Source organism: Gastrolobium bilobum, unplaced genomic scaffold (genome assembly GCF_033153095.1).
Source record: "Gastrolobium bilobum isolate Gb01-03AN ecotype WA unplaced genomic scaffold, APGP_CSIRO_Gbil_v1 utg22452, whole genome shotgun sequence".
NCBI classification, from domain to species: domain Eukaryota; kingdom Viridiplantae; phylum Streptophyta; class Magnoliopsida; order Fabales; family Fabaceae; genus Gastrolobium; species Gastrolobium bilobum.
The window spans coordinates 1-72,089 of record NW_026899510.1 but is presented as its reverse complement, the minus strand read 5'-3'; the positions used below and the strand labels follow the sequence as shown (position 1 = coordinate 72,089).

At 38.6% G+C, this 72,089-nt stretch overlaps 3 protein-coding genes across 3 annotated transcripts; all 3 read left to right on the top strand.

Annotated features, from left to right (window-relative positions):
• The first annotated feature begins 13,345 nt into the window (after nt 1–13,345).
• Nucleotides 13,346–18,916, top strand: LOC133290791 (pheophytinase, chloroplastic-like). Its single transcript, XM_061488905.1, has 6 exons — nt 13,346–13,450; nt 13,767–14,538; nt 16,444–16,670; nt 17,072–17,263; nt 17,371–17,527; nt 18,466–18,916. The coding sequence occupies exons 2-6, from the start codon at nt 13,783–13,785 to the stop codon at nt 18,712–18,714; spliced, it is 1,581 nt and encodes a 526-aa protein (XP_061344889.1). The 5' UTR covers nt 13,346–13,450; nt 13,767–13,782; the 3' UTR covers nt 18,715–18,916.
• Nucleotides 18,917–20,026: 1,110 nt separating this feature from the next.
• On the top strand, nt 20,027–21,814 carry LOC133290792 (late embryogenesis abundant protein 3-like). The gene is made up of 2 exons (XM_061488906.1): nt 20,027–20,486; nt 21,498–21,814. The coding sequence occupies exons 1-2, from the start codon at nt 20,103–20,105 to the stop codon at nt 21,669–21,671; spliced, it is 558 nt and encodes a 185-aa protein (XP_061344890.1). The 5' UTR covers nt 20,027–20,102; the 3' UTR covers nt 21,672–21,814.
• Nucleotides 21,815–37,695: 15,881 nt separating this feature from the next.
• LOC133290790 (agamous-like MADS-box protein AGL15) lies at nt 37,696–70,467 on the top strand. The gene is made up of 8 exons (XM_061488904.1): nt 37,696–37,877; nt 38,896–38,971; nt 46,209–46,273; nt 46,393–46,492; nt 46,645–46,686; nt 64,793–64,834; nt 64,923–65,095; nt 70,206–70,467. Exons 1-8 carry the CDS (start codon nt 37,696–37,698, stop codon nt 70,465–70,467), a joined length of 942 nt encoding a protein of 313 aa, XP_061344888.1.
• Nucleotides 70,468–72,089: the final 1,622 nt, after the last annotated feature.

The following is a 72,089-nucleotide window of genomic DNA, read 5'->3' as shown; positions in this document are numbered from 1 at the left end:
TCAATCTGCATGCATGAGCACTTCCATTAAAACCGAATGGAGAGTGTTAGGGACAAGGAAGTAAGGAACACATTACCTCCTTGTGTGTTGCTACACGGCTGAGCAAAGAAGAAGAGGAAGGAAATGTGTATAGAGATTATGAAGTCCTCCTCCTAGGCGTACGGTTTTAGGAAGAAGATTAGTGCTAAAATGGTGAGTAGTTCTCTTATGGCTCACGGCTATGGGTGGAGATGAGTGATAGGAGTGTAAGCCTAAGTCTTCTAGTTGCTCTACCTTAGTGTCTACGGTTTGGGGGGAAGGAGATAGAATTGGATGGTGGCTGAGTTGTTCTTCTTCAATGATACGCATAAGGTGAGAAGGTGGGTAGGAATTTGAGGCTGTAAGGATTCTGTTTTATCAATATGACTTCTCTAACTTGGTTCACTAAAATTGGCGCTTGATGAAGGGAGAAGTGGCTGGAAGACTGACTTAAGGCTATATAAAAAAAAAACTAAGTCCTCTCTCTCTATGGAGCGTCCAAGAAGGTGATTGGGAGCAGAATTTTCTGCCCACACAAATGACATGCAGGCTGACCATATAAGCCTCATTGGTTGCATGTCTTTAAAGCTAGTTGACCCCTACAAGTAATCAGAATTTTGGTTTCCCCATTTTACTTGACCTAGGCGCTCATCTTTAATATTAGAAGAGAAAAGTCACTGGAGGAAAGTTTTGACAAGTGGCATCTCCTCCTTCAATATCAGAATTGTGTTCACACTATGAGTTTCTTTTTATAGAAACTTTTATTTAAGAAATTTGTCTTTTAAAAAGTGAAATGTATTACATTTATGCCTATTAATTTATTTTAAATTTTAAATATATATTTGCTGATGTGTACTAATGATGTTTATGTTATCTATGTTGGGAGTTTACCCAAACACGTCATCTACTGCCATTCTCTTGCTGTTATTTATTGTTTTGGTTATCAAGACGGTGAAACCCTTCCTCTCCTCCCTACGTGCTGCTTCAAGATCATCGATTGGGCACAATACATCTGCAATGAATGTTTTTCATTTATCTATGCAAAACCGTTGGTCTTTCTCTCTGAGTATTGAGCACGCTAGGTTTAAGGGTATTCCTTCGTCATTTATTATGACCTTCTCCTCATTTGCAATTGTTCTTCATTCTTCCTTCCTTTCCATTGTGTCGCCAAATTATCTGATTCAAAATCTCTCAAATGGATGCAAAAGTTGATGTTATCCGTGATTTGACCCCATCGAAAGAGCAATAGAGAATCAAAGTCAGGGTTATCAGATTGTGGAGGCAACCGAACTTTCATCGACCGGAGATGGGCAAAAATGTGGAGATGGTTCTAATTGATGATCATGTATGTTTTTTTTTCTTATTTATATTGTTTTGGTCAGTTTTTGTTGTGGTCATTTTTCACGAAGCAGATTTATCCTTTTGTGCCACTGTACTATATATTCGGAATGTATTACTTTCATGTATTTTATATGTTCTGATGTATTGATGGTAATGGGGTTAGTAAAACCTGGTTATGTTGTATACAACTGTAAGTGAATGTTTTAAATTTTCCTGAAGCCAACTATGTTATATGGTTTTTCCGCCTTTGTTTTAACTTGGTTCTGCTATATAGAACTGTAAGTGAGTGTTATATCATAACAACTTGATGCTTCTATGAATTTTTTTATATTCTATTTATCATCACATTTGTTTATATTCTTTATAAAGGTAGCTTTGTATCCTCCAGTAATGGTGTCTTATGATTTTCGATTGAAGGAATAATTTGTTCCTGTACGAACTATATTGTATTATTGGGGATCCATAATAAGTATTAAATAATGTCTTTTCATATATCTCCTGGGCCTATAAACTTATTTAAACTATGACGCTTATATGAATGTTATTTAGATTGTATTTATCATATCCTTCCGCACCTCCTGCTTACTTACATTTTAACCTTCCTATATTGTCATTTGATTTGATTAATTGTTTTGACTCTAATTTGAGAGAATGGAACAGTTATGTGTTATTCATAATTATGTTTTTACAAAATATTTTTTGTATTATATTTCTTGCATGAATATGATTAACCTTTATGAAGCTTAATTAGGTTCGAAAACAACAGGGACTCAGACATTATCATTTGATGCACTTATTACATTTATTTTTCTACTGTTTCTAATAATCAGTAGATGCTTCCTGTTTTTTAATAGGGTGGCAAGATTCAGGCTACTGTCCGCGGGTCATTGAGGATAAGAGATCAATTAACAGAAGGTGGAATGTATGTCATACGTAATTTTGGTGTTGGCCTTAATAATGACAAATTTAAGCCAACACAACATGAGTATAGGCTTACTTTCAATTTGAGAACTGTTGTGACACCGATTGTTGATGCCATTCTTCCTATTAACGGTTTTTCATTCATGGAATTCGAGGATATTGAAAGCTATCCTAATGACACGGCATGTTTAGTAGGTAACGTCTCTTCCATTTCTTCTAATGCACTTTTATTCTTCTATAACTACTCATGCAAATTATTTGCAGACGTTATTGGATTTCTCTGCGGAATTGGTGACTCTAAGGAACACATGGTATCTGGAAAGAGGACAAAGATGATAGCTATTGAGCTCGACAATCTTAGGTGTTTTTAATTTTTTGGTTTTTATTTATGCTCTGTTGTTTATACTTCTGAAAGTGTTTGATCATTTCAGTTGTGTTATACATTTTGTATCTCACACAGTATGTTCACTTTTTGTCAAGGGGAGGGAGACTTAATTGTTCTTTATGGGAGAGCTATGCAGAAGAGCTTATTAAATATAATAGTGAAAATTCAAACAAGCAGACGATCAGTGAACTTACACCATCTACAATGTCTTCAGGACTTACCAACATAACAACTGGTATTATTTCTTTTATCAAATTGACTTTTTTGAGATTTGGTTGTACTGTGATTTTCGAAACAAGTATGATTATTTTTGAGAACTTTCATGAAATTATGCAAGCTCATTCCTCAAGTCAAAAAAAAGATGCAAGACTGTTAAGGAGGACTTTAATCTTAGAAAAGCGATCTGCGAAGTTGACACAAAATGTCTTGCATAAAAATGCTTCTATGAACAGTAGTTGTCGTACCCAACTAGGTATGCTTCATTTTTTTAATCCAATATCAAGTATTTACATTATTAATATTGCATTAAACGTGCACTAATTGTTTTGGTTTTCGTACAAGGTGATAATTGCGAGGCGCCAACCAATGCGTTCGATGATAGAATTATCGAAAACAGTATAACCAATTCATCTACTCCTACATCAGATACAATGTATTCTATCTTTTGTACCTATGAATTTTGTATTTTTTTAAGACAATTTTGCTAACATTATTTTTTTTATTTATTGTAGCCCTACCATGAGTATGGTTAATCGTTCCAAGCTATTGGGAACTATTCGCTCACTTGAATCAAGCTTTAATAATGCTTCGGTTGAAGTCGATAAAGTCAACCACAGTCCTCCTATTAGCAATGGTTAGAAACACTTACATGCTACTTTATTTCTTGCATAACTTATAGACATGTCATATTTCTTTATTAATATCACTATATTCAAATAATTTATTATTCCAAGACTACATTATATGAAACATAATAATCTTTAATTGTTGGAAATTTGTTTGAATTGTGCAACACTAAATACTTTATTCATTGTTTTTAGATTATTCAGATATTGGTGATGCCACTTTCTCTTGTGTGCACTGTGGAGCATTGTTGTGGTACGCCGAAAGAAATAGAAAAAATAGACAAACTCAAAATCCAGAGTTTAGCCTATGTTGCATGAACGACAAAGTCGATCTTCCTCTACTAAAAACAGCACCAGACACTTTGGTACAACTTCATAATAATGTTGATGAGAGAAGCAAGCATTTCTTACGTAATATTAGAGAAATCAAAATACATGTTCGATTTGTATAACACAATCTTTTTCTTTTGTCCGCTCAAGTGTGTGTGGGGAAGAGGAAAAGAAATTAAGCAAAGAGATTACCCAAAAGGAAAAAAAAAAATTAAGCAACGAATCTTCTGCATTTAGTAATGTCCAGCCAATTTTCCACAGTAGTCACCTGTAACTGTAACTGTCACTTCCTTCGGAGGCAAGGTTGATCGTTCTGTTAACAATGGAAGTACTCCTTATGTTTTCAAAGTTGGTGGACAAGTACATCACTTAGTGGGAAGTCTTCTTCCAGTGGACAATACTGCACCAAAGTTTGCTCAACTATACATATATGACACTGACAACGAAATGGATAATAGGATGAATTGTCTAGGGTATGTTCTTACATCTACATATTGGTTTCCTTTTGATCAAGACTGTGAATAAATTTTATTCTAATTTTTGTAGGAACTGTGATAAAGCTGAAAATTTAGATACAGAAATTATTTCTTCATTGCAAAAAATGGTGGATGACAACAACGTCATTGCACAATCATTTCGTTGTGCAAGAGATCGTTACAAAGAAGGAGATTTTAATGGACTAAAAATGAGGCTAATTCGAAAGAGGGATAAGGATGGCAGAACTTATAATCTTCCAACTGCATCAGAAATTGCTGCTTTGGTAGTTGGAGACATTGATAGTTCTATTGGTGATAGAGACATAATATTAGAAACTCAATCTGGAACATTGAAACGAATAGATGTGAAGCATCCTTTGTATCTCGCACTGCAATATCCATTGTTGTTTCCGTATGGTGAAGATGGGTATAGAGAAGATGTTAATTTCAAATCTTCTGAGCATTCAAATAAGAGGACTAGGGCTACTGTAAGCATAAGGGAATATTTTTCCTTTAGACTGCAGAACAGGTTGGGGGAATCACAAATTCTTTTCCAATCCAAGAAGCTATTCCAACAATTTTTAGTCGATGCATACACAATGATTGAGTCTGAACGTTTAAATTTCATTAGATATAACCAATCAAAGCTTAGAGCTGATCTTTACAAGAATGTAAATGACGCTTTCCATCGAGGTGAGACTGAAGCTTGTGTGACAGGGAAACGTATAATAATTCCATCAAGCTTCACCGGAGGACCAAGGTACATGCCTTGTTGATATTATTGTATGGTATTTGGTTCATAGGTGGTCTCCATTGTGGATTATGGTTCTGATCTTTCACTATGGTCCCTCCAGGGTTTTGATTGTTGTTGCTTCCTGCATTCTGATTATCTCTGGGCTGGGTGAAGTTTCTGTTCCCAAACTTACTGACTCTAAAGGCAGATCATCTTATGATCTCTTTTACTATGCATAGATTCCCGAGTCACTGTAAATGTCATCCTGATTTCTCCGGTTTAAGGATAACCTAATCTCTCACAGAGATTTGACGAATTCCTTCAGCTTATTACCCTAGCCCTGTGCCCTATCAGGACAAGCCCAAGAGCATACCTATGAGTCTCCATGTTTCAGGCAGACGAGGTATACAATCAAGGCATGCCTTCTAGAACACAGTCTAAGTGATAACTTCTGGTCTGAGGAAAGACATACCCAAATATATAGAGATTACTCTAATGATACTATCTGTGAGATTTCCTCATAGAGTCTCTTTGAGGGTCCATTCAGTGTGAGCTATACCCTTATAGGTCCACCCACGACTTTAGCTAAGACATCTCCATATTTGTAGCACATGAGGTCTATACCTTGTATCCATATACAAGTAGATAAGTCGTGCTAGTCTTACCCGAGATTACTGACCCCATTCTCAGTATCTCTAGACTAGGAACATAAAATTAGGAATAAACATCCAGTATTCTTGAATCCTCATGATTGTGATCTCATCACAGATACTCAAGAGATACCTATTTTATTCCACAGGGTTTATCAAGTTATTCATAATATATTAACATTAATATCGAGACATAATTATGAAACAAGATAAAGAGTGCTTTTATTTATTTGCGACAATATTAAAAAGGTCTACATCTATGTCCTTATTTAATCATAAGATTGTCTCTAGGACACCCAAATACTAACACTACCTTCCCCCTCTGGTTAAGCTGTCTGAAATCCCTTCCTTATGGAAGTTCCTTTCTCAGTATGTGTTCAATTTCCATTGATACACAATGAATATAGCTTACTTAACCAAAGAAATACAAAAGCTTAAATACAAAAGTTTTGAACATAAGTCTTTAAGAACTTTGCAGGTTTTTCGTTCCACAGATAGTTTAGCCCATGGCTACTAGTTTAAACATAATTATTCCAAACTGAAGTCCCATAGACCCGAGATTCAGTTCAGAGATAATGAATGGAAATGAGAGAAATAACACTTGTATTTAAATGAAAAACAAATTGATTACAACAAAATGAAAAATAGAGAATATGGTTGCTGCTCGTGAGGAGTCTCAAGTGGGTGATACAGAATGAAAAAGAAGTGTTGTCACTTAACTAAAGTTAAAACTATACAAAATACAAAGAAAACTATAAAATAAACTAAGTGATCTCTTCTTAAGAAATTTGATGGTTGTCTTCGTGTTGGAACGTCCTATTTATAGGCAGAAGAGTGAAGGGCAAGGTGGGTAATTCTCTTGGAGTTATTTTCTTGACTGCATGGAAGGGGCGGTGTGAACAGTGCTTTGAGGGGCGCAAGTGGCTGGATGGGACAATTATTGTTGAGATTTGTCTTTCCTTTTGATCATCCCCATGTCTTGCTTTCCTCTTTAGCCAATAGGAACCGTTTATTCCCTGCTGCGCACGTTTCCTCTTACTTGATTGTTGCACCGCTTATGCTTATGGAAACTTCTTTCCAACGTTTCCTGCAAAGTGGTCAGAAATATTAAATGAGTGGAGCATGTGTATTTAATGTTCCAATTTCATTCCCTTTTTTGTATATTTTCCAAAGGATTACGTCATCATCCGTTCCCCACTGTGTTTTTGTCAAAAAGATATTAAAAATGTGCTTTTAGTGCTAAAGTTGCTCATCAGGTGAAGGAACGGATGGCATTTCACCATCAAAATGGGCTTAGATGGGAACGAATTTCTGTCCCATCATTGGGCTATGATTCATATGATATATCTCTCACAGTTTCTACCAACTGACCCATTTGAGTCTCCAAGTTCTTGATTGATGCTTTTTGATCCTGGATAAGAGCATCACTTCTTGCCATAAAGTCCTTCAGCATACTCTCCAGCGTATCAGAGTTGTCAGCTTCCTATTCAGGCTGCTGGTAACGATGTTGTTGCTGCTGCTGGAATGGTGGTCTGTGATCTTGCAGTGTTGTAGCATACGCTGACCCTTGCTGTTGCCCTTTAAAATAGAAAAAATCTAGATGATTCCACTAATATGGATCATTCATGTTATAATTTCCTACAAAACAAGTAGATTGAGGATTTTGGGGACAATCATCATAAACATGTGGGCTATTACAGAAAACACAAGATACAACATTATAAATTGAATGTGTTTGTTGTGCTCTACCATTAGCAGTAAGATTTAGAGTCTTTATAGTATTATTCAGAGAGGATATATGTGCTGCTAACGAAGATATAGCATCGAGCTCCAGCATTCCTGCAGCTTCATTCTGTGCAATTGACCTCCCTGTTGGCCATTGGTAATTGTTGTATGCCATCCTCTCTAGGATCTCATATGCTTCAGTGTAAGTCTTGTCCAAGAGGGCTCCTCCAGATGATGCATCTACTATATCTCTAGTTTTTCCCTTCATCCCATAGTAGAAAGTTTCCATCTGGATCCATTCGGGTATGCCATGATTGGGGCATCTCCATAGCAATTCCTTGAATCTGTCTCAGCTTTCATATAGTGATTCCCCATCAAATTGCTATATCATTCCTCAATTGAGCTGCCTTGTGTTAGTATTTGGGTGTCCTAGAGACAATCTTATGATTAAATAAGGACATAGATGTAGACCTTTTTAATATTGTCGCAAATAAAAGAAAGCACTCTTTATCTTGTTTCATAATTCTGTCTCGATATTAATGTTAATATATTATGAATAACTTGATAAACCCCGTGGAATAAAATAGGTATCTCTTGAGTATCTGTGAGGAGATCACAATCATGAGGATTCAAGAATACCGGATGTTTATTCCTAATTTTATGTTCCTAGTCTAGAGATACTGAGAATGAGGTCAGTAATCTCGGGTAAGACTAGCACGACTTATCTACTTGTATATGGATACAAGGTATAGACCTCATGTGCTACAGATATGGAGATGTCTTAGCTAAAGTCGTGGGTGGACCTATAAGGGTATAGCTCGCACTGAACAGACCCACCAAGAGACTCTATGAGGAACTCTCACAGAGAGTATCATTAGAGTAGTCTCTTTATATTTGGGTATGTCTTTCCTAAGACCAGAAGTTATTACCTAGATTGTGTTCTAGAAGGCATGCTTTGACTGTATACCTCGTCTTCCTGAAACATGGAGACTCATAGGTATACTGTTGGGCTTGTCCTGAAAGAGCACAGGGCTAGGGTGATAAGCTGAAGGAATTCGTCAAATCTCTGTGAGGGATTAGGTTATCCGTAAACCGGAGAAATCAGGATGACATTTACAAGGACTCGAGAATCTATGCATAGTAAAAGAGATCATGAGATGATCTGCTTTTAGAGTCAGTAAATTGAAGATTCCCTATTTCGAATAAAGCTTACCCTAAAATGCAAGGGTTGATACGTTTCCTTACCCTAGGTTTTATGGGAAGGTAACCGAGACGAAAGTAAATACATACGGCAACCAAATATGTGTAATAGGATGATTATGTCATTAATCTAACTAGCTCTGGGGCAACAAAGCATTGCTAGTGCTCTGTGTTGTCATTAGATGGGTTGTGGGCTTATTAGGCCCAAGCCCATTTATGTCAGTGGCTATGTTGCGCCTAATGGGTCACACTCTAACACCTTATTGTCATGACAATATAGCATTAAAGGTATTGGGCCTAATAATGGTTGTTAGCCCAAGAAGAAGTTTGGAAGCCCACCAAAAGGAAAAAAAGGGCGCATGGTTAGTTAATGGGCTTGGATGGTCCAAGACATTACTAATTAATTTAATTAGTTAAATTAATTATCAAATGTTTAAATTTTGAATTTTGAATTTTGAAATTTGAATTTTGAAATTTGAATTTTGAATTTGAATTTTGAAATTTGAATTTTGAATTTTGAATTTGAAATTTGAAATTTGAAATTTGGAATTTGAAATTTGAAATTTGAAATTTGAATTTTGAAATTTGAAATTTTGAATTTTGAATTTGAAATTTGAATTTGAATTTGAATATAAAATTTAAATATTTGAACGTTTGAATTCAAATGTTTGAATTCGAATTTGAATTGGCTATGAAAAGTTGTTTCATAACAAAAGGATAAGATAAGATCTTGTTGGAACAAATCCCAAATATCAAGAGGAGATCTTTGAGAATCTTCTAGTGAGGATATGGGGCGCTGATTAAGGTATCTGATGATGGTCATAGGATCAACCAAATGAGCTCCAGTCAGATTTGGTTTGTTGAGAGAATAAGTGAGACAGTTGGTTCAAGTTTGAATGCAACTGTTCAATGTATCTGGACTGTTATGAGGCCAAGTGGGGCGCACCATATGGCTGGCCATATGATGGTTGTTGAGTCAGATTCTTGTTGAGATATTCACTTGATATCATGAGGATGTGAGAGGAGGTTGTTGACAAGATTTGAATTTTGCAACAACTCCACTCATCCCCCTAGTGTGCGCTATATATAGGGCCTTATTTGAGTGAAGAAAATTAGATTTTAATTAACTCATTCTCTCATCTCCTTGTGGGTTCCTTTTGTGAGGTTTTTCTTAAGAGAGTTTCGAAATAACCTAGCCTTTTTCAAAGAAAACCATGCGCCACGTTTGTGTCTATTCTTGCTGAATATTCACTCTTCTAAACACCTTGACCTAGCCTCCTCCTTCACACATTGGGCGCATAGCTTGCCTCCATTGGTGTTTTCGTTGGTGGCCTTGAAGAAGAGTTCTTCCGTCTTGACAAAGGGTGGTGTGGATCAACATTAGAGGGCTTGCATCTTCAAGCCTCATCTTGATCATCCTCCAGTTTTGGAAAGCAAACAAGGTAACATCTATGCCCTAAAGCATGTTTCTTGATATGGTATGTGTTATTCCGCTCGAAAAATTTTGTTTTTCCCTCTCACATGCCTCGACCTTCAAGGTCAGTTTCTTTCACCTTGGTGGGAGGAAAGAATTTTATCAAGAACTTTTCAGCAAGGTCCTCCCATCTTCTGATTGAATTAGATGGTAGAGTGTTAAGCCATGTCTTAGCTCTATTAGAGAGATAGTAAGGGAACAACTTCAGTCTTAGTGCATCAGATGTAACTCCTTGCATCTTAAAGATGTCTGCCACGTCCATGAAGTTCTTCAACTGTAGATGCAGGTCTTCACTTGACAACCCATTGAACTGGCCAATAATTTGCAGAATGTCAAACATCACTGGTCTAAACTCAAAATTGATTGCTGCAACATCAGGTTGCACAATGGCAGAATGAAGATTGTTAAGTGCTAGCATGTCATGTGCCCTGATTGAGATTTCATCCTGGTTTGGACCTCGTCCATCAACACCAGAACCTGTTATTCTTGCTGCCATGTCAGGTAATGCTGTAGCAATGCTCTGTCACTGCTGCCTCTTCCTAGCTTGAAGTGTTCCTTCAATTTTTGAATCAAAGTATACTTTTGTTTAGTGAGGAGGATTGTTCATGTACTACCTGCAAAACCTGAAAACAGTAAGACAATGGATGAAGTATCACTTCACAAAGAAACTAACTTTATAAGTTTTCCCCGGCAACGGCGCCAAAAACTTGTTGTGCAATTGTGTACCCCTTTATCAATCACACATTTACGCAAGTGCATGTGTCAACAAGTAATAAAGTGGATGTGTGAGTCCAGATATCGTTCCCACGAAGAAAACTATAAAGTTGGGATCAATGTGAAGCAATAAAAGTAACAATATTTATGAAAGTTTTGTAAATTAAGAACTAAGGAATAAACTAATATTAACTACTCACTAAAACTAAAAGCAAAGTAAAAAAATAAAATAGCAAAACGCAAATAAATGGTTCTAACACTCAAATTACCTTCAAATATCCACAATTAACATATTTCTCATTCAAATCATGAAAATATAGAATTCATGCATTAATCATATAAAACTAAGAGAATTATGTATATTTATGGCACCAAAACATCACAAATAAGCCTAAAAACAACTCTCTTTCAGAGAGTTATCAGCAGGGAAACTCAAAAGGTTAAAACGTGTTGAGTAAAACGGATAACAAGGGGGAGATGTGGGAAGAAGGTAAAACGTTTAGACTTTAAAACAGCCCACGATTGTCATTAAGCACCCGCGTAATTATGGTGGCATTAAATGCGTCTGACAATTAAACATCTAATCAACCGTTTTTAAGCAGCTAACAAATGATGATTTTCCGACATGATTATTGCGACATCAAATGAACGCGCCAAAAAACATCGCGCCTGGAAGATACATATATAACTCCCAGCTTTGCTATAAACCAAAACTGCGAGCTAGGGGGCAACTGATCTGGATAAAATATGATAGCCCCATCAAGGACCCAAATACATAGAACAAAGGCCCAAAACCACAAGGCCCCGCGAAGGGCGCGATGGCTCCCATCGCGCATGATAGGGCGTGATTCAATCATCGCGCGAATAACACCCTTTAACATAACTTCTAGGATAAGAAATCAAGCTTAGGAGCTAATAAAGGATCACAACGTCTTTAAGCAAATAGATAGAAGAGAACACTTGTTTGCCACTACTCTATCAAGGTAGCCTGGCATTAAAAGATAAGGCTATTGAGGCACTAGCTGAACTTGCAGCCCTTGAACGGCCAATCAGAGGCCATACCGCCTTCTTAAGGCGGCATCAGAACTACTATATAAGCACAAGGTACGTGCCCATGTATGATAATCTAATTTAGTAAGAATACACATACACCTGACATTGATAATGACTTGAGCGTCGGAGTGTCATTGCAGGTACCCCTAGTCGAGTTCAACGCGCCAAAGGAGAACCAAAGTCCACTCATCATCAACATCCACCTGCCTAGGAGACAGATTACCCAAAAGCCTTCTCACTTCAACTGTGTGTGATTTGACCAAGTACACTTTGGTCAGCCCATATTGTATTTTGGGCTCGTTTGTATTGCCTTTTCAAGAAAGTCTTTTTTATCACTTCCTTATTTTAAAAGTACTTTCTATAAAAGTTACAGCTATTTAGATTTTTTTAAAAATATTTGATTTTTGAAAAAAAAATATTTAGCTTTTGACTTCTGCTTTTTTAAAAGTTAAAATTTCTAGCTTCCGAAAAAAGTAAGTTTTTGACTTTTTTTATAACTTATGTTTTTTTAGAAGCAAGCATCCAAAAAATCTTTTTTCAAGAAGTGATTTTTTTCTTAAAAAAGCAACTTTTGAAAGAAAAAAAAAAGTTCATCGAAACGGGCTCTTGTCTAATCAAGACTCAACATTAACTCATTACGCTTGAGCAGCTTGTGATGAGTCAAGCTTGAATTAAAAAAATTGAATAAAATTAATTTCATGGCAAACCGATTTTGAACTATTTAAGCTTTACTTCTACTTACTCTAGGTCTCTAACCCTACTTAACTTTCATTTTTCCTTAACTTTATTATAAAGTTACTTATTTAACATATTTTATAATTTTATATTTTCCGACATATTTTATAATTTTATATTTTCCGACAGCATATATAATGACCTAGTGTTATAAAACTCGAATCCGTCAGTAATTCCGTTGAGAATAGATTAATGATTCAATTCATTAATTATTAATTGAATCAATTAAATTTAATTTATATATTAACGTAGAATAAATATAAAAATTGAAATATTTCTGGAACATTTACCCAAAATTATAAAAAAAACTGGTCCAAACGCGGGAACACTCCCGTAGTTCCGTGATTGGACCGAATCGATCGGAGTTCCAGTGTAATTCGGGTGAAGCAGTGGCAGTGTGGCACCCTCCGATCCAATTTTTACGACATTTGCAATAACCTTAAGTCCTAAAAAATTTTGTTTTATTAAAAAAATATTTTTTTTTCTAATATAAAATATATATTTAAAAATAAAGAAAAATATTTATCATTTTAAATGACATACCATATATTTTTCCACCCTTATAAAGATATGAGACCCACACCTTTATTTTTTTTTATTAACTCTTTTCTTCTTTATCTATCTCTTTCTCTCTTAGCTTTATTTTTTTTAAATGATACACACACTCCCCTTGAAATAATATAAGTCAACACGGTTTTTCTTGGCTTATAAAAGAAGACGCATCTTCCAAGCAACAGCTAGAAACATACCTGACTCGGTGGATCTCGTCTTAATATCCCAAAAAGACTGCAATAAACGAGGATCTAGGGGAGCAGCAGATTCTAAACCTTCTTCTTTCATTAAATTAAAGGTCAAGCTTTTATAAACATGTTAAGGTTTCATTTTCATGATACTGTTTCTGTTTGTTTTCTTTTTCTTTTTCTTTTTCTTCAAGAGATGGTCCTTTTAAATTGAATTATTTATGTATAAAAACCTTTGACTGATGTGTACCAAATTCAGATTACTTATGTCTTCTGTTTAGTTCTTGTAAAAACAGTTAACGCATTACTTTGCTTTGTTTGGCGGAAGAAAGGATCCAATTTGGACTTCAGAACTATCAAATTTGCTTTTCTTAAAAATCAAGTTGAATTTGTACTCAAATCATTTTCTGTTCCTGGTTAGTGCAGAACACAGTTTCTTGGCATGGAAACTCTTTCATATGGTTCAGCACCATGCTGTCAAGTCTTGAATTCAAAGTGGAAATCGGTTGAAAAGAGCTTGAATTCACGTCAATCAAGGTTTTCATCTATGGGAAAACATGGAGTTTGTTATAGCTATACCATTTCTGCATGTGGGCCAGTGGGAATTTATGATATGGGTCAATCTTTCCCGGGGAAACGGTGGCACCAAAGAGGTTGTAAGTCACAAAATGCTCTTGAAGAATCTAAAAGACTCAATTTTAAGATGCATAGTGGTAGTTATGATGGTTATGTGATTGGTGAAGAGGAAGCAACAGATGTTTCAGGGATAGAGGAATCTGCAACCAAGGTTCTAATTCCAGGTTTGCCTGCTGAGTCAAATGGTGAATCTTGTGCTGCTCCAATAAGTAGTTGCTTTTGGAGATGGAAGCCAAAATTCAATGTACACTATGAGAAGGCTGGGTGTGAAAACGTGGGTTCCCCACATATTCTATTTCTTCCTGGTTTTGGTGTTGGTTCTTTCCATTATGAGAAGCAACTGAAGGATTTGGGCCGTGACTTTAGAGTGTGGGCACTGGATTTTCTAGGACAAGGAATGTCTTTGCCTTTTGAAGATCCTGCTCCTCTTTCCAAGGAAGCGATTGCATCAAATGGGAATATTTCTTCATGGGGTTTTGGAGATGAAACTGAACCTTGGGCAACTAAGCTTGTATATTCTGTTGATTTATGGCAAGAACAAGTTCGCTACTTCATAGAAGAGGTAAATTTCATGCACTGTTTGATAGCAGCCAATTTTTAGCTATTTCATTCCAGTTTATGTTTGCTCAAACTATATGCTGAAAAATGGTCCAGGCAAATTTGCTCGTTTGTCTGTAGTTTTAGATTTCTTCTTAGACTCTCTGAATCTGTATTATTCATTGCTTAGGTATTATGGTAAGGACTATATGCGGACTGTTTCCATATTTTAATCAGACAAATAATTTATAGCTTTGTGTAGCTCCTTCATATTATGGTAAAACTTGATATTACCTTGTTTCCTGGTTTTGTTAATAGTCATGGTGGCATATAGTTGCAACAATACATGAGGTCATTTCATTAAAATGAGTTTTTTTTTTTTTTTTTGTAAATAAAAATGAGTTATTTTTAATATCTGTGTTACTAAGAAAGACTTCAAGACAATTATTTCATGATTTCAAACATTTTGTTCCTGCGTTCCCTCTCATCCACCGCTAGTTCTGCAAATATAATACCTTTTCGATATCTAAAACATGATTTATTTTGCATTAATGGCAGTTATGTTAGGAACCAGCAGAAAGATAGTAGATAAGAGAGAAAGAATGAATGGAAATGTGTTATTCATGACTTAAATGCAAACAGAGAAAAGGAGAGAGTTCTTACCAAGGATTTCTCATTCAACAAAAGAGTTTTGCCATTTACTACTTAGCTATTGCTTTGTTTTCCCAAACTATCAAATCTGAATCTCCCTCCCTTGTATCCCTTCTACTATCGTGGGAGCCAACAAGGAATTAAGGGAAAATAGGAAATAACAGTGAAATTGATATTTCTAAGCACTGGTTCAACAAGAATCCAGTGGAGTTACAATATCCATTGAGGCTAAACAGCCTTTAGAAGAAACTACACGTTGCTGGAAAATAAAAAAACAAAAGGGAAAAATAAAGAACTGAAAAGAAAAGATTAACCCAGAGCAATTAGAGAGGCTACTGGTCTCTCTCAAATTCCAATCCCAAGTCCAAGATTTCCGATGTTCCATCTAGCGTCACACCTTCCCTATTTAACCACCCTTACCTCACCTCCTATGCCACCCATTCTATTATAGTTACATTTGGTTGCAACTGATTAGCTGAGTCAGCTGAATGATTATTCCCCTATAATGTTTCCTCACATGCACCCTTAAAGCTGGGATCGTATCATACTATTTAAGCAAAGCCTATGCCTTTCCAACTATAACCACATAACTAATTCTACAATTATTTTGCAACTAATTTTATAACTTCATCTTGGTCCTATCAAGTTACCATGGAATGATTTGCTTGATTATTATTGCAAAAACTACAGTGGTCATATTATATCTGATACCCCTTCTGTATGTGACTCAACAACCTGTGCCACCTCCAATGTCTGTAGTTGACTGTCAAACCATCAGTACCTTGCCAATAAATATATTGCCACTACCATTAACTTAAATGGTTCTGCAAGTATTCTTTTTGTCTACTATCAAGAAAGCCATGTACAATCATCAGCATTTCAATACTTAGTATACTTGTGATGTTTACTCAAATCTGTAATGGCACTTGTAAAGAACCAATTCAACTCAAAAACTTAAGTTGTTGAGTGAGGCTACATTAATAGTTTTGTATTTCTCTAATAGCACTCTTTTGCATATTGCTGAATTTATCTGCAATATTTTCAGAAATATTTTTACAGGAAATTTTTTATCCTTCCAAGATCTTTCTGATCTCTTGCAGTATTTTTGTGCTAAATGTTATTATAAACACATTAACGTTGCTACTTAGGTTTATAGCTGACAAAGAATTTTGATAGTTATGATTTGTTTAGATTTAGTCAAAAGCTACCTTGCTTGTGGAAATTGGTTCTGTCAAATGATTTTATGATTAAAGAAATGATACAAATTGATTTGTTACAGGTCATTGGGGAACCAGTCTATCTTGTGGGCAACTCACTAGGAGGATATGTTGCATTGTATTTTGCAGCATGCAACCCTCATTTAGTGAAAGGTGTCACATTGCTTAATGCTACACCTTTTTGGGGGTTTCTTCCTAATGCAGTAAAATATCCAGGACTGGCCAAAATATTTCCATGGGCTGGAACCTTCCCCCTACCTTCAAGTATAAAGAGACTTACAGAGCTATTGTACGTATGGCTTTATTTTTATTTATTGATTCATTTCTGTCTTTTTTGCTGACATGTTTTTACATATTTTAGTGAACTTCTAAATTAGTACATTTCATGTATGTTACCTACATATCCAGCCATATGTGAGTGATGATATAATAAAAAACTCATGATGGACATAGTGTTCTGTTTGGATTATGAAACTTTACAAATTTATTGAGAAGAACAATTGCGTTGTTGGAAATTTTATGATGCAACTACTTTGTTATTGCATTAAATTTTGCAGAAGCCACAGCAGCTTCTTTCTCCATTAATATAGTTTTTTTAGATACCTTGAAATATGTATACCCAATGGGTGAGATTTTCTCATGATGTGTATCTCTTCCATTAACCTGAATTTTTTTTTTTTTTTCCTTTAGGTGGGAGAAAATTAGTGATCCTAAAAGTATTGCTCAGGTACTTAATCAGGTTTATGCAGATCATTCAACAAATGTAGATAATGTTTTTTCACGCATAGTTGAAACCACAAGGCATCCTGCTGCTGCAGCATCATTTGCTTCAATTATGTTTGCTCCTCAAGGAGAATTATCCTTCAGTGAAACATTATCAAGGTAGACATTACCAGATCTCTAATATCTCTAACTGGTATTTAATATGCATGGATACCATTCATATGCCTCGTTGCAAGTTAAGGATTTTCAGCTTGTTTGCATTTTAGATGTCGAACAAACAACGTGCCAATCTGCCTCATGTACGGAAAAGAAGATCCCTGGGTGAAGCCAGTTTGGGGATTCAAGGTTAAAAGGCAGGTGCCTGAAGCTCCATACTATCAAATCAGCCCTGCTGGTCACTGCCCTCATGATGAAGTCCCTGAAGTATGCAATTTCAACACTAGTTAGCTTGAAATTGTTCTTTCTGCTCTTTTTAATTGCAATAATAAACCATGAAGATACGGGGGTTTATCAATTTTAAGAGATAAGAAAACATGCACATAAAATGGAATATGAAAATAGGTTCCTTGCGTATGGTTTATCAATTGGTGAAGTTGTCTTATTTTCCTTTCCCTTTCCCTGGTCTCTCAAGTGTGTGTGTGTGAGAGAGAGAGAAAGGAACCCTTGATCTAGTGGTGTCACACCTAGACTGAGGATTTGACCTACTGAAAGGGTAGCGGGTTCTGAGAGTCGCAACTTTTGAGGAGGGTAAAGTGGTTCAATCCCTAGCCCATTAGGGTTTCAGATATGGGTTGATAAATACCCAAAAAAAAAAAGAGAGAGAGAGAGAGAACGGATGCAATGTCCTTTCCTATTGCAGAATGAGAAGTCAAGTTCTATATTTTGCTGAACTTGGAAAATCAATGTAATAAGACTAACAACAATATGTGCTTCCTTTTGTAATTTTTATTCCCACAGTAGGCGTAGGTTGTCTTTTTATCATAGGTCAGTTTAGTACACCATTAAAAATGGGGTAAAAAATTATGGATGAATTTTATACAAAAAAATCATACGAGAAAATTGTCCCATAATTTTTAGCTCCCATGGAAAAGGGTAATACCAAACTTACTCATAGAGGTAAATAATCATTTACTTGTTGAATCACATGAATTTTCAGGCTTGTCATATTGACATTGTCTATATGAAATCTTGAGAAAGAAAAGGAATATTCAATATAATTTTCATCAACTTGTTCTTTAGATTGATTATAAGGCAGCAAGGAATTTAACTGTTACAAATTTGATTCCTTCCTCAGTGTTTAGTTCCATATGATTGTCATGCATGATCACAATAATTAATACAGTAAGTCTCCTTATTTGCAGGTCATAAATTTCTTACTTCGTGGTTGGATCAGAAACCTAGAGTCTCAGGGTTCCGTTTCATTACCTCTGCTTGAAGACCTAGACAGTGTGAAGCACACATTTGACAGGGAGTTAGAATTTCCCAGAGAAGGTTCAAAAAAATCAGTTATGGTCAGATTTTTCGTTTCAAGTTTCTCACTTTGGGACAGGATAAGATCTTACATCAAATCTCAATCCAAGTTCAGTAATTTGGCTGCCAAATCTCAATGACATGATGAATTATGCCATCTTCAAATATAAATCAACTTTGTATACTGTCTTCTCTTTTTTTATAGTTTGTACCACAGAAACCATACATAGTTGTTTTAGAATCAGAAGTCAGTGTTGTATATATGAACCATTTCTTACCAAAAAGCATGTCAAATTAATATCTATTTCATTGGAGAAGTTAAATGCCATGCCATAGAAACATGATCCGATTGTTTTACATCAGAAATGAAATGTTTCGCTTACTCAAAACAATTTGGGCAATGACATTAGGACATTTCTTTGATTATAACATTCCAATAAGGCAAAATCATAAATAGAAATTTTTGTAAAAAATCAACCACACAACAAAGTACTCACTCCCAACTCAACAAAATAAGGCCTAAAATATGTAATAAAATAAACCACGGCAGTGGTAAAATTGTTCTTTTATGATTGAAAGGTCATGAGTTTGAATCTAAGAAATAACTTTTTTGTAATTATGCAAAGGGTACAAAGATTACTTCTATTCCATACTCGTTATTCGGGTTTAACTGGAGTTCACTGAAAGATCATTGATTCGAATTCAGAAAACAGTAGGTATTACTTCCACCCCATACTGGTTTGATTTAATGGGGAGTGATTTTTTTTTAAGCACATTAATTACTTAACGTAAGAAACGTTTTCCTTCAAATTTAAAAGGCATATAATTAATCATTATTCAAGTGATAATTTTTTTTATTTTTTTTAACCTGAGGTCTCGAGTTGGTAGTGGCAATACGTAGTGACACGAATAGTGATATTTTCTTCTTCAAACTTACAGGCGCTCAACCTATTAACATATAACAATATCTCAACCTCAACCAAACCATTCTGCCATTTGTAGCAATATCAAATGGCTGGAAAAATATATATCCATCTAATTGTATTTGTAGCACCGTAAGGAGAAGTGGATCGGGGGAGAGATTAGCATTGCCAATCATTTCTCCCTAATTATAATTTTTTTATTTTATTTTATTTATAAAATAATACTTTTTATAATAATTAATTCTTTCTAAAAAATATTTATAATAATTAATATTTTTCATTAATTTTAATAATATTTATAATTTCAAAATTTTATTTTCACCTACTGTTATGAAAAAATCTTCTCGTCCGCCATTCAGTATAAACCACATGGATCATCAAAAGGGTCAAATATAAAAAGTAGGAACAATGTCTCTTGAGGTGGACGTAGTGTAATGTGCCACATTCACCCTTTGTTTCTGCGCAACCGACGCGTGTTAAACTTAAACATGTCCTGCTGTCGATTTTTCCACATGCCCCTTCCTAATCCACAATACTTATTTATTTCTCTTCCACTCTTTGAAGCTTACACCGACACTAAGTTCCAAACCCTTTCAACCACAATCATGAGCCATGAACCCACCAAATACGGCGACGTTTCCAGAGTCCCCAACGAGTTAGCATCCAAACCAATCTCCCCACAGGATGCCGCCGCCGAGGCCCGCCAGGACATGGGGCAGCGCGTGGAACCTGACGCTCATATTGGTTCAGCTGCCATAGACGGTGACCCCATAACCATCGGAGAAGCTCTAGAAGCCGTGGCCATATCGATTGGCGATAAACCGGTGGACCAAAACGATGCTGCAGCAATCAGCATCGCGGAGATCAGAGCCACCGGAGATAAGAACATAAGGCCCGGTGGTGTGGGGGCAACAGCACAATCTGCAGCCACTGTCAACAGCCATGTCGTGCGCCGTGAACACATGACAAAACTTTCCGATGTATTAACGGTGAGAACGCCGCCAGAAATATATAGTTTTGCATCTAATATATAGTTAGTGTTGTTTGTATTTACCTTCTAATATATAGGTACTCAATCCTGAGAAATATGATTTAGATATCATTAATCATAAAAGATTGGTAAAATAAGTAAAATTAATTGTATTATTATTATTATTAATTTTGTACTGACTTTTATTTTTTACTTGTACTTACTCTTTATTACTATAGAGTACCGAATATACTTTTATATTTTTATACTTATAATTCATTTTTATTTACAATCTATTTTTATTTACAATCTTTTATTATCATAATCTTAATCATGGTTATTATTTTTATTTTTCATAAATTAAATTAATTAATTAATTATTAATTCACAATAAATAATAAAAGATACTCTTAGATTATTTTAAGAGTTAAGATTATAGTTGTAAATTTTTCTAAATAAAAATAGATTTTAAGTATAATTTTTCTCTTTAAAAATTCTATACCCTATTTTTTTTATCGTTCATTCAATAATTATAATTTATTGAAATTATAATTAATTAATAAATATAACTTAATAAATTAATTATAATTATAAAAATTAATAGATAGTAAGGATAACTATCTTTTATTTTCTAATAAGTAAAATTAAGCGTATTATTGCTTAATTTTTTAATTTTGTACTGAGTCTTTAATACTAAAGAGTACATATTTTCTAATATAACTTTATCTCTCTTAACACATAGATGTGTAATTCTAAATCAACAATAAGGGGAGAGTTTGAGTTTCACATTATTTATATGTGAATGTGTTTCCTTCGTTACAATTAAAAAAAAAAAATAGAAGTAAGTGAATTTACATGACAATAAAATTAAAAAAGTGATGGAGTAATTTCATCACTAAAACAAAAAATTAAATAAAAATTTGTGTCATTAAAATAGAGTAAGTAATGTTTTTATTTTTCTAAATATAGTAAGTCTACAGCTGTACTAAAAAATTTATCCATATTTTGGGATGGGGATGGTTAATTACAGGATGCGACGGAGAAGCTGGCGTCGGACAAGGCGGTGACGAAGGAAGATGCTGATGCGGTGTATGCGGCGGAGGTGCAGTTTCCATATCGGAGGGATGCACCGGAAGTTATTGCTGAACCTGGCGGAGTGGCGGCATCCATGGCCACCGCTGCTAAGCTGAATGAAGAAAAATGAAGCCTGAAGAGAAGAGCAGTTTTTTTTTTTAATTTAAATAAACGAGTTTTTTTTTTTTGGGTAAACGAAGTTTAGCTTGTGAATACGTGAACAGTTTAATGTAAATTACTTGTTGGTTCTATGATTTCTTTGCTTCTTTTTTTCTTGAATTTTTAATTTCCTGGTTTGCTGCTTCCCCCCCTTTTCACCTTTTTAAATTACGTTATTTTTTGTAAAAGAAGTTTAACTTGTGAATATGCAAAGAGTTTCATGTAAATTACTTGACAACTATTTTGAAGTCGTGAATTGAATTGAATGGTTTTGTAACTACTCTGAAATTCAAGTTCTATCAGCAGCACTTTTTTTTTTTTTACTTGCAACTTTGACATAGTGTTTGCTCCAGTTGGACAAGAAATTTAACGTCTCAATATCTAGCTATGTTAGAATCATGCGATATGTGTTGGGTCCGTACCAATTTGTGGGCCATGGCTCAATTTGTTTTTGTTACCCTACTACTTCTTCTTCTGGAACAGTGATCATTGTGCCACTGTTCAAAGACTTTTTTACTTAAATGTCACGCAGGCAAGTTCACTGAGAGTTGTAGCGAATTAGGCAAGCTGATGTGTTAGCTTCCTGATGGTCCTGAAGTTCGCTACTGACACAGGCGAACTTGGATGCAATTAATGCTGACACGTATGACAAGTTCGCTTCTCTACAAAGCAAGCTTGGTGTGCCACGTGTCTGACATGATCGTAGTTCGCTGGTGCCCCAGGCGAACTCCTTGCGATGTGTCAATTGACACACAGTTCGCTGGAATGGACAGCGGACTTGGTGCCAAGTTGCAGTCACTGACACAATTCGCTTGACCCTGTAGCGAATTTTGTGCAACGTGGCAGCTTCCTAGAAGTTCGCTGCATGGGAAAGCGAACTACCTGTCGGCAGTTACAGTTTGCTGGCCCAGGTAGCGAACTCAGTGCTATTTAAACACCCATATTTCCCTCCCGAACCCATTTTGTCATTCTCTTCCGTTTTCCTTTAAAGTTTTCATTGTTGTTTGTTGTTTGTTATTTTTTGCTATTTCAATACAGAATGAGTGAAGTAACAACGATATAATATGCTTTCTATATTACAGTGGGAGAAGATATTTTGGACCGAACGGTCAAGTGTTTGAAGGAGATACGAAGATGTTCCGCATGAGTCCGCGTTGCAAATATACTAAGTTGAAGAAAATAATATACAAGAAGTTGAGATTACAACGAGGTCAATCCCTGTCTCGACTGATTGCTAGATGCGCTTCTGGTAACCCGGTGCAATGGGTTGTTGTGGAGGTGGTGGAGGGTGAAGATGTGTCATTAGTAGTTGATGCATTTCGACAGCATGAAGAGTCCTCATACATCGAGTTGTATGCGGAATTAAACACCGGTGGAGAAGCAAGCACTCAAAGTTTTGTCCCTACCAGTTTCTCCATAGACATTAACAGGGAGCCTCAAGTAACTCCGGATGATATGCATGTCTCACCCCCACCACCATCACCCCTACTAACAATTCCTTTAGATATTATTCCTGCCAATGACATGTATGATCCGTCGTGGCGTACTGATAGTTCCGAGGAAGAGGTTGATGAAGGTCTTGTCCCTGACAATGACTCATCGGATACAGACGTTGATGGTGATTTTGAAATGAAGCTGTCTACTGCATTGTTTGAACTGATTCCATCACCGGGCATTGTTGGTACGCATGACCCACCACCTGCTCCAGGTTAGGTTATTTATCGTTGTTTATATTATTATTTTTTGGAATGGTATTAGTAATGAAATGCGAACTTGTGTCAAACAGGGGAGGATAGTGTACCATTTTGGTCGCAAATACTTTACACGAACATTAACTGGGCACACCCCGATCAAGAAATTGATGACATGCATGGGGCACAAGTACCAAATTGGCAAATGGGTCAAGAGCTCTGTAAGGACCAGCAGTTTGAAAGCAAGCAGGATGTACAAATGGCCATCAAACAATACTGTACGGCAAATAATCGCACAACTGTCATGCTAAAAAGTGATACGAAAAGGCTGATAATGATTTGTCAAAATCACAATGACGGTTGTCCATGGAGGATGCGGGCATATCTGAAAAAAGGCGGTCATGAATGGATAATAGGCATATGGAACAACATCCATACATGTGCTACTCATAGACTTTCACAGGATCACAAACAACTTAACTCTAATTTCATTTGTTCATTGATTATCGGTAAGTCTGATCAGCCTCTATATGTTTCAATAAATACCGTCTTCGTAACATTAATGTGTTGTGTTTGTCAAACCACAGAAATGATACGTGAAGAGCCTAGCGTAAAAATTGGCTTAATCCAGGAGAGGTTTGCATCATCTCTAGGATTTCATATATCATACAGAAAGGCCTGGAAAGCAAAGCAGAAGGCAATTTTGAAGGTTTTTGGGGATTGGGATGAGTCGTACGCATTTCTGCCAAGATGATTAAAATATATGTTATTGTTTTCTCCAGGGTCTGCTTATAAACTGGACGTGAATGAACATAGGATTGATGGTCGCCTCGATGGATCGCACAAGGTGTTCAAAAGGGTTTTTTGGACATTCAAATAATGTTGTGATGCATTTCATTATTGTAAGCCTATGCTCCAGATCGATGGGACAAATTTGTATGGAAAATACCACGGAACGCTACTGATTGCTACAACCGTTGACGGTAACAATTATGTCCTGCCTGTTGCTTTTGCTATTGTTAATTGTGAGAATATTGAAAATTGGTCCTGGTTTTTGGCTATGTTACGTCTCCATGTGACTCAGAAAAAGGGAATATGTCTTGTGTCTGATCGGCATATCGGTATATTGACTGTCGTCAATAATGTTGACCTAGGGTGGCAACCACCCAAAGCTTACCATGTTTTTTGCCCGAGACATGTGGCAAGTAATTTCAATCATAAGTTCAAAAATATGATGTTGAAGAAATAGTTAAAGAAGTTAGGTATGGTTCTTGCTCTATGTTTGCTGTTAGTTGCTAAAAATTGTGTGTATATTACTAATTTAATGTTATTTCCAATTATGTGTTGTGATGCGCAGGTTATACTACATCGCGATTGGACTTTGATGCTGGTTTGGAAAAATTTAAAGAATCTAGCCCTCAAATTGCAGCATGGATTGATCGAATTCCGAAGGAAAAATGGAGTATATCATACGATGCAGAAGGAAGACGATTTGGCCACATGACTGCAAACTTGTATGAGTGTGTTAACAAGGTTCTTAAAGGTGCCAGAAATCTATCAATCACGTCTTTGGTACGCATCACATACGCTAGGCTAAATCAATACTTTTTGGCACACGGGCAAGAGGCCCGGGAAGAGATGGACAAATGTAATCGTTACGCCAAAGTGTTCTGGGTATCATACGTTAAAAACCAACAAAATGCTGCAAAACACTTTGTTACGTCGTATGACAGACAGAAAACACGATTTGAAGTTCAAGAGTCTTACAATCAAAGAACCCATAGAGGCGTAAAGAAATGGTGGGTATCGTTAGCTGATCGGGCATGTCAGTGTGGTGAGTTTACTGCTTTTAGGTACCCATGTAGTCATGTTATTGCAGCATGCGAATCAGTTAACCATGACCCCTTACAATACATTGATCCTGCATATAGTGCAACATATCAATGCCAGGTATATTCCGGGCAATGGTACCCATTTGGTAATGAAGATTTCATCCCACCCGGTCAAGGCCCAACTATTCTCCCGGATGTGTCACTTAGATGTCAGAAAGGCAGGCCGCGAAGTACCCGCATCTGTAACGAAATGGATCAGCGCGAAGGCTCAACTATGCAAGCAAGATGTGGTTATTGTAGGGTTGTTCGCCATGACAGACGTCGTTGTCTGTAACACCCTGTATATATCCGGTAATGTTATCATAATATTGTATTAAGCTGCGCTTAATTAAAAATGCGGAATTACTTTTTCTTTTCAATTATGATGCCATTAACATTACCAACTTGCTTAATAATCAATTAATAAAACATCGCCTGTATGTAATTGCAATAAAACAGCTAACTGAAATACCTCATAACATAGATAATATAAGTGTGGCTCTAGTCACGGAACTACAACAATGTAGACCGGACCATCTAACAGTTTATACAGCTCCAATCTAAAAAGTACTAACAGAGAGTGTCATGGACAATCCTCATGCTCACTCAAATAAGGCAACATGCCCAACATCAGTCTCAACAACAACATAATGATAAAAGGCATAAAACATAATCAGCATCAATATCCAGTCATGCTAACAAATAAGCAGAAACAACATAATCAGCTAAGCTCCGGCCTCCTGCCGCCTGAGGCATCAGTACCATACTACCTGATCCTGAAATAAGCATTCCCCAAACGTGGGATAAGATCTCTAATCTAGATATCTCAGTAAGTCAGTGAGTCCTCAATGATCTTCCACCCCAAGCTCACTTACATGTGAAATATAAGTTCAAAAGCAGTTTATCATTTATCATTTCTAAAGCAATGCAATGCAGCAGATAATCATGTCATGTGTGTCAATACTAATCTACTGGCCAGAGACAGTGCATGTATACGTCTATCACCTACACACCGTTCAAGTACCACTTGCATTCACCCCGGTACACCGTCTTGTATGGCGCTACATACTCAGGCTTCCCGTTAAGATGAAACAACACATGCATATTAAAAGCCATTACATGTAAAGTTCAATCAACATATCAAATATCCAAAAGCATGTACACAACATGCATAAACCATACCCCCATGGGACATGGTGGAACCACAACATGGCTAAACCGAGGACACGAAAGCTTACCTTGCAAGCTAACTCCAAAAGCCAAGAGTCCACAGCTCAAAGTTCAAACACAGCAGATTCACAATCTGTTATGGACCAATACTAAATCAATAACATGTACCACATGCATACAAATTAAAGACAACGCCTTTTCATTACGCTTAACGTCTTAAGGCTCCATACCAAGCCATAAGTCCTTAATCACTTGATTCTGACTTAGTTTAATTAAAACAGAAGTTCAACTTCATTAATCTAGGGTCCACAAACCCCCAATAGCCTACTGTACACACAGCACAGCTACTGTTCTGCGAAATCCCAGAATATCCGGATATTCCTCGGGACCATATCCGGATATACAATATCCGGATATCTCACTGGACATATCCGGATATGCAATATCCGGGTATCCAGAATCCCATATCCGGATATCTAATATCCGGATACTCAAGACCCATATCCGGATATTCATCGGGCACATATCCGGATATTTCACGACAGAATGCAGAAAATGCATTTCGTGAAGATATCCATCCAAGGTTGAGTTTTTAACGATTTAAAGCACCTAAACATGCATTTCTAGGTGTGTTCAACATTACTCAACAACAAGTTATCATCTTTAAGCCTTAACATGCATCAAGCTTTCATTTTTAAGCATTAAACTCATGATCAAAGGTGACAAGGCTTACCAAAGCTCAATCAGCCAATAAGAGGTGCTCTTGGAGCTCAAAAGGTCACTCCAAGGTTCTGTCTCTCTCTGCACACGAAAATAGTGCACAAAGGTGGTTCTTTTACACAACAAGGAAGCTCCTTGAAGCTTCAAAACACCTAAGGAAAGCTCCCTCCTTCCCAAAATATGAAAACAACAAGCTCACCCTCTCAAGACAGAAGCCAAACTCAGAAATGAAGTCTCTTTCTCACTCACAAGGATTGTTCACACTCACCCAATATGTTTACAAGAGAAAAAGTGAAGAATCAAGGAAGAAAAGGCCTTGAACCTCAAGAAAAGGAAGGAGAAAACCCAAAGGCTGTGTTTCTGGTCAGCCACCAACACAACTCACGTAGCAAAATCTGGTATCTAGGGCAATGTGCCCTTAATAAGGGTATTTATAGTCCAAATGAACTTAAACACACAGTATTAACTTTAATTGCTACGCTTAGCATTTTAATCCCAAACTTTGGATTATGAAACTACATAATTTTCTAAGATTTATCATATTTTTCTTATAATTTTCTGAGCACCTTTTCGGTACGCGCTTTTCCAAGTCAGTACTGGTTTCTAGCACCATTTCTCATTATCTGGACTTGAAACTCGTTTTACAAGTCCTACATATCATTCTAGTAATTATCATACACTTATTATAATTTTTCGGGATACTTTTTTGGTACGCATTTATACCGACTAGCAGAACCGGTATTTGCATTTTTCTTCCGAAAAGCAACTTTCAGCATTATTACTCACTTACTATAATTATTAAAGCCTCATAATAATTATTAGGGTCAATTATGGAATCATTTCCTAATTTTGCATAGTTTATTAATTAAATTCCTTAATTAACGGTGCGGGTTCTTACATTCACCCCACTTTTTTAGGATTTTGACCTCAAAATCAGAGACATACCTGGTCGAAACTCGGGGTACTGCCGGAGAAGCTCGTCCTCACGCTCCCAAGTACACTCCTCAGGAGTCCTTCCGGTCCACTGCACTTTGACCATCGGAATGATCTTGCTCCTCAGCTGCTTCTCGCCACGATCGAGAATCTTTAGTGGTCCTACGGGAGTCTTTAAGTTCTCCCGAACTTCCACATCATCCGGTTGCACCACGTGCGAAGGATCTGCTATGTACCTCTGAAACTGAGACACGTGAAACACGTCGTGGATGTTAGCTAGGTTCGGAGGCAAGGCAAGCCGGTAGGCAACAGGTCCTACTCTACCAAGAATCTGGTATGGCCCAATAAACCGCGGGCTCAGCTTCCTCACTCCGAGTTCCCGTCCAACACCGGTGACAGGTGAAAGTCTCACAAACACGTGCTCACCCTCGCTGAACTCCAGTGGTCGATGCTTGACATTGTAGTAGCTCTTCTGACGATTCTGCGTCTGCTTCAGCTTTTCCCTGATCATCTGGATCTGCAGGGTGGCATCTTGGACAAAGTCCAAGCCAAACAACTCACGATCCCCAACCTCCGACCAGCAGGTAGGTGTACGACACCTCCTACCGTAGAGCGCCTCGTAGGGTGCCATGCCCAGGCTAGCATGAAAACTGTTGTTATAAGAAAACTCTACCAATGGAAGGTACCTATCCCATGCCGAGCCCTGCTCCAACGTGCAAGCCCGCAACATGTCCTCCAAGGTCTGGATAGTCCGCTCAGTCTGTCCATCAGTCTGAGGGTGATAGCGGTACTCAATCTCAACTGTGTACCAAAAGCTCCCTGCAGCGCCTCCCAGAACCGAGATGTGAACTTCGGGTCCCTATCACTGATGATACTCACGGGCACCCCGTGAAGCCTCACAATCTCGCGAACATATAGTTTGGCCAACTGCTCTGTAGTGAAGCTCACCTTCACTGGATGAAAATGGGCAGACTTCGTCAGTCTGTCCACAATGACCCATATCGAGTCACAGCCAACCTGAGTCTTCGGCAGACCCACAACGAAGTCCATGGAAATGCTCTCCCATTTCCACTCCGGATTCTCAAGAGGTTGAAGTTTACCAGACGGCTTCTGGTGTTCAATCTTCACTTTCTGGAAAACAAAACACTTGGACACAAAGATAGCAACATCTTTCTTCATGCCTGGCCACCAGAAGTTCTTCTTCAAGTCTTGATACATCTTAGTAGCACCAGGGTGGATAAAAAACTGACCCTTATGGCCTTCTGCCATAACCTCTTCTGTCAACGGACCTCGAGGAACCACAATCCTCCGCTGGAACAAGCAATCCATCATCATTCCAAGACACACCGTCTTGGTTCTTCACATAATCCAGACACTCTCTCTGAACTTGTGCCTCTTTAATCTTTTCTAGCAGCTCGTTCACAACATCTGATACTTCCAACCCGAGAAGTACGCTCGCACACGGAGCGGTCACTGCCAAATGGCGGAACTTCTCAACCACATCGAAGTTACCAAGTAGCAAACTGGATGAACTACTGGATTTCTGACTCAAAGCATCAGCTACCACATTGGCCTTGCCAGGATGATACCTTAGCTCAAAGTCGTAGTCCTTTATGAACTCCATCCATCTCCTCTGCCTCATGTTCAACTCCTTCTGGTCGAACAGGTACTTCAAACTCTTGTGGTCACTGAACACCACAAACCTCAAACCAAAAAGATAATGCCTCCAAATCTTGAAAGCAAACACAATCGCAGCCAACTCCAAATCATGAGTCAAGTAGTTCTCCTCATGAGGCTTCAACTGTCTCGAAGCAAAAGCAACAGCTCTACCAGACTGCATCAGCACACAGCCCAGCCCCTTTCCAGAAGCATCACAGTAAAGCTCAAACTGCTCCTCAGGATCAGGAAGGATCAACACAGGTTAAGAAGTCAATCTCTCCTTCAACTCCAGAAAGCACGCCTCACAATCGTGAGTCCACACAAATGGAGTCTCCTTTCGGGTAAGGCGAGTCAAAGGGAGAACCATCGTGGAAAAACCCTTGATGAACCTCTGATAATAACCTGCCAAACCTAAGAAGCTCCTCACCTCCGTAGCTGTCTTGGGTCTTTCCCAATCCAACACGGCCTCAATCTTGTTGGGATCCACTATAACTCCATCTGCTGAAATCACATGCCCCAGAAACTTGACTGATTTGAGCCAAAACTCACACTTAGAAGGTTTAGCATAAAGCCTTTTCTCCTTCAGCACTTGCAGAACAATCCTCAGATGCTCCGCATGCTCCTCCTCAGTCTTGGAGTAGATCAAAATATCATCAATGAAGACAATCACGAACTGATCCAGATACGACTGGAAAATCTTGTTCATGTAATCTATGAACACTGCCGGCGCATTTGTGAGTCCAAACGGAATCACCAAATAATCAAAATGACCGTATCTCGAACGAAACGCGGTCTTCGGGACATCCTCCGGCTTCACCCGAATCTGATGGTATCCGGACCGGAGATCAATCTTGGAATACACACAAGCACCCCTGAGCTGATCCAACAGATCATCAATCTGAGGAAGAGGATACTTGTTCTTGATTGTCACCTTGTTCAACTGCCTGTAGTCGGTGTACAATCGCATTGTCCTGCCCTTCTTCTTCATGAAGATGACCGGTGCTCCCCAAGGAGACACACTCGGTCTAATGAAATCTTTCGCCGAAAGATCCTCAATATGCTTCTTAAGCTCAGCCAACTCCGATGGCGATATCCGATAAGGAGCTAAAGAAATCGGCCCCACACCGGGCAACAAGTCAATGGAGAACTCTATCTTCCGCTGTGGCGGAAACTCAGGAATCTCCTTAGGAAACACCTCAAGGAACTCCCCCACCACAGGAATGCCAGTGATATCCTCCTGTGTCCCACTCACCAAATCACCCAACATGACATACCCCAATGCCCCTGCTCGCAACGCTCTCCTGGCCTGCAGCAGTGAAATGTATGGCGAGGAACTAGCTGTGGAATCACACGGAGACATCACCACGCGCTTTGCACAACAATCAATCAATGCACAGTTTCTAGACAACCAATCCTTGCCCAGAATAATCTCAAGGTTGGCTATCGGCAATCCTATCAGATCTACCGAGAACTCACGGCCATCCCACTGAAATGCTACATCGCGATGTACAGTGGTAGAATCACAAATCTCTCCGGTGGCGGTAGTCACCCGCAACGGTGGAGAAAGCACAGCACTGGGCAACTCAAGCCCCAAAGCAATCGGGATAGCAACAATCGAATGAGTAGCCCCAGAATCAAAGATAGCATCAACAAAAGAGTCACCAATAGACACAGTACCTCTAACAAGGTTCGGAGCGCGGTCCGACTGCTGCCTATCCAGTGTATACACTCTCCCAACAGAAGGTGGCACTGCAGGTGCCGAAGAAGATGCCATCGGAACCATCTGCAAAGGAACTGCCTGAACAGCTGCAGCTCTCGTCGTTGACGATGGACAATCTCTAGAGAAGTGGCCCTCATTGCCACACTTGAAGCACAGCAACTGCCCCGTAGCACAGCGTCCCACATGCTCCTTCCCACATCCCGAACATCTCGGAGTGGTAGGAGGCCTAGCAGAACTCCCCTGATGTGAAACAGCTCTCTTGAGGAGAGAACACAAGGCACATAACCGTGAAGATGTGTTTCTCCTGCAACGTCAGGAGAGAACACACCTGTGGACCAGGGTCAATGAAAGTCTGATGCGGGTCCTCCTGCTCTATGGATCTATTTACAAAAAAAGTCAATTATTACAATTACACATTATATAATATATATAAAATAAATACTAATTAATTACTAAGAAATAATTAAATATTCAAAATTATTTAATTATTCCATAATCCATAAATAAATAATTAAATATTACATAATAAACAAGATTAATTGTGTAATACAAAAATTATAATATATTAAATTATAAAAAACAATAATTTATTATATTATAAAAAAGTTAAATAATATATAAAAAATAAATACTAATTACTAAGAAATAAGTAAGTGAATGTTGTAATTTAATATTTTATTTACAAAAATTATATAATTTTAAATAAATTAAAAACTAATTACTAAGAATTTAATAAGTCAATATTGTAACTTATCATAATATATTTTACAGAAATTATATAATTTAATAAAAATAAATACCAACTACTAAGAAATATATAATATTACACAAAAATTATACAATATATAAAAATAATTACTAAATACTAATAAATAAATTAATAAATACAAAGGTTATCGTCAAAAATTTTGTAACCTATTTTTCAATCCTATAACTAAATATTTTTATTTAATTTAAATATATTAATTATTGCATAATCATGAATTTATTAAATATAAAATTTAACAACATTAAAATCAATATAAATCATAACCTACATTCCAACCCTATAAATATCATCAAACAATTAATATTATTAAATAATACATTAATATAAATTGCTACACCTAATAACATTAATATACATATTCTAAGCGAATGTTAAATTTTTCTAACCTATTGTTTTATATCGTAGAAATAAATAATTTTATTTAATTAAATATTATTGATTATTGCATAACCAACAAACTATAAAATACAAAATTTAACAACATTAATATAAAAGTTATTTAACCTACATTTCAACCATATAAATAACTAATGCATATAAAACAATTTATTTAATACATTAATTAAATAATATGGCACAATTAATATTCAATTACTAATATAATTGCATAATTACAAAAAATTTATTGATAAATTTAACAGCAATTATATAAAAAATTTATAACCTAAAATCCCTATAAATAATAACAAACAATTCATATTATTGAATCAACCATTAATATAAAATATTAAACTACTAATATTAACATGCATATGGCTTAGTCATAATTGTGTCTTATAACCTAATGTTTCATCTTATATATAAATAATTAACAACATTTAAATAACTATATAAAACTGAAAAAAAACTGCATTGCACATAAACTACTAACCTTAAATGAAGACAAATGTTCTGAGAGAGAGATGAAATGAGAAACAAAAAAAATGAAAAAGGATGAGAGTGAGAGAAGAAAGAGGGGGGAGGGGCTTCGGGTGGGGGAGAAATTGGGGGAGGGGGAGGGGGTGGGGTTTTATAAAGGGCTCTGGAAAATAGTCATTGCACCAAGTTCGCTTCCCCCCAGCGAACTTGGTGCATGTCAGCCACGTGGCCTGCTAGTCGTTAGACAGAGTTCGCTGATGTGGCCAGCGATCTCTGTGCGTGCATGACACGTGGCTTGGCCGGTGGGAAGGTGCAGAGCATTAAATGCAACCAAGTTTGCCTGTGTCAGTAGCGAACTTCAAAACCATCAGGAAGCTGACACATCAGCTTGCCTAGTTCGCTATAACTCCCAGCGAACTTGCCTGCTTGGCAGTTTGGGAAATAAGTCCGGTCGCGTGGCATTTAGGTAAAAAAAGTCTTGGAACAGTGGCACAATGGTCACTATTCCTCTTCTTCTTTCCTTTTTTTTTTCTTTTTTTTTAAAAGAAAGTTTTTTCCCATGTTAGAATGAGCTTAAATTTTAGAGAAGTGATATTGAGCTTTTTATATTTAATGATAAATTTGTGATTTGAAAGTTTTTAGAATTTCATATTTTTTTTGAAGCGTTATTGGTGATTTCTCTCCTTATATTTATTTTTGATTTTTGTTTTTAGATAATATTATTTGATTTCTTGTTATATAGAGAGAACATTGAATATTTGGTGATAGTGGAGATTTGGGTGGAGTTTAATAAAGTTCCAGTGATTTTTAGTTTCCATTCGGTTTTTCACGTTAAGAGACGTGTGTGTCAATTATTGTTGTTATTGTTTTTAATATTATTTTCTACGTTGTTTACTTTAATTTGTATTTGATCTATTTATTTGGCCCTCAACAAAGTGGTATTGGAGTTTTGGTTATTAGTTATTAGTGTTTGTGGTATAAATTGAAATGGAATGTTATTCAAGTACCATGGTTAAACTTAATGGATCAAATTTGTTAATTTGAAAACCTATGATGGAGGATTATCTATTTTACAAAGACTTGTATGAACTTGCTAAGGTTAATGTTAAGTGAACAACGAAGATATCACATGCAGACTGAGCTAAATTGATCAGAAAAATAATTGGTATTATTACACAGTGGTTGGACATTATTGTTTTTCATCTTATATAAGAGTTCTCAAAAGAAGGAAAATTGAACCAAATCAAGACTCAGTTCTGCCCAGGTAAGTTTTTCGCCACTGCAAAACCTCTTCAGGTTCAACACGAAGTTCCTACTCTTCATTAAGCACAGGAGGTAGTGGTTGAACCACCGTAGAAGGAAAAGTGACATTTTTCAATAAAGAAACGTGAAACACATTATGAACTTTACTTTCGTCTGGCAAAGCTAGCTTGTAAGCAGTTGTTTCAATTCTGGATATCACCTCAAATGAAAAATAGAAATGAGGGTTGAGCTTCTCATTTAATTTTTTTTGCAAGAGAACCCAGCCTATATAATTGAACCTTCAAGTATACCATGTCCCCAACTGCAAACTCCACCTCCCCTCGATGCTGATCAACTTGCACTTTCATCCTATTATGAGCAAGTGCTAATCGATGTTGAAGTTTATGTAAGACTGAATCTCTATTCTAAAGCATCTTGGACACCTCATCCATTGGAGAAACAACAAAAGTTGTTCGAAATAGAATTAGAAGGTCGTAGCCGTACAAAGCTTTGAACGGAGTGGTGTTTGTGGAACTTTTATAGGAGGTATTATACCAAAACTCAACCCAATGAGAGGCTCCAAGAAATTTCTCTTTATAAAGCCAAAAAATCTTGGTTCTAGAGTAACTAGTTTATGAGCTTACCTTACTAGATTATTACTTTATCTTATTTTTTGACCTTTGGATTAATCTAATAGTTAAGATAGATTTGAAAGTTAGTAAGGTGATTAGAGGTTGTATTCTAAGAGTTTGGGGGGGGGGGGGGGGCGTGAGTCGCGTGTAAGGAAATTTGGAGCTCTGCTAGGGTTTTCGTTTTTCATGGTGGTGAAAGGGGGAAGATCCCCCAATTCTGAGGGGGAAACAACAATCACCAGGGAGTCTAAGAAGGCGAAAGGAGATATGGAGATGGATCTGGAGATGCAAGTAGAACCTTCGATTGCGGGCGCAATGGAGGTTGAGGCAGACGAAGTGAAGCATTCGATAGATGTGGAAGTGTTAGAGGCAGATCTGAGCAAGGAAGGAGAAATTAGGAGAGATCCTCGGAAGCTGGTGTCTTACAAGGATCACCTATTGCGAATCAATGGCGTCTGGGATGGGTTCCCGGAGGAGGAAGACGACTGGGTTGCTCAATGCAAACAGGAGGAAGTCGAGGAAGAGGAGGCAATGAAAGCTTACGAACAGGTAGGGGAAGATGATCAGTTAAAGCTGGTGTTTCTCTTCTGTGAAGTATAACTTCAAAAGGACAAAGCAATGCTTGGAGTCATTTTTCTATAGGTTACTCATGTTGCTTCAAGAGTATTGTTCTCCCTCTACTCCATTACTCATGAAAACTAAATATTTATAAATTTAATCTTTACCTTGTGTGAATATATATATGGGATATTTGTTTTTTCTTTTGCAGGAAAACAAAATTCCATTCCTACACAAACATAACCTTGTGGGTGCCATAAGTCACAAAGAATAAATAATAATAATTAAAAAATAAGATTAAAACTTGTATATGCACGAAGGGTATTGTTTTCTCCGGCAACTAGAGAAAAACAACACCATATATATATATAGTTTGTCCTTTTAAAGGACATAAGTTGTATCACTTTGATTGTTTATAATTATGTATTTTGGGAAATACATAGTTATAATATTAAAGTTATATTTTTTCTCTCTACTAAGAACCTATCGGCTAACGTGAAAAGTAAAAAAAATACAACTTTAATATTATAATTATGTATTCTCGGGAGTACATAGTTATAAACCGCTAAAATAACACAGTCGTTTAAAATGAAAAAAGATTTTTCCATATATATATAGAGATATATATATATATATAGGTAAAATCATTTCTCCAGCTGCTGTATGTCATACAATAGATCTTACACCATTGATTGATTATGATTCCCTGCATTTAATGCTTTTATCAACCTTGTATGTTTATGTAGGGGTGTCAAAACGGGTTGACACGACACGAATTTGACACGACACGAATACATCAACACGAACACGACACGAATTTTTATTCGTGTCAAAATCTTCAACACTAACATGACACGAATTTTTTGCGGGTTGACACGACACGACACGACATGAATAACACGCAAAATAGGGGTCAAAATGGTAATTGACAAAAATATTTAAAAAGGGTCGAAATTAAAAAAATTTAAAATAATAATAATAAAAAAAAATGTGTCAACACAAACATGAATACATCAACATGAACACGACGCAAATTTTTTACGTGTCATTTTTCTCAACACGAATATGACACATTTTTTTTTTTTGCGGGTCAACTCGAACACGAATTTTCGTGTCATATCGCGAGTCGACCCGCGTGTCATAACCTATATTGACACCCCTATGTTTATGATTCCCCAAATTCATTTGCTGGATGTCAAGCGGTTGGAGAAAAATAATATATATATGTGTGTGTGTGTGTGTGTGTGTGTGTGAGGTAGGATCCTTTGACATCGATGTCAAATTTGAAGTTTGACACCTCACTTGAGAGCCGTTAGATAAAAAAAGATCAATGGTATCACATGCTTACAAATCAGAGTCGTTGATTTTTTTTGATCTAACGGCTCTCAGATGAGGTGTCGAACTTCAAATTTGACACCGGTGTCAAAGGATCCTACCCCCCTCTCTCTCTCTCTCTCTATATATATATATATATATATATATATATATATATATATATATATATCCTACCTCTCTCTATATATATAGGGTGTCAAACTCTGAAATTTGATATCAAATCCTAACCGTTGATTTTCGCCAATCAATGGTTATCATTTATCATTTGACACCTCATCTGATAGCCGTTAGATCCAAAAAGATCAATAGTGTCACATGCTTATAAACCAGAGTTATTGATCTTTTTTAATCTAATAGCTCTCAGATGAGATATCAAATTTCAAATTTGACATCAGTATCAAATGATCATAGTCTATACTCATAATCAGAAGATTTTTTTTTGAAAACAAAAGAAAATATAAAATGAAAGAAAAAGAGAGAGGGACCTACAGGCAACCGCACTAAAACACATGAAATGTGGCAAAAAGAGTCGTGCATAACTCTAAACGGACACAGAAAAACAGAGCCATGCAAAGTTGCCGTTTCCACACACTCTCGCCATTTGGGGTAAGACGCTTCCTCACTCTCACAACCCTTTTACAGTATTCTCCAACTAAACTCCAAAAGGGAGTGCTGGTGCTGTTTCTGGTGCTTGTGCAGTTCAGACAGTGTCACCAACCGAAAAAGGTAGCTCCTTTCCTGATACACAGAGCTCTGAATTGAACCCCAATTGTAGCTGGGTCTTTAGTTTTTGATCAATTGTGTATATTTGTTGTTTGAGATAGCCAATTTGCTGAGATGGGTCGTGGAAAGATTGAGATCAAAAGGATCGAGAATATCAACAGCAGGCAAGTCACATTCTCCAAGAGGAGAAGTGGGTTGCTCAAGAAGGCTAAGGAACTTTCCATTCTATGTGATGCTGAGGTTGCTGTCATTGTCTTCTCCAACACTGGGAAGTTGTTCGAGTTTTCCAGTAATGGGTATGTCTCTGAATTCTCTGATATGTTTGTATGTTACTTTTGATTATACCCATCAATGATACTGGGTGTTAAATTTCAGCAGTTCCACTCAATTTAATTAACTATTTCCCCCTCTGTTTTAATATCTACATTGATGCATGTACAAAAATAATAATAATAATAATAATAATAATCATCATCGTTTATCTTTGTCAATAGAATTTTGAGGTCCTCAGTGTGAGTGGTATTCTATTTTTTATTTTTATATTTAAGTTGCTTTCTTTTATGTATTTCATTTGTAAAGAACCAATTTAACCCAAAAACTTAAGCTAGTGGGTGATTTTATATTAATAATTTTTTTTTGATTAAGTTATATTAATGATTTTATATATCTCTAACATCATTTTTTGAGAGGTAATTTTTATTTACCAAGCAAGTATTTTGCTTTGCAAAGGTTTTTGTGTGTGAGACATAAGAGCTTTTCATTGAATTGGTAGACCCTTAGAAAACTGGTAAGGATACATTAATAATAGTTAACCACTTGTAGCTTTGGTTGCTTCCCTGATCCTAATCCTATAGTCTCCATTGAATATTAGTGGGCTACGACATCTCTTCTATGTGTTTAAGCAATTGACAAATCTCGTTAAATTTGTGTGCACTAACATGTTGAGTTTATCTAGCTATTTTTGTGATGATTTTACTAATTGACTATTTTTTTTTTTCTAATATACCTTCTCCACTAAGGGGCGAAACCAGAACAGTGGTAAAACTGTTCTTTCATGACTGAAAGGTCATGAGTTCGAATCTACGAAACAGCCTCTTTGCTCTTATGTAAGAGTAAGACTGCATACGAAGATTACCTCCACCCCACACTCGTCAGTCGGGTTTAAAGGGGAGTGATTTTTTTTTTTTTTTTAATATACCTTCTCCACTTTGTGTTTAGAGCACTTAATTGAAATCCACGCATGGGAGGACATATGATGTGACTCATTTTTTACAAACAATACCTATTTTGCATTCTTACAATTCCTTCTTGCAGTATGAAGCGAACAGTTTCAAGATACAACAAATGCCTTGATTCTCCAGAGGCTGCTGCAGTGGAATATAAGACAAGGGTACTCTCTTGTCCTCCTTTGTTCTATTAACGTTCACTAAGGTTTCACTTTTTTACATGTACGTTGAGCTTCTTCAAAATATGTAAAAAAATAAAATAAAATTCTCAAGTTTATTAGCTTAATTTATTCAAGCTTTATTTCAATTTTTTTTAACAGAATGATGTTATATGCAGCTGAATGGGCACTTGAATTTCTAAACTCAAGTGAAACCAGAAAAAAGGGTGTGATTTAAATGGTCTTTCTGGGGTCATTTGATCCCTGTAGTTGACTATTGGCACCAGAACGAAAAATGGCAGAATACACAAGTGCCAATGACACAGATAACAACAACAAGACTACAATAGACACTGAATTCACACTTTTATTAATGGATAAACAAACTATCTCACCACCGTGAAAATAGCTTGTGACAGTACAAGGAAATTTAAAAGCAGTAATTGAAAGTGCAGTATTATAGAACCTCCCTCTCTCAACCTTCTATCCGATTGAAAGAGATACACTAGTAACCCAGACCCATGGCAGCAGCTGGTACTCTCTTCCCAGTGCTCACGACCCTTAACAGACTCAAAAATATGCTGCTACTCTTATTCCCCACTAACTAACTTATATGCTGCTTCTTCCGCTTCATTATCTTCACCACCAATTTTCCCTTCCCCATTCACAACTTGCCACGTGTCCATGCTTGTAACTAATTTTGTTTTGCTCTTTCCCTTAACTCTTCTCTCATGGGCTTTACGTTTATACACTTTGTCATATGGTTGCAGAAGAGGCCCATCAATACCCCCCCCCCCTTCAAAATTCACCTTGTCCTCAAGGTGAAATGAGGGCCACTGATTCTTAAAATCTAACAAATTCTCCCATGTATTCTCACAGTCCAGCAACTCCTCCTATTTCACCAGAATCTCCACTTGCCCATTTAACAAACGTCGAGCTTGAAGGATAGCAGCTGGCTGGACTTGTAACTCCAATGAATCAGTTAAACACTGTGGTAAATCCAAGACTTGGATAGAAGGATGAATCACCCGTTTCAACTGTGACACATGAAAAACCGAGTGTATTTTTGAATATGAAGGCAGCTCTAGTCTATAATCTACGGGGCCCACTTGTTCACTGATTTCAAAAGGCCCATAAAACCGCGGGCTTAATTTTTGATTGATCCTTCTTGCTAAGGATTTTAACTTGTATGGCTGAATTTTCAAAAAAACCTTCTCCCCTACTGAGAACTGCTCTTCCCTACGGTGCTTATCTTCTTGTATCTTCATTCTATGCTGCGCTTGCTGTAGATTCTGTTTGAGCTCATCTAAAATGGCATCACGAGCACCCAACCAAGCATCCACTGCAGCCACTTGGCTGCTGCCTATCGTGAATGAAATAATCACTGGTGGATCTCTGCCATACAAGGCACGAAAGGGAGTCATTTGGATTGACCGGTTGTAGGAAGTGTTGAACCAGAATTCAGGCCAAGAAAGCCACTTTGCCCAACTCTTGGGGTGACCATTAGCAAAGCACCTCAGATAAGTCTCTAATGTTCGATTAACAACCTCCGTTTGACCATCCGTTTGTGGGTGGTAAGCGGAGCTGAATCGCAGTTTGGTGTTAGTTAACTTGAACAGCTCACACCAAAAATTACTAAGAAAAATACGATCACGATCAGATACAATTGATTTGGGAATGCCGTGTAAACGGATTACCTCTCTCATGAAGACAACAGCCACCTTTTGTGCATCGTATGGATGTTTGTGGGTCATAAAGTGGGCATACTTGGTGAGTCTATCCACTACTACTAGTATGGTATCAACCCCCTGAGAATTTGGTAGGCCACTAATGAAATCCATTGAAATTTCCTCCCAAACTTGTTCGGGAATAGCCAATGGTTGTAAAAGCCCTGCTGGTTTCAGATTGCTGTACTTTTGTTGCTGACATATATTACAAGCCTGAACAAACTCAGCCACATCTCGTCGCATCCTTTTCCAAAAAAACACTGCTGCCACCCTCTTGAACGTTCACAACTCCCCTGAGTGACCACCCCATGGAGAAGAGTGGAATTCTTGCAAAATGTTAGGAATTAGAGGAGAAGATCTAGGAAGGACTAATCTATTCTTAAACCATAAACAACCCTTCGACACATGATAACCCGGATGTGATTTTTCATCCAAAAACACCTCAGTCATAATTTTCTTTGTGGCTGGATACTGCATTACCTCTTCTGACAGCCTTTGCAAATATGGACTATTGACTAGTGTGAGCTCCTTGCAATCCATGACGCGTGACCGCGCATCCGCAGCAGTATTCTCAACTCCCGGCTTATATTGTATCTCAAAATCATATCCCATTAGCTTCGCAACCCATCTTTGCTGCCCTTCAACCATAAGCCTTTGTTCTGTCAAATATTTAAGACTTCGTTGGTCAGTTCTAATCAAGAAATGGCGGCCCAACAAATAATGGCGCCATTTAGTAACTGCAAAAACAATAGCCTTGAGCGTTTCATAAACGGACAAGGATTTATCCATTTCAGAAAAAGCCTTGCTAAGGAAAGCAATCGGACGACCCAATTGCATCAAAACAGCCCCATGCCCACCCCGGAGGCATCGGTTTCTACTACAAAAATGTCATCAAAATTTGGGAGAGCCAGTGTAGGTAACTGTAACATTTCCTGTTGTAGAGCTTCAAACACCACTTGAGCTTCTGCATTCCATAAGAATTTATCTTTTTTGAGTAGCTGGGTTAATGGTTGAGCAATTTGACCATACCGTTTAACAAACCGTCTATAGTAACCGCTCAGCCCCAAAAATCCTCTAAGACCCTTCAAATTCTGAGGAATTGGCCAATGTTCTACGGCTGTCAATTTTTGTGGGTCTGCTTTAACACCCTCTTGCGAAACCAGATGACCTAGATACTCCAATTCCCTTTTTGCAAAAGTGCATTTTTTTAAATTTGCACAGAAACAATGTTGTTTCAGTATCTCTAGAACCACTCGTAAGTGACCCACATGCTGTTCCACATTCTCACTATATACCAGAATGTCATCAAAAAATACTAGGACAAACTTCCTGAGATAAGGCTTAAAAACAATATTCATTAATGCTTGAAAAGTTGAAGGGGCTTTCCTCAATCCGAAAGGCATTACGAGATATTCGTAATGTCCCTCATGGGTACGAAAAATAGTCTTTTCTATATCCTCAACTCGCATACGGATTTGGTTATAACCCGATTTGAGGTCAAACTTGGAGAAAATTCCAGCCCCATTCAATTCATCCAAAAGTTCATCAATTATGGGAAGAGGAAATTTGTCAGGAATAGTTACCTTGTTCAAAGCCCTGTAATCCACGCAAACGCCAACTCCCATCTTTTTTTCTGACTAAGATGAGTGGGCTCGAATACGGACTGCAACTTAACCTGATCATTCCTGCTACCAGCATTTCTTTAACAAACTTTTCGATCTCCTCCTTCTGGTAATAAGGATAGCGATATGGTCGTATGTTTGGGATTTCTGCATCGGGCTTCAGTATGATCTTGTGATCACAATCCCTGGATGGTGGCAGTGCAGAAGGAAGCTGAAACACCTCTTCATAACAATGGAGCAACTCTGTAATTTCCGGAATATCAATTAATCGATCCTTTAGTTCCATTGACAAATATCCCAGTTCCACGTAATACCCTTCGGTCCCCTTTCGCCATGAACGCGTCATCCCTTTGTATGACACCTTGCTACATGTTAGCTTTGGATCTCCCTTCAAAGTCACCGTCGTCCCTTGCCAAGGAATTCTCAGTATCCGCTCCCTGAAATTTGCTTGGATATCTCCCAACCCCTCTAACCAGGCGTATCTTAACACCAGATCCACATCTTTGAGCATGAAGACATAAAAATCTTGTGTTATTGAAAGAGTGGGTAGCTCCAACGTGACCCCCTTACACATTCCTTTCCCTTGTACCTGATATCCATCTCCCACCGCCACCTCAAAAGAATCAGAATTATTTATCTGTAGTCCCCCCTTCTCCACCGTGTCCTCACTGATAAAGTTGTGAGAAGCTCCCGTGTCGATCAAAACCAGCACCAGATGTCCCCGAATCTCCCCCCAAAGTTTCAAGGAGTGATTGGAGGTGAGTCCTACCACGCTTTGCATGTTGAGTTGGAGGACCTCGTTGGCTTCTTCCTCTTCTTCCCCGTGTTCCGTCTCCTCCTCGGTTGTCTCCCTTGTGCTCTCGTCCAGAATCATGACGAACAACTGCGGGTTCGGGCAAACGTGACCCGGTCCAAACGACCCATCACAGAGCGGAAACAAAGGTTGCGACGACGATGCTCTGCGATCTCCTCTGGTGTTAAGCGACGGAACTGATTTTCCCGGCGACCATCCGTACCTGTGGCCAACGTTCCCAAGCGTTGCGTCGCCCCCTCCGATTCTAATCCCCCTTTCCCATTACGATTAGGGTTCCTATTGGTATTACTAGCGGCCAAAGATTGGGTCATTTGGTTTGTGTTTTGTTGGGTTGATGAGTTAGGCCCATTTTCCCCCCACTTATTTCCCCTGTTGTTGTTAGTAAGGGCTGCCTTTCTTCCAAATCCATTCCCACTAACAAACCAAGATGCGTTACGGCCCAAATACCCATCACCTCTGCCCATCACACGATCCCTTTCCTCTACGCGTTGGGCAAGTAACATCATGTTGCCCAAATCGTCCAGCGCATGCAAGCGGAGCTCTGCCCTTATTTCTGGTTTCAACCCCGTTAAGAAGGCGGCCTGCATCATCTCCTCGTCTGCGTGTCTCAACGGCGCGGATAAAACCTCAAATTTCTTACGGAATTCAGTCACCGTCCCTGTCTGTTTCAGCTCCATCAACGACTCATATGGGTTCCCTGATGGCGAAGCATGAAAACGTTGCAGGATGGCAGATCGAAATATCACCCAATCTACCAACGGGTTTCGTGGTTCCCACCACTGAAACTAGCTGAGGGCCTCTCCTTCCAAGCAAATCGCAGCCGTTTCTACTTGTTCCTCCGGTGGTATTCTGTTGACTCGGAAGTATCGTTCCGCGCGGAAGATCCACCCGTAAGGATCAACGCCCGTGAAATAAGGCACTTCCACCCTACGCATCCTCTCTTCGTTCCTAATTGGGCGTGTGTTTGTTTCATTCGTACTTCCATGGCGTTCACCTCCTCCATCGTTCGATCCCCCTTGCTGACCGCCTCTTGCCATCTCTTGGAGCGTCTGCATTATTTCAGCGATATTCAGGTCAATCCGATGAATTCCCTCTTTCGTTTCTCCCACTCTAGCTTCTAATAATTCCATTCTATGATCCATGTTTCTCGTTAGCACCATCCAAGTCGCCCGGAAAAGTGCTTTGATACCAAATATTGGCACCAGAACGAAAAATGGCAGAATACACAAGTGCCAATGATACAGATAACAACAACAAGACTACAACAGACACTGAATTCACACTTTTATTAATGGATAAACAAACTATCTCACCACCGTGAAAATAGCTTGTGACAGTACAAGGAAATTTAAAAGCAATAATTGAAAGTGCAGTATTATAGAACCTCCCTCTCTCAACCTTCTATCCGATTGAAAGAGATACACTAGTAACCCAGACCCATGGCAGCAACTGGTACTCTCTTCCCAGTGCTCACGACCCTTAACAGACTCAAAAATATGCTGCTACTCTTATTCCCCACTAACTAACTTATATGCTGCTTCTTCCGCTTCATTCTCTTCACCACCAATTTTCCCTTCCCCATTCACAGCTTGCCACGTGTCCATGCTTGTAACTAACTTTGTTTTGCTCTTTTCCTTAACTCTTCTCTCATGGGCCTTACGTTTATACACTTTGTCATATGGTTGCAGAAGAGGCCCATCATTGACCCCACATAGTTGGAACAGGCTTTGGTTGTTACTGTTTGAAAATTGTTCTCTCTTGTCATGATGTTGTTTCTTATAGACACAATATATTCGCACTTGTAAACATTACTTTTCAACAGAAAATTTTTAAGGTATTAGCAGAAAATGCACATCTGCTCTTTTGATTTCCTTCCAAGTACATATGCAGAATTTCTTATAATTAATTTACTGATTTAAACAGAACATTGTTTCCTTATTCTTCAAGATACTAACAGAACTTCAGTCCGTTATATGTTTTGGGATTGTGTTGTTAATCAAACATTATATCTCCATATAATGCACTTTTTTTTTTTGATAGCCTCCATATAATGCTCTTAATTTCCAGAGAAAGTCACCTTTTAATTTGTGTTTTTCTGCTAGTTAAATATGCTGGTTCTGTTCTAATTTCTTTCTTGATTTCAATAATACATCACTTTCCTAGTCTTCAACTTATGGAACTTAAGTCTATTAGCATAATATTAATCTACAAACTTCATTGGTAGTTTAGTTAACCTGCCTCAAATAAGAGATCAGTGTCACAAGGATTGCATTTGATGTCCCTTTAATGGTAGACTTGAATCTGATACCAAGTTAGTACTTCACCTTCAAATCTAGAGATTTGATATGTTGAAAACTGAAAAGAATTAGCAGTTTTCAGTTTTAGAAATCCAATGTTTTTTTTTTAATCTTTGAATGATTAATAGAACAATAATAATAGGAAACCCAATAATTTCATGACATTCTTGTGTTGTTTTGTCAATTCAATATCATACATAAAAGATGACAGGTACACTCTGGAAGTCATCATTTACACTGCATCATATCCAACAAGAGACATTTGGGATGATATTATTTTGATGTTTTATTGTATATTCTAAAAGCTAATTGTAAATAGTAAATGAATGATCCAGCTCAGGTAATGTTTGTCTATCCCACCCCAACCGAAACTCTACAATTTGTGATAAGATGTCAAGTTAAGAAACATTAATAGGTCTTAAGCTGTAGTGCTATATATTAAAGATAAGTTGCTGTTAGGGAAGCATCAATCAGATGTGGTACTTTCTAAATGTCAATGAAGTTTGGCTTTCCATTTACTTTTATTGAAACTACTACAGAAATTTTTTGAAATACTGAGTGTAATTTTAACAAATAAAGAAAAACACAAATTGGTTTCAAGTTTTGAAGTTCAATTGCCATTGTAGATCGTCTGTCGGATAGTTTGGTTATCGTAAGTGCAAATTTTTCATTTTGTTTTGCTGAATATCTAGTTCTAAAGTTTCTTCCATTAGCTATTTCCTTGTTATCATTTCTCCTTTGATTCATCATAGGATTATTATGTCTAATATATCTTCTCTTCAGAAGGAAGATTCTAAGAAGGTGGAGGTTCTAAGAGATGAAATTGCAGAGCTAGAAACAAAGCAATTGTATGTTTTCTTTCAATATATTAGATTTTTTCTTATATATTATTGTTATTCTGCATTACCGCTTTTAGTTTTTTGTTGTCGGAACTACCACTTCTGAATACTTACCTTTGTGACTATAGACGTTTGTTGGGTGAGGACCTGACAGGATTGGGCTTAAAGGAATTGCAAAATTTAGAGAAGCAACTTAAAGAAGGGTTATTGTCTGTCAAGGAGAAAAAGGTCCTTCACATTTTATATTATCCCTTTTCCCTTCTCTACTTTTATGTTCCTTTTTTTTTTTTTTAATTATGGAAGGACAGCAAGAGAATATAATTAATGGTTTCTTTTCAGAACAATGTGCCAGTCCTATAACCCTTCCTTTGATCTTTCAGGAGGAATTACTCTTGGAGCAACTGGAGCAGTCTAGAGTACAGGTATACTGGAATCAGAAGTTAGCAATCTTTAATTAAATGAATGGACCTTACAAACCAAGTAGAATTTGCAAGAAAGTCTAAAACAGTATAGAGTATGTGTGACTATGGCTTATTTATAGGTTTGATACAGTGATATCACCCATAAGGCTTTTAACCATATCATGCATTCTGTAAGCTTACATGGTTGTGACTTGTGAGTATTTTATTTCTTAATAAGTCAATTTCCTTTCAATGGATAGTTGTTGATGGGCTGAGATAATTAGTGATGGGCTTGAGATAATTAGTTAGTTAGTAGGGAGTTATTCTAGAATATTCCCAAATAATAGGATATAAGGAGGGGAGTGTGGGAGCATGAGGGAGGCATGTATTCACTGAATTGGGAATTGGGAAAAGGATCTCTAGGGATCTCTTGAAGCCTTGGTATTTGGCTTTGAGGGTGAGTTGAGGCCTTTGGTTTATCTTATTCGCATTTTCAAGTAATTACTGTTAATTGTCCTATTGTTGGAGTCTGTGATTAGCACAAGATTCAGTGTCTCTATTTCATTTTCTGCCATTGTTATGCGCTGTTATTGTATTTCTGCTAGTAGGATTGTAAGGAGCTAGTCTCCAATTTCATTTGTCAATACAAAATGTCTTTGCATTCAGAGTTATTTGCTGTTGTATTTTTGAGGTTCCATCAATTTGGTATCAGAGCTCTTCCGATCTAGGGGTGTTTCTGATCCAGATCTGAAAAAAAAGAGAGAGAAAGAAATGGAAAACAAAGTGAACAGAATGGAGAGGAGCTTGGATCGATTGGAAGCAAGCATGGATTGAGTGGAAGAGAAAATGGATCGAGTTGAAGATTCTGTTCGTCAACTGAGAGAGACGATAATGGAGCTCATTGATCGAGTGGACCAATGGGAAAGGAGATCAGTTACTGAAAATGGAGCTGCTGCTCATGGTGGTGACCGTGGAAGGAGAGTCTCGCATCCAACAGTGAACCCAAGGGAGAAGGTGCCATACTTCACTGGCGATTATCCATATGGGTGGATTTTTCAGTTAGAGCATTACCTTAGGGTGAATCGAATCCCTGTTGAAAAACAAATGGAGACAACTTCAAGTGGTTTTGAGGGTAGGGCGAAGGGGTGGTTCCAATGGTGGAAACCAAGAAATCTGACAATCACATGGGAGGGATTTTGCTCGGCAGTTCTGCAAAGGTTCCACAGCTCGGTTCGCCGGAAACCACATGAAGCTCAAATGACTTTCTTTATAGGCCTGTTGGTTCAACGAGTGAATGAAAAAGAAGAAAAAGAAAAAGAAGAAGAAGAATCAGAGGAAGAAGAAAAAGAAAATCAAGAAAAGAAAGAAGAAAAAACAATAAAGGAAGAACGAGAAAATGACGAAGAAGAAAATGATGATATTAGGGAGTGGGATGGGATGATTATTGGTTCCGGGTCGGGTCAGCCTCTTCGGGTAACGTGCACACCTCAAACTAGCAGCCCAAGTGATGAGCAAGAAGGGGGAGTGGGCCTAAGGACTGGGCTAATTGGATATGGAGTGGGCTATTATGCTCAACCTGCACTGGAAAAAAAAGCAGCAGAAGTGGGCTTATCATGGCCACTAGGTCTGGTCTAAATGGGCCCAATTTGACAGGCCAATGTAGTAGCAACTTGAGTGGTAACCTATAACACCTCGCATTTCTAAAACATATATTAATATATTAAATATGAATTAAAGGGTAGAATTAGTCAAAATCTTGAAATTAAGGTCAAAATACAAAGGAAGGGTAAAACAGTAATTAGCCAAACATGTAACCCTAGGAAAGTAAAATTGAGTAGGAGGTCTCAAATGATAAAAATAACCCTGGAAATGGATTCAGAACAAAAAATTGAGTGGTTAGACAAGTTTCTGAAAATTTGATGAATAGTGTTTTTACCCGGTAAAAATACCGCGGTACAGTTGCACCGTAAAGCGTATCAACTGAATTTTGAGCTCTAGGTTTGGATATAAGTTATAAATGGAACATAGGACTATAAAATATGATTTTTGGCGAAATTGATGGAAAATAGTGTGTTTGGGGAAGCGTGCCCACGGCGCGCATAACAGCTTAAAACTGTGATTTCTCCGAACGACCGGAAAACTCCGGATTCATCTGATCAAGGGCAATTAAAGGACAATTTTTAATGTTAAAAGTTAGAGTTTCTAAATAGGTTATGAAATTATTAACGTTTAGTGGAATAAGCGGGAGATTTGAATTAGTTTGAATTGCGTGAGGTGGCAGTGGGACCCACCCCACTTAAGTTAAATCATGACACATGGACCAAATCCACTATTCATCATCATCTTTCCTTTTCTCTCTCTTCAAGGCTGAGCCCTACACCATGGAAGGGGGAAATTTCTCCAAAATCTTCTCCTCCTCTTAACTCCCTCCATACTCACTCAAATCCAACAAAGTTTGTCACCAAAGTTGTTGGAAATCATCATCCAAACACATCCCACCGATTAGTTTTCCTTGAAACTCACTCATTTGGGAGAAAATAGGCAAAATCAGCCGCGCCCCTTGGAGGAAATTGGAGGTTTTTGGGGTTGTGTTCAAGCCATTGCTTGGGGATCACTTAGAGGGGTCCTAGGCCAATCTTGTGAGTATATTTCAACACATTTTATTGGTTGTTCATAAATCTAAAAATTGAAAACTTAGAGCATGAGTTGTATGATTTGATGTAGTTAGAGAGCTCAAATGAAAATTGTGTATTAGATAATTGTGGCTTAGAATGATGTTTTAGAGTGATTGATGTGATAAAAATTATTGGTGAAATTGGGATTTTAACTTAGTGAATTTTTGGTTGGGGTTCATGACTTTGTGAATTTGATTGGTTGTAGGATTGTGTAATTGAGTTGTTAATTGTTTGTATGAGTCAATAGTAGGATTGTATGATGTGTGGAGTTGTTGAATTGAATTGGATACCCCTTGGTATGTGGCCATGAGCATTTCAGCCAAGTGAGCAATTTAGGGGGTTGGATGTTGTGAAATTACGTGATGGATGTGTTGTGTTGTTAAATGGTATTTAGAGGTGTTGTGTGATGAGTGGATGCATGGAAAATCAAAGAAAAAATACTTGAATTGTGTTAGAGTGTACATTGGACCTAGAGTGGAATAATTGAAAAAATGGTGTTGTGATGATGTAGGATGGAAAGTGGAACCTAAAATGGTGTTGTGGTAGCCTTAAGATGCTAAAGAAAAATTAGAAGAAAAATTAGAAAAATATTTTGGAAAAATAGCCTATGTTGGCCGAACCTACCATGTGGTAGGGGAGGATTTTGATGTTTTGTAATCTTGGTGGGTTTCACCTTGTATTGATGATCCTTGTGTGATCATTGTAGGTTGCCTCCCTCGGATTTGAACTCGGAACCGTGAGCTTGGTGGGTTGCCTTTGGTCCCGGACCAAAGGGATTTTGGTAAGTGATCTTGAACCTATGCATGTATACTTGATAGACTTGCATATATTTGGTTGGTTGAAATTGAGATGGAAATGGCCTATGTGTAGGCATTTCTGGTGGAATCAGGTTTAGTGATACTGTGATTGGGAGCTATCAAGCGGAGGAGATTATTAAGGTAATCCCTTGGTATTGGGGTTTGATCCCCGTGTGTGCTTCACCATGCCCGTTGAGGGTAGTGGTAGGAGGTGTATGTGAGTAATGTAGTATAACATGTTCATGCATTGTTGTATGTTTAGTGGTACATAGGATGTACCGAGTCTCTGGCCAGTAGACAGTTGCCTTCGGGCGTTACGGACTTCCACTGGATAGGTCTCCATGAGGGAGTTCCAGTTGACCTGGGGTCGTGGTGTGTCATCCGTAGAGGAGCACACTAGGAAGTCTCGGGTGTATATGGATGGAGGGTTCCTTGGTTGATGTTCTGTGAATACTCCTTGGTTTGAAACCCGTAGGCTATATGCCGAGGCCAATAGGACGGACGTTGCATGGCTTTGGCATTGACCATTTCAGCTTCGTCGTATTTTGTTTCCCTATGCTTCCCAACTTCACTAAATTCCTTGCTTTATCTCGTTTTAAATGTTGTATTATGTTATTGATATACATCGAAGTGAGCCATGGGGCGGAGTATTCTCCAGAACCTCTGGGTTACTGAGATATATTCATATATCTCACTCCGCTTTAGGGATTTTATTTCAGGTAGTGCCAGTGGTGTTGGAGCGGCGGGCAAGAGGCCTGTAGGATGATGCTCATGGGCATATTGTGGATATTTGTATTTTGGGGTCACATGACCTAGGCTAGACTTAGGACATGAACATTATGTTGAGTTAGGACCATTCATATTGTCATTTTGTTCATGTCTCTTTTTGGCTAAGTTCAGTGGTTATTTATTATGTTTCATTTGAAAGTTATGGTGTTGTAATTAAAGTTGTAAATTGTAATATGTCCATTGGAGGTGATGTAAATTGTATTATCGAGACCATATGTAATATTGAACCATATATGTGATGAAAGGACAATAGGCCTATTCTAGGATTTGATTTATGTTTTATGTAAAAGAATGCATGCAATTGGATCTTGTGATTTAAATTAGTTAACTTTGAAAGAGTAAGCAATGATTATGTATTTTGAGAAAATTGAATATAAATTGTGAAGGGTTGTAAGAGCACCAATGCATTGTTGTTTGAGGGCAATTGGATGAGTGGATTTTCCATAATCGTTGAGAGAGTGAGGGTTGTTTGGGGCCCTGTTTGGGGTTGGCTGGCAGATTTGCTTGTCAAACTTCAAACCGCGATAACCGGAGCAAACGAGAACTTTATAACTTGTGTGATATCTTGTTAGAAAGATAATTAAGTCTAGAATAACATACTAAAAGATGAGTAGCGCGCGACATGCGGATTTTCTGCAGTAATTAAAAGACCGAACCATGTTCGGATAGGTAGAAAACGTAAAAGTGAGATTTAGGCTAAGTGGGTTTATGGGAACCCCTTAGTGACTTGAGAGAAGTGTTATATGATATTTAGGTTGTTTAAATAATTATTCTGCAAAGAGTTTTCAGTTACGGTCACAACTTTTATTTATTACGTTTTTTAATTGTTTTAAAGGCTCGCGTAATAAAAAGGAAAAAAGTTTACATGCATTTTTATAAATGAATTGCTGTGATTGTAATTGCGCTTAATATTATAATCAATGTTAACAATACCGGTGTACAACAGGATGTTACATAACCCAGTTCAATCTTTTATGGCTAGGGTGGCAAACTCTAAACGTACTTTAGTAATACCAAATTCAGCGATGGTGCAAGGCAGAACAACAACAACAAGCAGTGCCCATGGTTGCCCCGGGTCTGTTTTCCCTTTGTTGTTTTTTCTTGGGTCGCTTTCGCCAATATTTTCCATATCCCCATGGCATCTACTGATATTCCCAGCTACAAATGGTGCCATTGGGTTAACCTTGGATGATGTCTCAATTAGGTTACGGGTCATGGGCACCCCTACGATGAAGAAGAAGATTTTTCGGGTTGTAGAAGAAATGTTTGTGGCCCTAAGAAATTTTTTGCACAAGACTCGCAAACTGGGCAGAAGACACAGCATGAGAAGAGTAAAGATACATCCTATCTCTTGGTTAGAAATGTTATGGGATACGGAGCGTTGGGACAGAATAGAGACCAGGTGGCAATGGGATTTGGCAGTGACACTTTTTTGACTTCAAGCATTACTTGGTCTGTGTGCTCCAAACAATGGGAACCGGGTGGAAGCTTCTTTAACGTTACCCATCCTTCTTTCACCTTGAGGACAAGGTGAATTTTGAAGGGAGAGTATTGATGGGCTGAGATAATTAGTGATGGGCTTGAGATAATTAGTTAGGTAGTAGGGAGTTATTCTAGAATATTCCCAAATAATAGGATATAAGGAGAGAAGTGTGAGGGAGGCATGTATTCACTCAATTGGAAATTGGGAATTGGGAAAAAGATCTCAGATCTCTTAAAGCCTTGGTATTTGACTTTGAGGGTGAGTTGAGCATTTGCATTGTTAAGTAATTATTGTTAATTGTCCTATTGTTGGAGTCTGTGATTATGATACGTTACTCCACACAGAAAAAGGAAAATAGATGAAGTTACCTTCAAAAGGTGAGTAACAGTGACCTCAGTCTTAAGTATCTCAAAGAAAGTACACGTTCAGCGTTTAGAAAAATGAAGAAAAGGAGCCAAATGACAGTTTTGACCCTCTGCTACAGTGACTTAAAAAAGATAAAAAGGAAAGCGATGGAAATTGCAAGAAAACTAATAAAAAGTCTCTGAACTCTAAAGAGGTTAAGAATCTCTCCCAAGCCCAACCAATTCCAGAATTCCATATGCCTCTCACACTGACACCCTTCCATGCTAAAAGGGACCCACATGGCTGACCTGGCTCTCTACCCTTCAGCAGACCGTTGGAGAGTGGTGAACATTTTCACCACTTAAGTTGTGGGCCAAGACATATGCATTGGCCCAATGCTTTCTATTCTTATCTCTTTTATACACTTTAATGTCTTGGGCCTTATCAATACTCCCCCCTATTAGAACCACCTTGTCTTCAAGGTGAGACTAAGGAAATTAATGATTCAAAGTCACAAAATTCTCCCAAGTATTCTTGAAGTGAGGCAGATTTTTCCATTTGATCATTACTTCTAATTTTCCTTTGTCATTCTTGCAATACTGCAGTACATCTTCTGGCTCTACCATCAATTCTAGCTCTTCTGTTAACATTGGAGGAATGTTTGTACATTTGTCCTGGGTTCTTCAACTTTCTTCAACAAGGACACGTGAAATACGGGGTGCACTTTACATCCTTCCGGCAATAATAATTTGTAGGCAGCTTCACCTATCTTTTCTAACACATTGAATGGGCCATAATACCTTGAACTCAGCTTCTCATTTACTCTGTTTGCAATAGTCTTCATCCTATAAGGTTGAAGCCTCAAATATACTAAATCCCCATCTTGAAAGTTAACATCTGTCCTATGTGTATCAGCCTGAGTCTTCATTTTATTCTGCGCCTGCACTAAATTGTGGTGCAATTAATGTAATACAACATTTCTCTCTTCCAGCATTCTTTCCATCGTATCTACTGTAGATCCATGGCTCCCTATTTTGAAAATTGTAGGTGGATCACATCCATACAAAGCCTTGAAGGGTGTCATACCAGTGGAGTCTTTGTACGTGGTGTTATACCACAATTCTACCTAATGTAACCAATGTATCCATTGTTTCGGCCGAGGGTGACAAAAGCATCGCAGGTATGTTTCTAAGCACCTATTTACCACCTCAGTTTGACTATTAGTCTGAGGGTGATAAACAATACTATACTTTAAAGCGGTCCTTGCACTTTTTGATATAGCAGACCAGAATGAGCTTAAAAAAATAGGATCTCTATCTGACACTATAGTTAATGGAAACCCATGCAACCTTACCACTTCCTTAATGAACGCTTCAGCCACCTCGTTAGCATTATAAGGGTGACTCAAAGGGATGAAATGAGCATACTTAGACAACCGGTCGACTACTACTAAAATTGCATCAACCCCTTTAGCCATTGGCAACCCTCCTATGAAGTCTATAGAAACATCAGTCCATACTTTGTTGTTGGTAAAGGCTGCAACAGCCCCGTAGGAGACAAATTCTGCACTTTTGCTTGCTGACAGTGGTTACATGCAGCCACATAATCTTGTATCCTCTTCTTCATGCCCTCCCAATAAAATAGACTCGCCAACCTTTATATGTGCGGAATGACCCCGAATGGCCTTCTTGAGAAGAATCATGGAATTCATATAGGAGTATAGGAATGAACTTGGATTCTTTAGGCACCATCACTCTGTCTTTAAAATACAATTTTCCATTCCTTAAAGAAAATTCAGCATGTGATAAAGGGTTAATACTTAAATCCTGCACCACCTTCTTTAATTTGAGGTCCTGCTGTACCTCTTCATCTAATTCCTCCAATGCTGGCAGCCCCATTTGAGATATGACCCCTAATTGCATCTGTCTTGATAGTGCATCTGCCACCAAGTTCTCCTTTCCAAGTTGATACTGGATTTCAAAATCAAACCCTAACAATTTAGTGGTCCATTTTTGTTGCTTTTCACTCAAAATTCTTTGTTCAGTAAGGAATTTTAAACTCCTTTGATCAGATTTAACAATAAAATGTCTCCCCATTAAATAATGTCTCCATTTCCGGACTACAAAAACGATTGCATAAACTCTTTCTCATATACTGACTTGGCCTGCGCTTTGGGAGAAAAACCTTGACTTATATATGCAATTGGCTTGTGATCTTGTGTCAAAACAGCCCTGATTCTCTTGCCAGAAGCATCAATGACAACCGTAAATGTTTTGGAAAAATCAGGCAAAGCTAAAACTGGTACTGAACTCATCTTTTCCTTAAGTTCTTGAAATGCTTGATCAGCTTCAGGACCCCATTTGAAGGCATCTTTCTTGAGGAGATCAGTAAGGGGCTTAGCAATTTTCCCATAATTCTGCACAAACTTTCTGTAGTATCCTGTCAAACCAAGAAACCCCCTCAATTCGTTAACATTCTTAGGTATAGGCCACACCACCATTTCCTTTATTTTGTTAGGATCGGCCCTCACCCCATCTGCAGCTATAATGTGTCCTAAATACTCAACCTGTACTTGGCCGAAACTACACTTCTTTTTGTTGGCAGAGAGCTGATTGGTTTTCAGCACTTCAAACACTTGTCTAAGATGCTGCACGTGTTCCTTTTGGGAGGATGAATACACCATAAAAAAAAAATCACTCCCCGTTAAACCCGACTAGCGAGTGTGGGGTGGAGGAAATCCTTGTACGCAGCCTTACTCTTGCATAATTGCAAAGAGACTGTTTCTTGGAAATACCAGCACAAATTTGCGAAGGAAAGGCCTCAAGATTTCATTCATCAATGCTTGGAATGTAGAGGGAGCATTGGTGAGGCCAAAAGGCATCACCAAATACTCATAGTGACCCTCATGTGTTCGAAAAGCCGTCTTTGGTATGCTCTCCTCTTTCATTCTTGTTTGATGATATCCTGACTTAAAGTCCAACTTAGAGAATATAGTGGTTCCATCAAGCTCATCTATCAACTCATCTACCATTGGCATTGGAAACTTGTCAGGTACAATTGTCTTGTTTAAAGCCCTATAGTCTGCACATACCCTCCAATTCCCATCCTTCTTTTTAACCAGAATTATAGGACTTGAATACGGACTAACACTACGTCTAATAAACCCATTATTCAACAACTCAGTCACTAATTTTTCTTATTTAAGTTTTTTGATAATGGGGATGTCTGTACAGCCTAATATTAGGTACTTGGCTCCCTGGTTTAAGTGTGATTAAGTGATCGCAGTCCCTCTTAGGTGGAAGTCCCTTAGGCTCTTGGAATACTTCTTCAAACTCTAGCAATAGTTGCTGAAGTTCTGGCCACAAATACCGGTTCGGTTCAGCTTGCTTGTGGACAATATCAGCAAAATAGCCTTGTTGAATAGCGTTCACCATTGACTGCAATGAGGATACTGAACACGATAGGGAAGGTTTCCCCTTAATGGTCACTTCTTTGCCAGCCACATCGAATCTAAGAGTTCTTTCTTTAAAGTTTGCCTTAACTTCCCCTAGTCCAGACAACTAATCCACCCCCAACACTATGTTAGTCCCTCCCAATTCAAAAAGGTAGAGATCTTGCTGAATTTGAACACCTTGTACTTCCATAATCACTGCTGGGCAGACCCCTCTACAAGCCACTTTATGTCCATCTCCAACTTCCACCAAGAATTTTGGAGTTTCATCCACCTTTAGTTTCAAGGTCTTAGTCAAATCCTTCCTTACAAAGCTATTGGATGCTCCACAGTCAATCAGAATTATTACTTTATTCCATTAACCCAACCCCATACTTTCATGGTTTGGTTTGAAGTGAGCCCTATTAAACTTTGTAGTGAGAGTTGCAAAGCAAATTTTTCATCCTCCGTGATTTGCTCCTGATCCAATTCCTTCTCAGCCACTTCCCCTTTTTCCTCCTCATCTTCTTCCATGATAAATAAATTCAGTTGTTTCCCTTTACATTTATGCTCCGGGTTACATTTTTCTTCACATTTAAAACACAATCCTTTCATTGACCGTTCATGCCACTCAGCTTGAGACAACCTTTTGCTATTGCTCCCTTGATTGTCACTTACTCGATTGTTCCCCCAATTGGAGTTACTTGGATCTCCATAATTTCGCCCCTTATTTACAGATTTCGAAGTAGTAACAGTATCTCCCCTTGTTTGAGAGTTGTGGGAAATTTTCGAATCACTCTCTTTTTTCTCTAAATTACGGAGTCCTGTACGTGAACCCATGCTTCCTTTGTTGTTCCCATAAATCCCCACGCCCTCTTCCTGCCATGCCTTATTTCTTTTTTCAATTTTCAAAGATAATTTTATCATGTTTGAGAGTCGAATCATTGGCGACATCAACAACTCTTCTCAAATGCTAGCCTTGACTCCGTTTAACCAAGCCCCCTTCAATACATCATCATCTTTGTAGCGGAGCATTCCCACCACTCTCTCAAACTCACTTCTGAACTCACTAACAGAACCGGTTTGATGTAAAGAATATAGAGGGCCATACGGATTATCCAGCATTTCAGGTTGGAAGCGGCATAATAATTCTGTTGTAAATAATAGTATTTGTTTATTTATTTTCATTCTAGAATCTTCTTTGGGCTTAGCACATTAGGTTATTTAGTCTCTTTAAATAGAGAGCAATTGTACAGTTGTAATATACAATTTTATCAATAAGATTATCTCTTTTTTCAACTTGGTATCAGAGCTCTCGATTCTGAGGGCTCTGCTTCCGCAAATCACCGCCTTTAAAAACCAAACCCTATTTGCCTCTCGCCGCCACAAAGCCGCCGCCGGAAAAGATTTTCCGGGGACCTTTTGGACCGTGAGGAAAGTATACCGATCGCACAAGTAATATAATAGTAAGTAAAGTTCGTCTCCACAGGGATTGTGATCGTATATCAATTAATATTCCTTTCAAGAATGGAAGAATGCAAAAGGGTTTGTTTGTGACAAATAATGTCGATTTGAGAAAAATTAAAAGTAAAGACTTGTTTTTGTATTTTTATATTGAAGAATAAAAATAAGAATAAGAATGAATTGATTTGTAAAAATGAGAAAAGCATTGTAGCTAGAACACACTCACCATATGATCCCCACTTCTTACTCTGGATTGATTTACAATATTCAATTATATAATTACTCAGATAAATTATTATCTAGAATTAATTAGTTAAATCCCAATCTCTTGACAATTTAACCCTTTAACCTCAATTGGAATCTTAATCCCTTAGTAACCCCTCATTAAAATTAAGCAATGAACTCAATAATTTAAGCATCTGCAATTAAATATACATCTATTCTTAGCGTACATGGTAATTGTTATGTTACCCCCTTTCAAGATGAAAACCCCAATATTCCTATCTAGGGTTCTAACTCTCAAACTATCATCAACTATTGGATTGATCAAGTCTAATAAAGAAGATATAAGATACGCACAAGGTAAAGATAAAGATAATTATATAAACGAAAAACCATAAATCAATCCATCGTAACAAGGGTTCACATAGGGTTCGTGACCCTAACTACAATAAAAAATAAACTAGCCAAACATAATCATGGCTAAAAATCCAATATTCATAAAAACATAAAGTAAAAGAGAAGAAGAAGAAGAAGAAGAACAAGAATTTCTCTCCGGAGCTCTCCTTCTGACGCACGACGGTCTCCTTAGGTCCAGAATACCTAATTCTGTGCTGAGCCTCCTTTTTATAATCTTCTTTTTCATCTTCCAAAATTACCCTATTGAAAAGCACGGGTTGTGATTTTCGCAATCTGGCGCTCTTAGCGTCAGATCCACGCCAAGAGCATGGATGCCTCTGAATGCTGACGCCACTAGCGTGGGTTCCACGCTTTCAGCGTGGGAGCAAGAATGGTTTCACGCCATCAGCGTGAGTTCCACGCTATGAGCGTGGAAGTCTCTGATTCTTCACGCCATTAGCGTGACATCCACGCTATGAGCGTGGATCTTCATTTTGGCAAATCTCCATTTGGCTCCAGTTTTGTCTTCTTTTCCTACAAAATTAGAAAGAAATCAGTTGCACAATCTTTGATTGAGATTTATCAAATTAATAGTAATTCTAGCCCTTTTTCTCCAAGATTAATCAAGATTTCTTTCTCATTTTGGCTAAAAATCATATATATGCTAGAGGCATATCAAGGACCCCTGTTTTACTCCGTTTTTTTCAGATCTATCATTCTATAGAGGTTTCTTTTTCATGAGACGACTGGAACAGCTCAAAAAAAAAACACTAATCACAGTACTGTTCACGTGCACTGTCCACGCGGTACTGTTCACGCAAAAAAAAAAAATACTTTTCCTGCTTGGTTTTGTCTCCTCTTTCCAGATCTGTGTTTTTTTCTTCGGTCAGACATCATTTGGATTCGCGTTGGTGTGATTCTCACCTTAATATTATGGCTGGTTCAAATGGTGCATCTTCATAATTTATGTCTATTCGCCGAGATGAGTTGGAGCAGATTCGTACTATGCTTGATTTTCTAAGTAAGCCATCTAATACTAGTGCTTTGGCCATGACTGGTATGAGCTCCACTACTCACTCTTTTCTTTCTTCTTGTACTGATTTTAAATATTCTTGGATTATTGATTCTGGTGCTACTAATCATATGGCTTGTTGTGCTGACTCCTTTCATTCTTATAACCCAACTATTGGCACCCATACAATAGCTGTAGCTGATGGCTCACACATATCAGTTGCGGGTTCTAGTAACTTACATCTCCAAAATGTTCTTTATGTTCCCAAACTCTCCACTAATCTTCTTTCTATCCATAAAATTACCAAAGATTTGAATTGCACTGTAACTTTCTTCCCTACTCATTGCGTTTTTCAGGATCTCGCCACGGGGAAGACGATTGAGGGTGCTAAAGAGCAAGGTGGGCTATACTATCTGGTGCCAGAATCTTCTGCAAAGTATGCTAAAGATCACACCTTGTTGACTCAGTCTCAGTCTACTGCCGACTCTTTGATTTGGCTCCATCATAAACGCTTGGGGCATCCTCCATTTCGTTTGCTTAAGTCTTTATTTCCATCATTATTTTTGTCTAAGTCTGTTGAGTGTTTTCATTGTGATGTTTGTGAGTTTGCTAAACACCATCGTGTCTCTTTTCCTTCTAGTACCATTAAAAGTGTTGAGCCTTTTGATCTTGTTCATTCTGATGTTTGGGGTCCTTCTAAAGTTCCTCATGCTTCTGGTAACAAATGATTTGTTTCTTTCATTGATGATTGCACTTGTGTAACCTGGGTTTATTTAATGCATGAAAAAATTGAGGTACCACAGTTATTCTTCCGATTTTATAAAATGATTGAGACCCAATTTGGAAAAAGAATTAAAAGACTAAGGTCTAACAATAGTACCGAATATGTCAATCAGTGTCTTTCCAAATTCATCCAATATCAGAGCATGATTTATGAATTTACTTGTGTGGACACCCCTCAACAAAATGGAGTTTCTGAGAGAAAGAATCGTCATCTTCTTGAAGTTGCTCGTGCCTTACTTTTTCAGAATCATGTACCCAAATGCTACTGGGGAGATGCCATTCTTACTGCAGCTTTCTTAATCAACCGCTTGCCCTCTCGGTTCCTTGACAATGTTAGTCTTATTCACTCAATGACTTCATTCTTTCCCTCTGTTCCCTCTATGCAGAGTCTTCAGCCACGAGTGTTTGGGTGTGTTGTCTTTGTCCACGTTCATAAACATCTTCGCAGTAAGTTAGATCCTAGGGCTCTCAAATGTATCTTCCTTGGTTATGCCTCTGATAAGAAAGGCTACAAGTGTTATCATCCTGCTAGTCGGAAATTCTTTGTCTCAATGGATGTCACATTTCATGAATCTGAGTCCTTTTTCCCAAGTCCTCATCTTCAGGGGAAAAGCAGTTCTTCAGTAGATTCATCACCTTCTATCTCTGAGTCTGGACCTTCCATGCCTTCTCCTACACCTCTTCCTCCTGTTTCTGATTCTTTTGTGTCTAACCCATCTGATACACCGAAAATACGGAGGGTTGTGACATCTGAATTGGTGTATCACAGGAGAAAGCAGCCCACATTACTTCACCAGCAACCTCAATCGTCTGAACCACTGGTAAGTCCTGAATCTCTTGTTTCTAATTCTAATATTATTACTTCTCCTGTTTCTGAACCTAATATTGCTGCATCTAATGATTTGCCTGTTGCTTCTGATAGCTTACCCAGTATCTCTGATGACTTACATATTGCCCTAAGAAAAGGGAAAAGATCTTGTACCCAACACTCTATCTCTCATTTTGTCTCGTCTACTAACCTTTCTGTGCAGTTTAAAAGCTTTATATCAGCACTAGATTCTATCTCAATTCCAAAATCAGTACATGAAGCATTAAAAGATGAGAATTGGGCTCGAGCCATGCAAGATGAGATGAATGCTTTAAAGAAAAATAAAACATGAGAGGTTGTTGATAGACCTGATAGAAAGAAAGCAGTAGGGTGCAGATGAGTTTATGCCTTGAAATATAATTCCGATGGTACTCTTGAGAGATATAAGGCTCGGTTAGTTGCCAAGGGTTACACTCAGACCTATGGCATTGATTATGAAGAAACTTTTTCCCCAGTTGCAAAGATGAATACTGTGAGAGTTGTGTTGTCCTTTGCTGCCCATTACAACTGGGATATGAATCAATTTGATGTGAAGAATGCTTTCCTTAATGGTGAGTTAGAAGAAGAAGTCTACATGGAAATCCCACCTGGCTTTGGCTCTATGGATGGAGGAAATAAAGTTTGCAGGTTAAAAAAGGCCTTGTATGGATTGAAACAGTCTCCTCGTGCCTGGTTTGGGAGATTTACTAAGGTTATGCTGGCCTTAGGATATAAACAGAGTCAAGGAGATCACACATTATTCTTCATGCACTCCCAAAATGGGAAGCTAACTGTACTCCTTGTATATGTTGATGATATTATTATAATAGGTGATGATATTGCTGAGAAACATTTTCTACAAGCACGGCTAGCCTCTGAGTTTGAAATTAAAGATCTTGGGAGATTGAAATATTTCCTAGGGATAGAGGTAGCTCATTCAAAGGAAGGAATTTTTATCAGCCAGAGAAAATATGTCCTTGATCTTCTTAAAGAAGCGGGAAAACTTGGGTGTAAACCCTCTAGTACTCCTATTGAGCAGAATCACAAGATAGGTTATGAAGAGGAGAGTCCTCCAGTTGATAAAGGACAATATCAACGGTTAGTTGGGAGACTGATATATTTGGCTCATACTAGACCAGATATTGCTTATGCTGTCAGTATTGTAAGTCAGTTCATGCATAATCCAAAAGAAAAACGCATGCAGGCAATGGAGAGAATTCTTCAATATCTTAAAGGCACTCCTGGTAAAGGACTGTTGTTCCGGCATAATGGCAATCTCTCTTTAGAAGTTTATACCGATCCTGATTATGCTGGATCCGTAACTGATCGTCGATCTACCACTGGTTATTGTATGTTTCTTTGTGGTAACCTAGTGACATGGAGGAGTAAGAAGCAGGACGTGGTTGCTAGATCGAGTGCTGAGGCTGAATTTCGAGCTATGGCTCAAGGCGTTTGTGAATTATTGTGGATGAGAATTATACTTGGTGATCTTAAAATAAGATGTGAAGGACCTATGAAGTTGTTTTGTGATAATAAGTCCGCCATTTGTATAGCTCATAATCCAGTTCAACATGATGGAACTAAGCACATTGAGGTCGACCGCCATTTTATCAAAGAGAAGCTTGATAGTGGGTTGATCATCACTCCATACATCCCTTCTGGACGTCAATTAGCTAATATTCTAAAAAAGAACTTCCCTGAGAAAGGTTTCAAGAGCTTACTAGCAAGCTGGGAATGATAAATATCTATTCCTCAGCTTGAGGGGGAGTGTTGTAAATAATAGTATTTGTTTATTTATTTTCATTCTAGAATCTTCTTTGGGCTTAGCCCATTAGGTTATTTAGTCTCTTTAAATAGAGAACAATTGTACAGATGTGATATACAATTTTATCAATAAGAATATCTCTTTTTTCAGCTAATTCTCTACGAAATTGGTTCCAAGTGGCTTTGGGGGACTCAATCTCCCACCATTGGTACCAGCTTAGAGCTTCTCCTTCCAAAGCCACAAGGATCGCCGATAACTTTTCCTCTTCGAGTACACCATTGACAACGAAATAACGTTCTACCTTGCAGATCCATTTATATGCTTCCCCGCCAGCAAATACTGGCAGCGTTAGACGTCTGATCCCTTCCAATCGATTCAAGCGTCCTCCCGTGGGTGTGGGTATCTCATTTCGTCCACCAGTCTCTTCAGATCCGCGGCTTGCATGTCGCAATCTCCTTCCTCTCGACCTGCTCCAATCAGCCATAGTTGTCATATGTTGAGTCATCGCCTCTAGACGACGGAGGATCTCCGTTTGCTGCTCTTCGTTCCGGCACAACCTTTCCTCAACGACTTCCAGCCTATGCTCCATCTCGCGTGTGAAAACCATCCACAGAACTCCTTGATCGGAGCTCTGATCCCACTTGATATGTTACTCCACACAGAAAAAAGGAAAATAGATGAAGTTACTCCAAAAGGTGAGTAACAGTGACCTCAGTCTCAAGTATCTCAAAGAAAGTACACGTTCAGCGTTTAGAAAAATGAAGAAAAGGAGCCAAATGACAGTTTTGACCCTCTGCTACAGTGACTTAAAAAAGATAAAAAGGAAAGCGATGGAAATTGCAAGAAAACTGATAAAAAGTCTTTGAACTTTAGAGAGGTTCAGAATCTCTCCCAGGACTAACCAATTCCAGAATTCCAGATGCCTCTTACATTGACACCCTTCCATGCTAAAAGAGACCCACATGACTGACCTGGCTCTCTACCCTTCAACGGACCGTTGGAGAGTGGTGAATATTTTCACCACTTAAGTTATGGGCCAGGACATTTGCATTGGCCCAATGCTTTCTATTCTAATCTCTTTTATACACTTTAATGTCTTGGGCCTTATCAGATTAGCACAAGAGTCAGTGTCTCTGTTTCATTTTCTGCCATTGTTATGCACTGTTATTGTATTTCTGCTAGTAGGATTGTAAGGAGCTAGTCTCCAATTTCTTTTGTCAATACAAAATGTCTTTGCATTCAGAGTTAGTTGCTGTTGTATTTTTGGGGTTCTATCAGTTGTTAACCCTTGAAAGGGAATCCCTTAATTGTAATTTTCTAGTCTTGCTATATGCAAAGATAACATGTAGTTTCTCAATATGGGACTTTGTGTGGGTAAATCATTTCGTTACTGGTCTACTGGGTTCATTTCTCAATCAGTCACAGGTCTTAGACGCAACACCAAAGAATGAAAATTGGTAAGTTGCATGACTGATTGATGATGTGGTGTAATTGTGTATATTTAATTATTGAATGGCAGTGATCTATGCATAGTTAATCAGCTATCCTTTTTTTTAATAGCTTAGTGTTTGGTTTATCGTTTTCTGAAATATGCAGATCAGTAAGTTAATAAGAAATATAGAATTTCATATTTGATATTTATGAACTGCTCCAGAGCAGCAAGTTAGACCTTTCACATTCATTTGTCCAACATGGTCCTCATATTAGAGGCTGAAGAACTTGATGTTAGTGTTTAGAGGCCTTTAAATTTAAATCTCTTGCCAGTTATATTTTTGCGCTGCTGCCGTTTGCATTTTAATTCCATGTCATTTATTTTTGAGCACTGTGGTCAGTTGCTTTTTTAGGTTCCAGGCAATGAGGCCTTAACATTTATATTTTTCTCAATTTCCTTTCTAGTACTGTTGCCTGTTGCATTTGTCATCCAAATTTTCTGTCATTAAATTTTGGGCTCTGTGGCCCACTGCATTATAATTCTCGTCAATTCATGGATAAGTTTGAAATTTGCGTCAATATGAGGATTAAATATGACATCGGAATATACAAATTACTCTGAAAAAGTAAGGGAAAAGGAAGATGTATCTTTAAGTTGTAGTAACTTTTTTGGTTTGATTTTTTACAGGAACAAAGGGCTATGTTGGAGAATGAAACTTTGCGAAGACAGGCAAACATTATTCAGTTATTCTTAATGCAATGTTGACTTTTCAGAATTTCTTATCTTTGAATGATTCTCTGTCTGCATCATGTTATAGATTCTGGAGCTTCGTTGCCTGTTTCCGCTAACAGAACATGTGGTCCCATCTTATCTTCAATGTAACCATATGGAAAGAAAAAATACTTTTGTAAATACTAGTGCGACATGTCCCAGCTTGGCCAGTAACTCTGGAAATGAGAAAGGAGGTTCAGACACAACATTGCATTTGGGGTACTATGTTTTTCAATTACAAAACTTCAAAATAAATTGCATAAGATCTTGATAGGCTATATTTTTCTGTGTGAAACTGAAAACTTAATACTTTTCTTGATTTTTGTACTCATAGTGGTACATAAATGTCTCCCATGGAGGGTGAAGTATGTTGATATAGGGGTGTCCATAGTAGTCATGGTAGAGACCAAGGCACTAGTGGAGCTTCCCATGTACGTGCTCAAGGGGGGACTGTGTGTGTATGACAGCATATGAGAGGAGTGGGGAAGAAGAAGATCCCCTCTCCATGTGTGAGAGGGGTATTTAGAGAGGAGAGTCCTCTCTTCAGGGGGGCTTGAGCTGGTCAGCCCATGAACTGTCTCATCAAGCTGCCCACTGTCAGTGTACAGGGGCAGCAGTGCAGGATGGGGAATGTCCCAGTGGTGAGCCTCTATGGCTTCTCATGGGTGCCCTCTAGAAGGATCTAGAATGTGGGCTTTGACAAATTGGGCCCATCTGGTGGGCCTAGTAAATAACATCCGGAACAAGAGCCCCCCAACTTGGTAGCTTGAAGGAGTCAAGGTGCCAAGATATATGGCAGCTTAGGCCGGATACCCGTAGTGTGTAGTGTTCTAAGAAGGATATAATGTAACCGATCGATAATACGTCGGCCTTCATGAGTTGTTTATTTGTTGTCGTCGAGTATGAATTGTCTGACTGGCGATGCTTAAGTGCTTCAAGAGAGTCTTCTATTTGTGGCTTGCAATTGTGTTGAATTTTGTTGTCTTCAAAGATGCGCCTTGTTATCGATGAAGGTCTTCAAATGTTGTTGAAGTAGTAATAATTTAATTGTAAGAATAAGCTGGCGAGCTCATATTGATTCAAATAACCTGAAGATGTTGACAACTGGAATAAGAATGTCTTGATGATCTAATAAAATAAAGTCGACAGGATTGCAGATCCGAACTTCGTGAGTTAAATAAAGTAGTAGATGAGATCTTCTGAAGAGGATGATGTGTTCCAAAATAGAGAGTGATGATTCTCATGATAAATAAATATACTCCCTTCTTTAGAAATTAAACTTGCTGGTGACAAATAATGTCGTAGATAAAAGCTTCTGGAGAGAATAATGCGTTCCAAGAGAGAAAGAGGTTGGTAGTCTTCATAAATGATAAATGTGTATATTCCTTTCTTTAAGAACAAAGCTCGGCGATATGAATGTATAATAAGTAATGCCAGTGACTTGGGTCTTTGATGTCCGGTTGCTCAAATATGTTGCTCCATGATCATGTTTAATAACTGAAATAAAGATGTCTTGACCGTCTGATAATAATGAAATAATGTGGTAGATGAAAGCTTCCGAGGAGGATAATTGCTCCAAGAGAGATGTGATGAAGATCCTGACGATAAATATATATGCTCCTTTCTTAAGAAATAAAACTCGCTGATGACAAATAATGTAGCGGATGAAAGCTTCTCGAGAAGAGAATGTGTTCCAAAAGAGAAAGAGACTGGGATTCTTCATAGATGATAAATATGTATGTTCCTTTCTTTGTCAACAAAGCACGGCGATACGAACGTATAGTAAATAATTCCCAGTGACTTGGGTCTTTGATGTCCGGTTGCTCCAATTTAAATCCTGCAACAACTAGTATAGTAGTGTATGAATGACGATAAAAATGTGCCTAGGTGGGGCGTTGGCCAGACGCCGACCAACTAGGACTTTTGCCGAGGGGTAGCACATGTCGGACTTTGTTTACCGGGGGTGAGAACCATCCCGGCCTTCATAATTAATTACCGGGGGTGAGAACCGTCCCGGCCTTCATATAGAGATACGTTTTTGTCCCGGGCTGCCGGTCTTCATTATATACTGGGGGTGAGAACCATCCCAGCCTTCATTATGTTTAAGCAACTCATATGAAATTTATAAAGATGCGATAGAGAGAAACATGTATATGCTAGTGAAGAGATGTTGTTGCCTGGTGTTGAAAATAAAACCTAAGCATGTGAATGTCATTGGGCGCCTGGCATGCAAGTATTGGTTGGACAACTTTTAGTATGTTGATGAATATTGTTGACCTTCCTGTTAGGAGGACGGAAGGGCTGGCTTCCTCACAAAATAACTGACCCGTCGGTGAATATAAAAAATTTGGATCTGTCGGATGTGTATTTGCCTGGACCTTGCTTTACGTGAATTCTTCTAAAAAGTCATGGTTTTTATAGCCTCCATACTATCTTTGCTTTGATTCCACATTGATGCTTCCATTTACTTTGATCAGTATGCGTTCCACGTTGGGGAAGTGGTAGGTCCACGAGATATTTGATTGCACTTGTAGGATTGCTTTTGTCTTTGCACGGATTTCAAGATTTGACATTCATGTGGTTGTAGGCACAAGTCTGTGCGTTGATGTAGCCCATGAGCTGATGTGATATCTTTGCACGTACTCCGAGATTATCAATTAGATGGGTTCACTAAGCTTGATTGCTTTAGACTTGTAGCTATTGTTGATATGATGATAAGCTTGTTGCACTTGCATGTGGAGCCCGCCAGGAAATAATTGCAGGGAAGCCTTGCATGTGGTAGCGGGCGAGCGTGAGGTGGGTTCCATAGGAGGCTTTGGGCGACCGATTGAAGGAGATGCATGGTCAGCTGGAAGAGAGTGATGGGCGGTCGATTATGAAGTTCAGATCTAATTCCGAGGCGGTGGTGTTGAGTGGTGGCGAGTGACCAACTACGCTCTTGGCGAGGGTAGATTTTTGATTTGGAAGTAGTTTCCTGATTGAAGATGAACGCCAAAGAGTGTTGTGAACGCCCAGCAAGACACGTGAACGCCCAGGAGTGTGGTGAACGCCCAGCAAGACACGTGAACGCCAAAGGATATATGAACGCCAGTGAGTATGAGAACGCCAAAGGATATGTGAACGCCAGAGGGTAAGTGAACGCCCAACTTCCTGTCGGCATGAAGCTAGCATGTATCTCTCTCTGACTAGCGCGACTCAAGGATGTTCTGAACGGACAGCATATGCTAAAATGATGCGACTCATGACTGCAAGTGGAGTAGAAGGAGATTTCTGGTTGGTTTTTCTTTTGGGCGATGGCTTTCGATTGCTGAACTTCAGGCGTCTTGAAGATCAGGTCTGGTTCCATGGCGATGGTCTAGATAGTTTGGCGAACGGTAGTGGTGCTGTAATCTAAAACACGGTCAGTACGGCGTTCTGAAATGGAAACCGACTGTCAGTGGCGTTCGATGACCACAACACTATTAAGTCGCCCTAGGTAACAAATCGGTTGGGAGACCAGTGTGTGGTCGGCGAGAAGAGGAGCACGCCAAATTAAAGGCTTTGACGATTACTTTTTGCGCTGTCAGGTTCTCGTCACCTCACCGGCTCAAGCAGGTGGCCATTTCCTGATCGGTGAGCGCTACAAATCTGGAGCTGTTCGGTTGGGGCTTCGAGGATGATGGTTGGTGACAAGGGTGAGGCCAAGGGCAGCCGTTGTGTTGGGCGATCGGAATAAGAGAAAGCGGCAGGGGTGCTGACCGGTGACGGTAGGCGGTGGACTGCCGATGAGAGAACATTGTTCTGGGAGGTTTGGTGACTGGCTGGGTAGCTTGGCTGTCGCTTTGAGCGTGGGTTGTGTAGGTGTCCCGCACATTGCACAATTGGCTTGTTTGCGTGTCCGTGTAACTCCATGATCAGAATTGGCTTTAGGACTCTATTGAGCGAGCACCTCCTTGGCGACTGGAATGACTTGAGGGCGCGATCGGCAAGTATGTTTGGTTCTGTGAGCCCACTATGTACCCTTTGAGGGTAATGTTGTTATATGGATGGTACCTCTAGCTGAGGTAATGACCAGGCTAGAAGGTATTATTCCAAGAACAAGCAAGCAGATATCAATGGTAGACAAATAGTAAGGGTATGACTTAAGAGTAAATGGGCATAAATACAGTACATAAAAGATGATCTTCCTGCTGTGCCCATGAGGGCTATTTATAAGGAAAATGGTGTGGGTTGGTGAGGTGGGGGTCAGCCCTCCTTGGGATGTGTTCCCATGATGGCAGTGTTAGGCGCGGTTGGCGCTGCCACGATGGCAGCGCTGCACCCACTGCATCAGGCGATGTCAGCACTGAGCAAAGGGGCAGATTCCATTGCAGTGCTTATGGCGTCTGCCTTTAGCGGTTAATGTCCCAAAGTGGGACGTTTTGGTGTATCTTTTGGACGTGCTGCAGTCTTGGAGATCGTGAGGGTCCACGTCAGCCCTAAGGGCTGACTCAGAAGAAGGCTGAGGATTGGGCCTGAGTAACTGGGCCGCTCCAGTGCTTGGAGAATCCGGAACAGGAGCCCCCCAGCTTGACAGCAACCGTAGGATGGTGCCAAGTTAAATGCTTTGGGCGTTACCTTTAGGGCGATCACCTTGATTGATATCGAAAGAGTGACAGTTTGTCTCTAGCTCCTCCCAGGGTATTTTGGGTTTTTGTTCTTCTGGAATTTCTGGCGTTTTACTTGGGCGTCCTTCGAGAGGGAATCTACTACAAAGCCCCCTATCGCCGTGGCGCCAGGAGCCCCCCCAGCCTGGTGACGAGCATAGGCTGGTGCCGAGGCAGGTAGGATTTGGCGACGACTTGTTTGGCGATGTGAAATATTTGAGCATGGGCGATTCCTTTTGGTGATTGTTGTAACAAGGTCATTGATGACGATGATTGGTGGGTGACACCCTGTGAAAAGGCTGCCGCTTCTGGCACTTTAGGAGGCTTTTCAGTTTTCGAGGAGTCGTAATGATGAGTTTTCCCATCATTACTGTTTTATTGCAGGCATCCAAGCGTCACAGGGTTCGGCGCATTAATGCGACGCGACTGGTGACCTGTCCTTTGAAGTGACCACTTTGCCCCCTTTTCTCAACCGCCCGTTGCACGATGGCTGTGTCATCGTACGGTTAAGTGAGGAGGACTTACACGTGTCTGTGCGAGACCTTTCTCTTCCTCTTTCTGTATAAAAGGGGGAGACCCTTTGTTGGGGTTCTTCCTTACGCGAAACCTACCCTGTTGCGCTTTTTGCTCAAAGCCTTTGTTTCCTATCCTCAGTTCAGTGTGATAGTGCCGGTCTTCTTTCTCTCCTTTTCTGCAATTCTCAGGTATAGTCCTTCTTCTCTTGTCGTTTCTATTCTTGTTTCTGGTTGTCTTATACTCCTTTTTTCTGCTGTATCGATGGTTGGGTTTACAGAACCTATCCCTGGTCTCGTACTTCCTGAACCGGAAGTAGAAATTAAGGAAGAGGAGTTTGATGAAGCCTTTGAGGCACTGGGGGATAGTGCAGTGGGGCCAACAATGCGAGAGTATCTGGCTAATGTTGTTAATGTACCGTTTGGTTCTATGAGCCCACTATGTACCCTTTGAGGGTAATGTTGTTATATGGATGGTACCTCTAGCTGAGGTAATGACCAGGCTAGAAGGTATTATTCCAAGAACAAGCAAGCAGATATCAATGGTAGACAAATAGTAAGGGTATGACTTAAGAGTAAATGGGCATAAATACAGTACATAAAAGATGATCTTCCTGCTGTGCCCATGAGGGCTATTTATAAGGAAAATGGTGTGGGTTGGTGAGGTGGGGGTCAGCCCTCCTTGGGATGTGTTCCCATGATGGCAGTGTTAGGCGCGGTTGGCGCTGCCACGATGGCAGCGCTGCACCCACTGCATCAGGCGATGTCAGCACTGAGCAAAGGGGCAGATTCCTTCGCAGTGCTTATAGCGATTGCCTTTAGCGGTTAATAGATCGGCAAGTATGACTTGAGGGCGCGATCGGGCGAGCACCTCCCACAGACGGCGCCAATGTACTCATAGTGGTACATAAATGTCTCCCATGGAGGGTGAAGTATGTTGATATAGGGGTGTCCATAGTAGTCATGGTAGAGACCAAGGCACTAGTGGAGCTTCCCATGTATGTGCTCAAGGGGCGAGTGTGTGTGTATGACAACCTATGAGAGGAGTGGGGAAGAAGAAGATCCCCTCTCCATGTGTGAGAGGGGTATTTAGAGAGGAGAGTCCTCTCTTCATGGGGGCTTGAGCTGGTCAGCCCATGAGCTGTCTCATCAAGCTGCCCATTGTCAGTGTACAGGGGCAGCAGTGCAGGATGGGGAATGCCCCAGTGGTGAGCCTCTATGGCTTCTCATGGGTGCCCTCTAGAAGGATCTAGAATGTGGGCTTTGACAGATTGGGCCCATCTGGTGGGCCTAGTAAATAGCATCCGGAACAATTTTCATGGATAAAATACCTTCACTATTTGGGGAGATATATAAAACCAAGTATGAGTGGGAAATTGCATAAGAGTGTTGAAATTAAATTCAAGTATAAGTGGGAAGTCTCACATTGGCTATAAATAACTCAAGTGAGAATCATATGTTAAAGATATATAAAACTATTAATGTAGTCTCATCCACTAGCTTAAGCTTTTGGGTTGAGTTGGTTCTTTACATGGTATCAAAGCTTCAGTGGCCATAAGGTCACGAGTTCGATCCTCACCGCTCCCACTTTCGAGTGGAATTAAAATAATAACAAGGTAAACCAAAAAATTGGACTTGTGCAATATCCACACTTAAAGCGGAAAGGGCTCTTGCGTGAAGATGTGTGTTATAGAATAATATAAACCATTAAAAAAGCTCTCACCCAACACCCTAAGATTTTGGGTTGAATTGGTTCTTTACATCATATAATTGGAAAAGACCCATAGACCCGCTGCCTTAATGCTTTATGTTAAGATGTGATATTAGCTCATTTATTGTGATTTGTCATTTGGCACATTAATGGACGTATGGGCTCCCTGTATCATTACAACATAGAGACATTTTCTAGCCAGACTTAATCAGTACTATAATTATGGTTTCCATTTTTAGCTTGTATTAACTCATTTGCCTTGCATGAAATCTGCATAGGATTATGTTCAGCAATAATCATATTTTTGCTTGTATTCCACAATTTTTCTTGCATTGGTTCTTCCTTTCTTAAACCTGTTTCCCACT

Coding starts and splice junctions, on each gene's coding strand:
- LOC133290791 (XM_061488905.1), top strand. CDS start 13,783: ATGGAAACTCTTTCATATGGTTCAGCACCATGCTGTCAAGTCTTGAAT. Junction 16,671..17,071: donor AAGAGACTTACAGAGCTATT/GTACGTATGGCT, acceptor TTTTTCCTTTAG/GTGGGAGAAAATTAGTGATC. Junction 17,528..18,465: donor CTCATGATGAAGTCCCTGAA/GTATGCAATTTC, acceptor CCTTATTTGCAG/GTCATAAATTTCTTACTTCG.
- LOC133290792 (XM_061488906.1), top strand. CDS start 20,103: ATGAGCCATGAACCCACCAAATACGGCGACGTTTCCAGAGTCCCCAAC. Junction 20,487..21,497: donor AACTTTCCGATGTATTAACG/GTGAGAACGCCG, acceptor GGTTAATTACAG/GATGCGACGGAGAAGCTGGC.
- LOC133290790 (XM_061488904.1), top strand. CDS start 37,696: ATGGGTCGTGGAAAGATTGAGATCAAAAGGATCGAGAATATCAACAGC. Junction 46,274..46,392: donor GAGCTAGAAACAAAGCAATT/GTATGTTTTCTT, acceptor TTGTGACTATAG/ACGTTTGTTGGGTGAGGACC. Junction 65,096..70,205: donor GACACAACATTGCATTTGGG/GTACTATGTTTT, acceptor TGCAATTCTCAG/GTATAGTCCTTCTTCTCTTG.